General features: G+C 58.2%; 1 protein-coding gene across 12 annotated transcripts; it reads right to left on the bottom strand.

The window, feature by feature from the left end:
* Window positions 1-2092: 2092 nt before the first annotated feature.
* ADGRB2 (adhesion G protein-coupled receptor B2) lies at window positions 2093-38613 on the bottom strand. Of its 12 annotated transcripts, none has more exons than XM_070510468.1 (30): window positions 38474-38613; window positions 30853-31663; window positions 19628-19711; window positions 19210-19374; window positions 17844-18008; window positions 17058-17222; window positions 16808-16975; window positions 16632-16733; window positions 16366-16472; window positions 15388-15582; window positions 15157-15225; window positions 14971-15079; window positions 14324-14657; window positions 13863-13968; window positions 13626-13669; window positions 13254-13380; window positions 12713-12816; window positions 12511-12613; window positions 11628-11778; window positions 11380-11449; window positions 10899-10965; window positions 10668-10753; window positions 10279-10377; window positions 8055-8226; window positions 7634-7729; window positions 7253-7292; window positions 5968-6587; window positions 3542-3577; window positions 3137-3235; window positions 2097-2584 (listed from the first exon to the last, which is right to left on the bottom strand). In XM_070510468.1, exons 2-30 carry the CDS (start codon window positions 31646-31648, stop codon window positions 2399-2401), a joined length of 4665 nt encoding a protein of 1554 aa, XP_070366569.1. In that variant the 5' UTR covers window positions 31649-31663; window positions 38474-38613; the 3' UTR covers window positions 2097-2398. The 12 variants fall into 12 exon arrangements, with proteins under 12 accessions (XP_070366571.1, XP_070366575.1, XP_070366578.1 ...); XM_070510469.1 differs by having other exon boundaries at window positions 3137-3232; XM_070510473.1 differs by lacking the exon at window positions 38474-38613 and adding an exon at window positions 35337-35616 and having other exon boundaries at window positions 3137-3232.
* Between the last annotated feature and the right edge of the window lie 22335 nt (window positions 38614-60948).

Raw genomic sequence — 60948 nt, 5'->3', positions numbered from 1 at the left:
GCATGCACATCGCAGCTCAGCCCCAGAGGGATTCTATGGTGGCCAGTGGAGCCAGAACTGGGAAGGAAGGAGACAGGGACACAGAAAAGGACTAAGAAGGCTTTAGGTGGTGGCTCGGGGAAAGGCCTGGCTCAGGATGTGGGTGGGGTCTGCTGGCACAAGGTGGGCCAGGGGCTTTGTTTGTGCCCACCACAGGGCCCTACCCCCTTCCTTGGGGGTTTTCTGATTGCAATTTAAGAGAAAGTTTCTTTCCCTCTGGAGGCAAAGTTGAGTGATGGGAGCTGGGAGAAGGAAGCCTGGTGGGCCCAGGGCGGTGAGGAAGCTTGCCTAAAAGAATGAAGCTAACACAGAGCAGCAGGAAGGGATGGAACATCTGACAGCACTCTGACCCTGGGTCCCTTCACCCAAGGCCAGCCACTCATGCCCACCACTGTCCTTGCTGCAGCTGGAAACTCCTGAATGGACAAAGTTCAGGATTCTGCTACTCCTGGCCAAAAGTCCCAAAATAATCACTTACAAGCTGTGAGAGTTTAGGAAAGTCATGTCCCCTCTCTGAGCCTTGATTTCCTCATCTGTAAAATGGGGCAGTCACAATACCTACCTTGAAGCCTCAGATGAAGTGGTGCCTTAGTGAGTGCTTTGTACACAAGTGCTGGGGCTGCCCGAGGGGAGGAGGGCCGAGGTGATGAGCAATCACAGGAGTGCAGGGGCCTGGAAAAGCCCAGGGCCGGGGCCACAGGCCTGAGGATTCTGCCCCCTCCTCTGACCAGGCCCACAGCAGGCAGGATTCAGAGACTGAGGGAGCCTGCACTGCCAGGGCCATCAGTCCTCCAGCCCCTCCAGGAGGCCATTAGCTGTGACCCCCCCACCCCACCCCAGAAGCCAGTCCCTCTTCCTTCTCCCCGATCCCGACTTCTACAGCACCTAACCCCTCCCTCTGATGTGTTGGCCACCCCTGGTGACTGACAGCTCTCCAAGGGCCTGCATCTGTGTCTGAGTTCCTGGGGAGGGGCCCAGAGGTGCCCGGACCACTAAATGACCAGGCCAGCAGTTGCACACCTGTGGCCCCTGCTCCCGATGCTGCCTGATCACAGAAGAGCCACGACACACACTACAAGGTGTCTCTGCATGCTGATCCTACGCCCCCTTTTCCTGGGTGCCAAGGAACTGAGCAAGAGGCCATCTACTCAGGTGTGTAAGGAAATCACCCCAGCAATGAGTCTCCCACCCTTGCCCTCTGGCACCAAGCCAGCCTGGCCTCTCCACCCCACACCCACCCTCAGCCCCGGCACTCAAGGCTCCACCACAACCCAGCTCCCCGCCGCTCCCCTGACGCCATGAAGGTCAGGTCACAGGAAGCTGAGCTCAAGCTTCCTGTCCTACCAGGGGGAGAGTGATAAAGGTGAAGGGTGGGGGGCTCTACCATCTACCAAGCCTGTGCTTGAAGTCCCAGCCCTGCCTCTGACTGTGGCCTTGAGCAAGTCACTCCCCATCTCTGGCCTCATTTTCCTATCCACAAAATAGGCAACCTGAAACCTTCCTGCAATGTTGTGTGAGGGGTCAGGGGTCGTGTGTGTGAAGCTCCTAGCACAGAGCATGGCATGAGACTGAGTGCCAAGTGGTAACAGTCAATACTTAAGGAGCTTCTTCTGTGCCAGGCACTTGCTATGCGCTTTACACGTATTAGTTTGTGTCATCCTCATAACCCAATTACCATCCCCATTTCACAGATGGAGAAACTGAGGTCACTAGGCTCTGCCTTGGCTCCAGCCCAAGCAGTCTAGCCTCTGGGCCCTAGTGAATAGCTGCCACGACCATCATAGCCACTGGGGAAGGTCCCCTCCAAGAGGTCCCACCCCACATTCCCGATCTGCTTACCCAGGCCCTACAGAGGAAGGGGTGTGTCCAAGGTCACCCAGGGAGTCAGGGGCAAGATGCGGTCAGAGCCCAGGTGCCCCCTCCCAGTCAGGGCTGGCCTGACCCCATCACATAATTTGATGAGACCAAGTGAGGTGAACCAAGGAGATGGAGGAACAAAGTCGGGGTCCCAGGGCTGGGCCCTCATCTAGGGGAAGTAAACAGCTCAGCAGCAAAATCCACAGAGTGAAGTTTATTCCCACAAAGTTTCCCTCCCCCCTCCCCAGCCCGGGACAGGGACAGACAGTCTGGGGCAAAGATGGGGCTCCAGTGGCTGAGGGACCTGTGAGAAACAGGGAAGGGCCCTGGCCCCCTAGACCACACCATTTCTGGCTCCCCCAGCCCAGCTGAGTCCACTGCGCCTCCCTGCCCAGCCCTCGGGAGAGGGGAGGGGGGCGCTGGCTCCTGGGTAGTTCCAAAGTGGAGTGTGAAAATAGAGAGATATATATATTTATACGCAGTGGGCAGTCCGGCATGGCACTCACACCTCTGTCTGGAAGTCGCCATCAGGCGGTTCCGTGGGCTCCCAGGCTGTTGCTCGGTGCAGGGCCAGCCGTTCTCGGGGTTTGGGGGGCAGCGAGCCCAACGTCATAGACTTGAAGGTGCTCCAGCTCTGATGTCGCCGTGGTTGGGACAAGCCAGGACGCTCCCCTGGGCTGGGCTTCTCCTGTTGGGGGAGTGGAAAGGGTCCGTGGAAATGGGCCAGTACATTCTCACCCATTGCAATGGAGACAAAGTGAGGAGGCCCAGAGAGGACCAGTGATGCTCAAAGCTACTGAGCAATCAGATGTCAAAGCAGGGTTCAAATCCAGAGCCACCTGGCTCCAGAGCTGGGTTCCTGACCCCTGTGCTCAGAGTGGCCCCCTGGAACCATGTCTTCTGCCTGCCCCACCTCCTCAAGATCCTAGGGAAGCCCCTGTCAATGCTCCCTGTCCCCACACAGCCCCAGAACTGTCGCTTATGCCATGGGTAGGCCCTTGGTGAGGCGAGCCGAGGTTGACCAGGCAGGGAGGCAGGAAATGAGTCCCTCAGAGTCCACCTCACCCCTCCCCCAGCCCAGGGGGACTTAGGCCGGACACGCTGCATTTGGCTGCCCACTTAAGGACACACTCCACCGCTTCTCTCTCTGCAATGGGGGCCATGGGTCAGGGTCCAATCCCAGGGGCTGCTATGCCAGGTCGGGTCCTCGGCTTCGGGCAGCCACGAGAGGGGCCCTCACCTTGGCCGTGGACTGGCTGCGGTAGCGGTCGAAAGTGTGAAATTTCTGGTTGAGCTCGTGGTAGAGTTCCGAGTGCCGTTTCCGGGTGTGCATCACCTTCTGGGAGCCACAGGCTGTCAGAGGTGGTGCTCGCCCCGCCCCGCCCAGGGCACTCAGCGTCCCGGGTCCCCACATCCCTGCCTGCAGCTGGGCCCCTAGGACAAGGCCTGGCTCTCTCCCACCCTAGAGCTATGGGCTTGGGCAGAGAGGGGCTGTTGGGGAGACCCCACCAAAACCACAGGCTTGGGGTCTTGGGATCGGGTTCTGCAATAGGGCGTGGGCTAATTTTAGAAGTAGGCCCTCCAGGGACAGACACCACAGACAGATGCCCGCCCCTCAACACACACACCCACACACAGCACTTACCTCAAAGTCCAGGTCTGAATACCGTAACTTCTTTCGCTGGGAAGGAGCACCAAGGAGGCAGAGAAGGAGAAAGCTTTTTACCACATGCATGGGCTTTAGGGACAAGAAATCTGGTACCCCAGAGTCTGCCTGCTGCACCATCCCCCCAGCCCAGGCCAAGGAGTTAGGAATCCTTCAAGGGTAGCCCTTGGGGTTGTGGGAACCAGGACTGAGGCCTGGGGGCTGAGGCGCCAAGGCACCGCCCGGCCACAGGGCTGCAGCTCCGGCCCCCGGCCCACACTCCCTGCTGCCCCTGTGATGCACACACATGCCCCAACCTGCAGGGAGATGCTCACCAGGAGCATGCATGTGCGTGCGTGCACACACACACACACGGCACACGTGCAGATGCACGACCACAAACAGGCCAAGGGTCACAGTGCAGACTTCCAATGTGGCAGGGACACGATTCCCACATGGGATCACAGAGCAGACGCTCGTTCCTCTGTACCGGGATTCCACCCCTCTGTCCTGCCCTGTCTTGCCCCTTTCTCTCTACCAACCACAGGCTCCCCTCTCCCTGGAACCCTCCACTTGTCCTGCAAACATGAGGACTCAGGTTTTCAGTCCTTCCTTGGACCCACCTTCCTCCTTTCCCTGCCAAACCAGGCCCTGCCTCCCTGACCTCCTCGCCCCCTCACACCTCTCCAGGCCTTCACTGCCCAAGACCACCTTCAAGGTCCCAACAGCCTCCAATCTCGGCAGCGTCCAGTGCGGCTCAAAGAGGAGGCCTGGGAGTGCTCATGAGACCAAGGCCAACTTTCCCAGGTTACACTGGGGAAAGTGAGGTCCAGAGAGGGGAAGGGACTTGCCCCAAGGCCCTCAGGGATGGCACTAAGACACTATCTAGATCTCCGAAGTCCCAGGCCCCACAGACATGCTCACCACCACTGGCCTTCAGGACACCATTCTCTCGGTCCCCCACCTCTCCCTTTTGCTGCCACCCACCCTGGCTTCCCCAAGTAGGCCCTCCACACTCTGCCCTGGATCTTCTCCTGCCCTTGACCCTGCACGTGTGTCGTCTCCATTCTCAGCCACATCTTGCCTTCTGGAGGGAGCAAGACATCTCTCCCTGTCCCCTGCTGCCCACAGGCAGTGGACACACAGCTGTGCCCAATGGAAAAAACTCAGAGTTCCCCGCCCCAAACCCGTTCCTCCGCCTCCGCCCCCGCCCCATCGCAGTTGCCCACACCAGAATTCTGGACGTCATCCTTGACCCCTCAAGATGCTGTGACATTTATGGCTACCTCCCACACAGGGAGCCCATGCTGACCCCTCCTCAGTGGCCCAACCACGGGCAGGTGTCCACAGAACGAAACCTGCCATGACGCTGTGCGCACCCTCCCCACTGCTGGTGTCGAGTGTTCTGTCTTTGTTACGCCTTCCTGTTTCTGCCATCTGCAGCAGAAGCAGGCACCAACTGTTCAAGAAACATTTTGGGAGAAAAACTAAACTTGCGAACCCTCTAGCTGCTAACTTAATTTCCTTTGTGTGGAGGATGGGGAGCAGGTTTCTGAGGCAGAACATGAGCAACCAACTGTGTCAGCTGTGACTCCTGCCCTTTTCCTTATCCACATCCCCCTCATCCCTCCAACTAGAATTCTAGAATGTTCTAGAGTTCCACAGTGGGCCACTACCACCTGCTTGTTGCCAGTGACTCCCTGCAGGGAGCAGGCCTGAGAAGGCCAGAGGGAAGGTGGGGCATCTGCAGAAAACCCACAGAGAAGGACAGAGAGGGGCTTCCATTTTCTCAGGAAGAGAGGGTCCATTACCACAGGCCTACGGGCAGTGCCTGAGGCTGATTTCAGGTATGATAGCAGCAATTCCCAGTTATCTAGCACTTTCCATCTGTTCCATACAGAGATAAATGTTTTTTATCACTCAATTAGTCCTCACGACAAGTCTACACAGAGGCTGCTATCTTATCCCCACTTTGCAAATGAGGAAACTGAGGCTCAGAGAGGTTATCCTCAAGATCTCCCTGCTGATCAGCAGCACTCAGCTCTGAACTGGCTCTCAGCCCAGATTACATCTCTTCTCTAACAACACAGCACTGGGCCTGAGCCACAGGCCTCTTAAAGGAAGACCCATGCTAACCAGGCACCCCAAAGCAGGCACTAGGCAAGTGTGAATGCCTCGAGAAGTCCACCCTCAGTGCACAAAGGCCAAGCCCACTTGAGGAGTTCAGAGAAACCCGGATTCCCTTGGAGCCGCTGTGAGCACACACAGAGGCAGAAACGCACAGCACACACACTCCCGGGAACTTTGTACAAAGCTGCTGCTCTGGGGAGGTTGCCAGCTGCCCCTTCCTGGCTGCTGCCTGCGACTCAGTCTCAGGCACATGGGGCAGGCCTCCCAGCCCCACCCCATGCCCTACAGGCCCTCACCTCCAGGGAGCCCAGCTTCATGGTGGAGCCGGGCACGGTGCGGGGCATGGTCCGGCTACGCTCCCCTGGCTCGGGTACTTGGCGGGCGCTGGGCGTCGGCGGCGGTGGTTGGAAGGTCATCCCATAGGGGTTCTGTAGAGACCCATAGGCAGGGCCCAGCCCCAGGCCCGAGTGGTCCACAGACAGGAAGCTGGGGTAGCCTTCGGTGTGGGTCAGTGTCTTGGCAGCCCGCCGCGGGGTGCCCTCAGGCCGGGCCCTCTGGGGATCCTCGCCACCTCCGCCTCCACTGCCAGGCTGCAGGCTCAGAGTCCGCCGGGGCAACACCATGTAGTCCCCCTCAGAGCCAGGCTCGGCTGGCCGCAGCCATGTGAGGTCCAGCTGCCGCAGGCCACCCTCCCCACACATGTACACGGGGTTGGCCTCCTGGGGAGGCGGCGGCTCCCCCAGCCCTGGTGAGGCTCCCATGGGCACCAGGATATTCCCAGGCAGTGGTGAGAAGCTGAGGCCGCCCTCGGGACCCACGAGGCAGGACTTGGGCTCCTCGTCCTCGTCCAGGGACAGGCGGGACAGTGTGCCCGTGATGGTGGACGGGTTGCAAGTGTTGACCTCCTTGAACAGAACTGGGGGCAGGAGTGGGAGGGAGGTAAGTCCTGGGGAGGAGGAGCCCCCAGATGCCCTTGCCCGGGCTGGGCAGGTACCAAGCCCCTGAGCTTGGACAGAGGAGGAATCTGGGTCCTGAAGAGACAGCTGGGTGGCTGGCACTCTCTCACACTTCAGGGGTTAAGACAACGACTAACCCAGAGGCCACGGTAAGGCAGGGGAAGGCCCAGCTCCCACAGTGCCCTGGTGCAGGTCCTAACCTCTGAGCCCAGAGCCCCAAGGCTGTCTAAAGGGCCTTGCTCCTCCCCCCTCCCTGGGCAGCTCCCCCCCAGGAGACAGACCTGGAAAGAGATTCTAGTAAGAATCACAGAAATGTAACAGCCGCTATGTGCCAAGCACCCTGGTCAGCACTTGATGTCTCCTAATTCACTCAAGGCTCCCACCCACCCTAGGAGGACAGATTTCTCTCCTTTACACATGTGTTAACTGAGGCTCAGAGAGGTAAGCTGTTCACCCAAAGTCACACAGTAAACGGCGTTCAAAGCCTTGAATCCAACTCAGGGCTGTCTGGCTCGAAGCTAATCCTATGGTCAGATCCCTCCCAGGGCCTCCCATGATGGGGCTGGGTGCCCTCCCTTCTTGCCCATCTCCGGGGCCCTTCTTGGCTCTGCCCGAGCACACTCACCTGTCTGACAAGCCAGATCCACATCCTTTTCAAAGTCTGACTATAGGCAGAGAGGGAGAGAGCAGACGGGCAGAGAGAGATCAATGTATCAGGGTGGGGGCTCAGGCCTCTCCCTACCCACCCAGAGGCGCTGCCCATAGCACACTGCCCAATGGGGTGCAGAGAGGCCCCAGACGAGGTCTACTCCAGCCCCAGCTATAGGTGGAGAAACTGCATGGGGAAGGACTTGCCCAGTGCCACCAGCCGTCAGTGGCTGAGCCTGAATCAAACCCAGTCTCTGTCCCCTCCCTGCCATGGATGGGGTAGATGAGGGGTCTGGGGCAGGTGGACGGCAGGGGTGCCCAGAACCCACCTGTGCCCTGCCTAGGCCTGCTCACTCACCAGGATCTGCAGCTGCCCGTTCTTACACGAGTCGGGCGAGTCTTCACTCTCATCGGCCCGGCACACACCCATCTGGCACTTAACCACGTCCTGGACCTGGGGGCAGCGGGGGCCTGCTGGGCCTGAGGCCACCACAGGGCCCCTGGCCACAGCTGGCTGTGCCCCCCACCCCAGGCACCCAGGCAGGAGTGGAAGAAAAGAAGCGCATCCAGCCTAGGGGAAGGTCAGAGGGGAGAAGGAGCCCCAAGAGGCCAGGAGGCCGAGGCCAAGGACAAGGCTGCCCCAGGCCAACAGCTTCCATATCAAGGGCTGCCCAGCTGGGGGTCTGGTCGGGGCCTCATCCTCCCATTTGCATGGTGGGGAGAAGCGAGAGGACTGGCATGGTGAGGGGCAGGCAGCGGCGGGAGAGGCGCAGCCCCACCTCTCGGCGCAGGAAGCAGTGCACAGCGGTGATGACAAAGCCCTGTGCGGAGTTGAAGACAGCGAAGAGGGCCTGGAAGAGGACGGAGCGGCGGTCGGTCATGGCCAGGACGGCAGACATCCAAGTGAGCGCCAGCAGGGGCAGCACCACGCAGGAGCTCCAGAGCGAGGCCCTGAGGACAGCAGCAGAGGGTCCATCAGAGTGACACTCCAGAGGTCAGGGCGGGCTGAGCCCAGGCCTGTACTCAGCCTGGGCCCTTAAGCTCCCCAAGACTGGCAGGGCCCCAAACTCTAAGACCTCAGTAATGTCCCCAAGCAGAGAGGGGCTGAGGAGCCGAGACAGAGAAACAGAACAGAGACAGAAAGCAGAGAACTGTGGGGCCAGAGCAGGGACCAGGAGAGGTGGGAGGGACAGATGCACTGACACAGTAGGACTGAGACAGAGGCAGCATCAGGGGACAGAGACGGAGAAGATGGAAGAGGAGAGGAGGAGGGAGACAGAGGCAGATGCTGTGAGTTTCAGCCTCAATTTGCACAGAATCACAGGCCTGGGCCTCATCCCCAGAGACTGTGGGAGAGGAGGAAAGGAAGAAGATGAAGAGAGACGACAGATATAGTGAGAGAGAGCCTGAGATGGGCAGAGTCACCCAGAAAGATTAAACAGGCAGAGCACAACTCTGGGGAGAAGATGGGGGCCAGGGGGTGCAGCACAGGCTCTCCCTTCAGTTTCCCAAGGAGGGAGCACCGGGCTCCCAGCGGCTGCTCAGAGCCCTGGACAAAAAGATCACAGCTGGGGCTGGCTGTAAGAGCTGGGATCAGGGCCTAAGCCACACCCCACACCACCACCACCACCTTGACAGGTGACAGCAGAGGACAGAAGGAGATAGGCCCTGCATCCAGGCCCCAGTGCCAGCCTGCCCCCACTGGCTACAGCCTACCAGGGCACGGCAGGGCAGTCTTGCCCTACTGGGCCAGGTGCCACACCCAGCCCACTCTGCCTCATGAACGCCCCTGGTGGGAGAGCCAGGCAGCGTGGGCACAGCTCTGGACAAGGCAGAGACATGGGCAGGGGGCCAAGACCTGTTCTAGCAAGAGCAGTTCAGGGCTGTTCAGCCTGGCGAGGGGCGGGCCCACTGTTCTCCACAGCCGCCGGGGGCAGAGCCAAGACTAAAGACAGGGCTAATCACAGTCATATGAGCGACCATTGATTAACCACAATTCTCTGCCAGGCCCTACACTGAACACTTGACGTACATTAGTTCACACTGTGATCAAAACAACTCCAATAAACAGGCATGGGGATTATTATCCCAATTTACAGATGAGGAAACTGGAGTGCGCCCAGCTGGGCAGGGAGAGAGAAAGCTGGGATGCTAAGCCAGCTTGGCCACCTCCAAAGCCCACCCTTTTAACTGCTGGTTCTGAGAGACCGGGTCAGAGAGGCAGATGGCAGCCCAAGTGAGGAGCTTCCACCACGCCAAGCTTCCCAGAGATGCTGCCAGCTGCCTCCAGAGGCACTGAGCTCTCGGATCTTGGAGGTGTGCAAGATAAACCTGGACCCCACTGGTCAAGGAGGCTCAGATGGATCTCTGGCCCTGGGCGGGAGGTTGGGCCCGAGGCCCTTGTGGATTCATTCATTCCACTCTTGCACGGCTGGGGTTTTAAGACTCTCAGCTGCCAGGAGGGTCTCAGTGAACCAAGTCTCTACCTCCAAGATTGTCTGTCCCCCTATTGATTGTGAGATTCGCTGCCTCTGAATTTTTAAGTCTCGAATTCTATGACAGATGATAAGACTCTGTGATTCACTCATTCTAACATTCTTAGCTTCTGATTATCTTATTCTAAGATTCTATCCTTCTAATTCTAAGGTTCTATGGACTCAAAAATTCTAAGAGCCTAAGATTCTACGAGCCTTTGTAGGGTGGGGGTGTAAGGAGGGGTCTGCGGCTGTGCCTGGATAAAACATAAGCCGGGAGTGGGGGCAGGGGTGGGGAGCAAGGGACGGGCACAGGAACCCAGCATTTTCTGGGAGACACAGACATTCACTCCCTGTCATCCTTTGCCACCTCGACGCTGAGCCCTTCAGAGTGTGTGGCAGCTGGCAAGGCAGGGCAAGCTTTCCAGGGCACTGGGCTGATGTCCCTCCTCCCCCAACCATGGGCACTGCCCCCCATTCTTTTGCCCCCGCCCGCCCGCCCCCCCTCTTCCCCGGGGGCACAACTAACATGGCGTTCCTGGCCGAGGCTGAGCTGAGCAGGGGGCTGGGGACCGCTCCACACGCTGAGCAGGGGAGGAGCAGGCTGGCCCAGGGGCACCGCTCCGACCTCGGGGGCGGCACAGACACGGGAGAAGGGGGGAAACACATGGGAAGTGGGAGGAGATGGGGCAACGTGAGCCCCGAGTGGGATGGGGGGGGAGGGCAGACGAGAGAGAGAGGTGGGTTAGGGCGGGTGAGGGGCTGCAGCTGAGCACTCCGGGTGCCCACCTTGCCTGCACCCTTGATGCGCCAAGGTCAGGGAGCCCCGGTCACGCCGTCAAGCCCTGAGACTCCGAGAGTGGCCACGGCCCTCCCTACACCATTTCCCTCAAGGCGAAGTCGCAGAGACCCCCTTACCCGGCCCTCTGCTTCTTGGACTTGTCTGAGATGCCATCACGCGCCATGAGCTTGTTGAAGACGATGATTCCGATGAGCATATTCACCTGGGGGCCCGGTGGAGCGGGGTGGGGGAGACAGGATCACCAGTTGCCCTCCTGGCAGGGAAACCCCCAGGCAGGAGCTGTGATACAGGGAGGAGGTAGAGCCCCTGGGGCCACGCCCCTCCCCGGACGCTGAAGGGGCACATACCAGGACAATGACGGCTGCAGGGCCTACAAAGGCGTAGAGCAGGCCACCCTCCAGGGAGAGCCAGCAGCTGGGGTAGGGGGCAAAGAGGGGGCGTCAGATACCAGCAGGTTCGCTCCCCACCCTCAAACACCACCCCTCAGTGCCCCCTGGGCTGCCAGGCCCACATCAACAGACAGGGTTAGAGTGAGCCACTGGGTCTTGCTGAGCCTCAGCTTCCCCTCTAATAAAGGCCCAGGCCCTGAGGCTACCATGAGGAGAATACAAGGCTGATAGATCCCTGAGCTAAATGGTTCTCAGAGATTCTCTGATCCCAACACATCCTTCTATGTCAGGGAAACCGAGGCTCAGAGACGGAGAAGAATTTGTCCAAAGTCCCAAAGCAGATGTGGGCTAGAATTGCAGCCTAAGAAGGCCTGATGCCCAGTCTGGTAACCTAACAGGTCCACTAACTCCCAGTGCCCACCACGGGAGGCCCACGTACTAGCTGGATGTACCATATCCTTTGGTGCGGGTAAAGCCCACAGACACGGCCACCACCAGGGCAGGCAGACCTGGAAGAGTGGGAGGAGCCACAGTGAGACGGTTGCCAGGCCTCAGGGTCCTCTCCTCCCAGACCCCCAGCCCGGATGCGCCTGTGCCCAGAGAGCCAGGCCAGGGCCAGAGCTGAACCTCTCCTGCTGACCCTGCCCCCAAGGCCCAGGGACAGAGGCCAGCAGGGGCCCTGCTCACCCCAGCCCAGGCAGAGGAAGCGCTTGCGAACGAGGCGGGTGCGCATCCGCCCGATGACAGCCAGGTAGGACTGCCAGGCCTCAGTGAGCACCCAGCAGAAGGAGGAGAGGAAGAAGAAGTGCAGGAAGGCGGCTGTCATGGTGCACACACCCTGCAGGGAGAGGGAAGGGGAGGGAGTGGCCCTGAGCAGCCGCCAGGCCGGGAGGTGCCAGGCGTCCCACGCCCGCCACTGGGCGCTGCCATGGCCGCCCACCCGAGCTCCACCCACCACAGAGCCCTGCCAGGCACCCCCGCCTTCCTGCACCCACACACAGCACGACACAGGCCCGGTGACACACAAGCAGCACTCGGCATCCGGGAGGCGGGTGGGCAGGCCACCCACGCATAGATGGGGCTGGCAGGGAGGGGGGCAGACAGGAGCACCTACCACGTCACAGCCACGCAGGCCCCACGCCTGACACTCATGGTGCTGGCACTGGGCGCACAAGGCCGAGGGGGCATGAGGGACAGCCAGCATAGGTCATTCACAGGCAGGTGACACAAGAGGCCTTGCTCAGGCTCCCACGTGCCCGCAGACATGAGGCGGCCCAGGCTCCACAAATGCCACCCACCCAACACACGTGCACACAGGTTCGTGTACACGTCCACAGATGTACACAGACGTTCGTCACTGGAATACACACACACCCCTTCTCCAGCGCCCTCACGGATGCTCACACACACTATTTCCCACACACACCCTCACTCAACACACGGCTCAACTGTATACAAACATCTCTCACTAAGTTACCTACACACAAACACACACCGCCACCTGCAAACACTCTCCGCCCCGCCCCCCCCACCTCGCTCACACCCTGCACCCCCGTGAGCCTGCACCTGCCTTGCTCAGCACCCGCGACTGGCCCACAAGGATCAGGATGTTGGAGGCCAAGATGGACAGGCAGAAGTTCAGCAAGATGATGGAGCGTTCAGACTTTATGAACCTGCGAGGGCACGGTGGGCAGAGACAGAGGAGCCAGCTGCCCCACCCAACCTGGGGTTGCCGGCCACCTCCCGCCCCGCCCTGCCTGTGTCCCACCTACCTCCAGAAGGCGGCGTAGATGGCAAGGAGGGTGAGCAGCGCCATGCAGGACACGGCACAGCCGATCACGAGGGGGACCGAGGGGGAGCCTGCCAGCTCCAGGGTCTTGGGGAGACGAGCAGAGGGAGAGGGCAGCTGCAGGGGTGACCTTATCCTCCCCGCTCCCTGTCTAGTACAAACTGGCATCTGCACCTTTGTCATACCCATGCACAGAAGGGGACTCACCGCTGTGTTCACATGTGCACAGAGCAGACCCAGTCACACACGTGGACGCATATTTATGCTCAGTCACCCCCTCTTCCACACACAAGCTGACACATGTGTGTGTCCATGCACGCAAACGCCCACCACCACACACCCCAGGTACATGTCATCACTGTGACCACCATCCCGGGGACAGCCTTTCATGCACAATCCCACAAGTGTACCTGCTCAGGTGCAGAAGCGGGATCACCCAGGTCCCTGCCAAGACTGTCAGAGATGGCCACCAGCAACCCAGGAGCCCCCTCCCCTGCCTGACCCAGGCTTTTCCTCCCACTCACCAGGTCCTTGGGCGGCTGGGCCAGCACAGCAAAGGTGGACAGGTGCTGGCACTGGCAGCGGGTGTGGGCTGCCTGGGTCTCCAGGGTCTGGCAGCTCTCGGTGTCCCAGTCCCCTGAGCTGGCATCTCTTGGGTGACGGGAGAAGTGGACTGAGCCCCAGGCCAGCTGTACTGGCCACTGCCCAAGGACAAGTGAGATCCAGGGCAAGGCCACGTCTAAGAGGCAGGCAGTTGGGAGACCCAGGATGTGCTGTTGATCCCTTAGGCCCAGGATGGCACCAAGGAACCCTTTGACCTCACGGGCAGGAGGTCCCCTCCTGAGGAGAAGTCCTGGGGCAGCCCCCTCCCCACACAGAGCCCTGGCCCAACTCACGCTCTGGAGTAGTCCCAGCTGGCGCAGTGGGGATCTGTGGTGCCCTGGGGAGCAGAAGACATGAGCGCAGTGTGGGCTGGGGAGCTCACCAGCCCTGATCACCACCAGCCTGCCACGGCAGGCCCCACACAGGTCAGAGGTTCAGCCTGCTATGGGACAGACCACCTCCCCATCAGACAGGCCTTTGGCCACTCACGTTAGGGTATACCTGGGGTCCCTGTCTGGGCCCCCACTCACGTTGATGATGTAGGAGAGCTCCACTGTGATGAGAGGCTCAGCTGGTGGCTGGGTGGGGGGCCGCACAGTCACTGTCATTACCCTGGATGTGACGGCTAGCGGGGGCCTGAGGGACAGGCACTGAGGTTGGCTCCTGCCTGCAGGTGCCCAGACCCAGGGAGGATTTCCGAAAGTACTTTGGATGGGGGGCAGCGGGCAACCAGAGAGCCAAGGCCCAAAGCAAGGCCTAGAGCTCGGTGGGGTCTAGAGCTCAGTTCAACACTCCCTGGACCCCCCTTGAAGCCTCTGGGAGCTGCATGGTCATCTTTGAGAAGGACCAGTGTCCAGAACCAGGCGAGGGCTCCCCAAGGCTGCAGGAGGCCACAGATGGCTGTCTCTGTGGCCAACACAGGCTCAGCTCCTTCCCTCACCTGGGCCTCCTGGACCCTCAGCAGCCCGATCCACCCCTCCCAGGGACTCACCTGGGGGGCGGCAGGATGAGGCCGAGGGTGCGGTAGAGCACAGCACCGATCACAAAGTAGGAGGAGGACTCCTCGGGGTCTGCCGGGAGGAGGCGCTGGTGGGAGTAGCCTGGACCAGGGGGCACCGTTCCCGGGCCCCTCCCCCTGCCAGGGCTGCCTGCTGCTGCCCCAGATGCAGCTGGCTTCCCTGGGGAGGAGAGGCTGAGCACCTCCTTGGGCAGGAAGAGGCGGTCCTCAGAGTGCCGCACCCAGTCCTTCATGCCCCGGCGGCCCCGCATGGGGAATGTGATGTCGCTGGACACAGCGGAGACGGGCTCTCTCTGGATGCTGATCACTGCAGGGGAGGAAAGGGGGCAGATCGCACCGGAGACAGACAGACAGAGACAGAGGGGACAGACACAGGAGAGAAGACAGACGTGGGGGAGACAGACATCAGGAAGGCAGATGCAGACACGGAGGTCAGTACAAACACAGAAATGGGGGAAGGGAAGAAACACAAAGAGAAAGATACAAATAAGGGGTTAAATGAGGGAAAGACAGGGCCAGAGACAGAGAGAAATAGGAAGAGCCCTCAGAACCATCCCTTCCCAAGGGTGGCCTGGGTTCCACCACATCCTGCACCCCCTCCCTTGCCTGCCTCCTAGTACCCAGGTTGTCTGTGACGATCAGAGAGCTCTGGAAGGCCTTGAGAGCATCGCCCACCAGGTGAATGAAGTCCTCCACAACACGGAGCAGGTGCACGGAGCCAGGGGACACCTGGGGGCAGAGAGTTTGTAAGGGTCCAAGGCGGGGGTGGGTCATAGGGGAAGAAGCCTGGAAGCCCAGGCCCTTACCTGCTGAGCATCATCCCACTTGTCCTTGTTCTCTGCATCCACCATGAAGCTCACTACCTGGAAGAAGCGCTGGGGAAAGAGCAGCAAGTGTCGGGAGGGGCCAGCCCAGAGATGGGAGCTCTCCCGTTACAGCCAACTTGTCACCCCCAGCAGACTCTGCCACGGGGGCTCGGCCTCCCACTTCAGTCTGGGGCTTCAGCCCTGCTTCCTTTTGGTGAGTCAGGGCGGTACCTGCACATCATCAGCCGAGGGCACATAGGTGGCCCTCTTGAAGGTGTCAGTGACGTTCCTCAGAATGTCCACGGAGAAGAGCAGATCCCCGCTATAGTAGGTGCGCCGGGCCAGCAGCTCCTGCAGGCTGCGCACCACTTGTGACATGCCCTCACCCGCCAGCATGCGCTGCCCCTTGGCCAGGTGCTCCCGAAGCTGCAGGTGACAGGTGGACTGCTGTCACTGGTATGCAGGAGCTGGGACCAGCCCCTGGCCCGTCCCACTCCAGTCCACCTATTGCTTGTATCCGGGGTAGAGGGAGGGGGAAAAAGTCAGATAGAGATGCTTGAAGGGGCCTGAGAAAGAGATCCATAAAGAGAGAATCTCCAAAGATACTTTAAAAAGACTGAAACAGAAATAGCTAGAGCAAGAAGGTGCTCAGATGTACGTATAAAAGATGATAAGCACAGTACAGGGACAGGGTACCTTCCCATCCCAGAGGGGTCATGCACACTCTGGGGTGTGATGCTCACTCTCTCTCTCTCTCTTTCAAATACAAGCCCCAAATGCAAATACACAGCAAATATCAATTACAATCAAACATCTACACACAGGCCACATTCACTGACAACATTCTTACCCCATGCCAGGCCCTCGGCTGGGCACTGGGGACACATAAATAAATTCAACTTTGCCCCTGCCTTCAAGGAGCTCCCAGTCTAACAGAACACAGACATTTTAAGGAGCGCTCCTAACACCTAATGACTAAGCAGCTCAGGGGGCCATAAGGGCATCAGGGCTAAGGGAAAGACACTTGAGAGTTAGGCCCTGAGGTATGAGTAGGAGTTTGCCAGGCAAGGAGAGGCACAGCCAGGCAGAAGTGGGCACAGCGAATATATGCCAAGGCATACGGGCATGAGCAAGAACCAAGCTCCCCCCACCCCCTACCAGTGTCTGGAACAGATCCTACATCACCCCAGCCCAGCAGGGCACACTCACTGATAGATACAGGTAGCGGTACTCATGGGAGATGCAGCGGGCAAAGCTGGGCAGCCCCCAGTATGCCACGCCCTGGGCACTGAGGAGGCAGCGGCGGCTGGCAGACCCTGCAGGGGAACAGGACAGAGGGTTGGGAGTGGGGGCTAAGCTCTCACCCACTTCGCTCCGCACCTCAGGATGGAAGCTCAATGAAGCTGGGGGCCCAGAAGGGGGCAGCAAGGATGGCGGGGGTGGGTGCCTGCAGGGAGAGCCACCCCGCCCCTCACCCGAGGCATTGGGGGGGCACTTGTTGTAGATGATCTCGCCAGCAGCTGCCTTCTTCCACGTCATCAGCATCACGTACTCGTCCCTGCACATCTCATGGAAGGCTGTGGGTACAGCGGAGGCGCTCAGCCAGGCCCACATGCTTGTCCCCCAGCCCCCTGGGTGATGCGGGCAGTACCTGGACACCTCTTCTCACTGCAGGGCTTCACCTCCTCTCCGGTGCCCTCGCAGGGGTAGCCCTGCGCGCCCGTGGCCTGGCACATGCGGAAGCGGCGCTGCCAGCCAGTGTCACACGTCTTGGAGCATAGGCTCCACGCATTCCACGGCCCCCACTTGCCATCTGTGGCTGCAGGAGATGGGGGCATGAGTGGCCCCAGGTGCCCCCAGGGCCAGGGCCGCCACTTGCCGCCCTTGCACCAAGCACTCACCCGGGCACTCAAGGTTGCCACACTCGCGGGTGTCGGTGAGGGCACCCGTACACGTGGCCCAGGCTGGGCCAGCCACACTGCACTTCCGGCTGCGCTGCTGGGTCCCATTGGCACAGGACGTGGAGCATGGGCCCCAGGGACCCCATTCTAGCCACTGGCCTTCCACTGCATGGGGAGACACAAGCAGGGGTGGCCGTTGAGCAAAGGGTGTGAGGACTGGTGGGGGCAGAGCACCACAGGGAGATGGCAGAGCCTGCTGGCATTCAGATTTGAGCCAGGTATGACCCACTAAAGAGGCGTGAATGAAGGGGGGCTGGAGTGAGCAGGTGGTGCCTGGGCCTGGTCCTGCCTGCCTGTCACCAGCTCCTGGAACACAACCTACCTCCCCACTCAGCACGGATGCACGTGCTCTTTTGGCTAGGGAAAGGGGACCCCAGGGGCACTTTCTGATCTTTGTCCATGCTTAAGCCCAGTTCTGTGTCCCCTCCCAGCACAGCTGGCCATAAGCACCAAAGTGCTATGAACAGCAAGGGTAGCCCAGGGCTTAGGGGAAGGGGCACCGGTAAGCAGCCCCCTTTTGATGGGGTCACAGTGTGCCAATTCCAAATCTAGGCTGGGCCAGGTCACCTCCCACGCTGGCAGGTATACTTTGCGGGTCTCCCCATGCTTAGTCAAAGTTCATGGGGCCCCCAGGGACAGGGCACGGGACCTGACTGCCTCCCCTGGGTCTCCCGACCCCCACCCGGCTGGGCAGCGCCCGCCTGGAAGCCCACGGGCGCTACTGACCCGGGCAGGCGGCCATACTGCAGAGCTTAGTCTGCAGCTCGGGACCCTCGCAGGCCTTGCCGCCGTGCTGGGGGGGCACGCAGGTCCGCATCCGGCTCCGGGACCCCCGCCCGCAGCTGCGGGAGCACAGGCTCCAGGACCCCCACTCCTCCCACACGCCGTGCACTGCAAGGAAGCACGTGGCCGGTGGCTGGGCGGCACCTTGGCCCCGCCCACTGCCCATCCGCCCACCAATCAGGAGTTCGGCAGCTCTGCGACCACTCCTCATTGGCTCTTCCCTGGGTTCTGTTGCCAGGGAGATCTCTCAGGGCGCCAGGACTCCGCCCTTTGAGGGGATGTGGAAGATACAGGCTTCTAGTCCCAATTCACACAGGCCACCTCCTGTGGACACCCGGCAGGGAGACTAGGATCAACCCAGGAGGGGAGCCAGGGGTCCCAGGGAAGGGCTCAAGATCCGCCCCACCCCACCCCACGGCTCCCCATCCCCAGACCCAGAGCATGAATTCAACACGGCAGCCCTGGGGCAAGAGAAGTGCCCCTCCCAGCCCCAAGCGCATGGACACACAATAGACACGAACCTCTACATGGACACTGATACAAAGCGCTCACACTCTAGAACACAGCTTGGCCCCAGCCCTCTGCAAGCTCCTGCCACACCCTCGTGTACCAAGACTCCTTCCCAAGTAGGCCCTACTTCAAATCCACAGCCAGGCGCTGGCCAAGGCCTAGGCACCACTTCACTCCCGCAGGGCACAAGGAGCAGGACCAGCTGAAGCCGCTCAGCCCCACCCCTCTGTGCTGGACCATCTGTCCCAGGCAGGCACATGCACGTTCTCCAGAACTTCATGCTGAACTCGGGAAGGCTTAGGAGTCTGGGGGGTTCCCTGGGGAGTGGGATGGGGAGCCAGAGGAGGGAGGAGATGGTCAGGGAAGGTTTCATTAAAAAAAAAAAAAAGGTGGCATTTGTCTTAGATCTTGAAGGACAGGCTGAATTTTAACAGCCAAGGTAGGGTGGGAGGGATAGGACAAGAAAAACCAAAGGCAGGGAGGCAGGAAAGTGCTAGAGGTGCCGGTACGGCCAGAGCGTAGGGAACAAGGAGAGCGACCAGGGTAAAAAGATGAGCCTTGATTACCGGGACGTAGGCATCAGGGGAGTGATGTGCCCAGAACCGAGCCCACTAGTGTGGGCTCTGGTCTGATTCATCTGTGTCCCCAGTTCTCTGTGTGGAGCTGGGCACAGTGTGGGGAACAGTCAAATTTGTTGAATGAAAGGAGAAGGCACCAACCATCTTTGGAAGATTAACCTGCTCAAGTCCCAGGCAGGACCTAATGCTGCAGGCAGAGCGGGCGGGGATGACGGGCATACCTGGGCAGGTGGCCGAATTGTTGCAGGGCCGGGTCTCCCGCAGGGGCCCGCTGCACAGGGTCCCATAAGGGGAGGACACACAGGAGCGGGTCCGCACCTGCAGACCCTGCCCACACGTCAGGGAACACACGCTCCACGGGGACCACTCCTCAGCTGCCGGGTCGCCTACGAGAGAGGGACAGCGTCGGCGGCAAGGGGCACCTCCCAAGCATTCAGTCTCTAGGGATCCCCCTACCCTGACCCCAAGTGACAGGCTCTTCAGGAGGCAACCCGGCCCTGCCCACAGGCCTCACACGGCAGAGAGATGCGACTGAGCTCCAGAACACAGACACAGACGGGCACATGCCAAGCACGCACACTAGCAGACGCCACATAGTCGGGCCCCCGCCACAGAGGAAGGGAGGCGGGCCCGAGTTACCTGTCTGCGCCATGTACAGCCCAGGCTCATCTGCCGACCTTGGCCACTGGGTTTTCACCTTCGGTTCCTCTTCCGGCTCCTCACCTGGAACACGGAGGTGGTGGCAGGGGCTCAGCAAAGGCTGGTCTGTCCTGCTAGAGCGGCACAGAGAAGGCAGCCTTGCTGGCCCTCCAGCCTTAGGGTCTGGAACCAACTGCAGGAGATGCTGAGTGAGCATCACACTCTGCCCCCTGGCCCACCGCCACCATTTTACAGATAAGGAAACTGAGGCTCAGAAGGCCACGCAGGACTCCCCCGAGCCTCGCAACCATGTTTTCCTCCTCCTGCCTCAGCCAGACTGGGGGAGACTGGAGAGCAGTGGCTGCTCATATTAATGAGCTCTGGGAAGCTTCCGAGCCAAGTGCTGTCCATACGTATCTCCTTTAATCCTCCTCTAGGAAGTAGGGATCATCATCTCTGTTTAAAGATGAGGAAACTGAGGAAGAGAGAGGGGAAATGACTTGTCCAAGACCACACAGCTTCGTGAGCCTGAAGCACAGGCTCTTTCCCCTCGCTGGGCTGACTCCTAGGGCTGACAAACAGCCAACTTGGACACCTGTGACCACTGCCCAAGCCTGCCTCTGGGACAAGATTCATGGCAAGCCAGGGGCTGGGTCTTGGGCCCGGATTCCACTCCCCAAGCAGCACTGGACTATGACCTGGAGGCACGGGTCAGAATGCTGCTCCTCTGAGACCCAAGGGCCTGGGGCAGGTGTCTACATCCAGCAGACCCTCCCCCACTGCCCCTGGGGCCAGGAGAGCAGCAGGTGCTCCAGGAGGCCACTGCTGCCTTGGCCCCAGCCTCCCCGGACTCTGGGCTGCCCTGATTTACGTGTCTGGTCTAGGTCTTGGAAGGACCGCCAGCCCTGGAGGAGGGGCTGGGAGCTCCCATTCTCCAAAGCCCGCCTTCCTGCTCAGACATGAGCTCATCTAGGCCCTCTCCCACAGGCTGGGTAGCAAGGATGGAGGCCACTGTTAAGTGCAGAGCGGAAGACCCAGCTCACGTAGAGGATGCTGGGCAGATGAGACTGGAACAGCATTTGGGACAGAGCTCAGCCCATGCTATCCCCAAACTAGATGGTACTCCTTTCCTGGACTCCTAGCCCCTCCCCTATTTCTGGAAGCCAGCACCAAACAGGTACTCTGCGTCTGCAAGAACCCCAGGGACTGTACTCTCCCTGCCTCCTGCCGCCCAGCGCAGGCTCTGTGTCTGAGAGACAGCCCTCCTGACAGGCACAGAGCGGCCACCCTGAGCAAAGTTGCTGTGCAGGGGACCCTGAACTGCCACTCAGCCCAGCTTCTTCTGGTCTCATCCACTCCACAGCCCTCCCCTCCGCCTCAGACACCAGTCTCAGGACCTCATCTCTATCACGCCCGAAACTTCTCCACCATCTCTGAAGCCTGGTCCCCAGGACAGCTTCGGAGTCAGGCAACCCTGGATCCCAACTGAAGTGTGGACAGTGGCCAGCTGTGTGACCTTGGGCAAGTGTCTTTACCTCTCTGACCCTGTTTTCACCTCTGTAGAACACTCAGAATACCCCCTACCTCGCGGGCTGACTTGAGGACACCCTGACATGAGGCCACGAAGCCCTCAGCACCCTGCTGGGCACATGGCAAATGCTCGGAGGGCAGTAACTATCTAGTGTATTTTACCATCTCCCCTCCCCTCCCAATCTCCACCCCTTCGGCTCCCTCACATGCCTCCTTCAGCCCCCTGGGCCTCAGCCCTTTGAACAGCATCTGCCATCCCTCCTGGGCTCGCTTCAGGCCCTGCCTCTATCAGGGCCACTGAGAAGGTGTTGGTGCCACGCCTGTCAGCTCCTGAATCCCCTCACCCAACCATTCCACCTCACCCGCTCAGCCAGTCCCCAGCCCCAGAGCCTTGTGACAAACCGCCTTCTCCAAGCCCACCCCCAGGCTGCTGAGGAAATCTATGGCTGTGCCAACTGGCACCACAACAGATTCAGGGCTGCACGTCCACTGGTCACCCAGGGCTTCTCAGCTCCCCGCCTTTGCCATTCCTCACCTCGGCTGGCCGGGCCAGACCCTGACCTCTCTCCTCAAGCCATCTCGGCCCACTCTCTCTGCCACAAGCTCCTTGACAGGCAAAGCAGAAGCTGACACGGGAGCCCCCGACTTCTTGCTCCACGCCTGTGACTCCCAACTTCCCTGCAGCCCCCCAGGCCTGGTCCCGCAGCCTACCCCTCCCCCTTCTCAGGAGGGCCCATCCATCATCCCCTCTCTCCAGCACCTCGTCAGCATTCTCTCTCCGTCGCAGCCCGTGCACCGACTGAGGCGGCCTCCATTCTGGAGGGAGCCCTCCTCTGACTCTCCTTCCTCCTCCAGCCACTGCCCTCCGGCTTCTCTTCACCACCACCGAGTGGTCCACAGCTGGCACTCCAGTTTCTCACCTGCCACTCATGTCCTGGCTCAAATGTCGCCTCGCCTGGTAATTCTCTGCAGACTGGCTTCTGACCACATCTTTCTGCTGAAACTGTTTCTGACAAAGTCATCACCGCCCTCCTTGTTGCTAAGTCCTATGGACGCTGTGCAGCCTCCTCTCGCTTGACCCCTGGGCACTTGGCCCTGCTCACTCTTCCCGCCTTGAAACATTCCCCTCGCCTGCTCCCCTGGTTTCCTCCCACCTCTCTGGCTCCTGTCTCAGGCTCCTAGACTGGTTCTGACTTCCTGTTGCTTCCCACATCAAGCATCCACGCTTGTCCTGTTTTCACTGCACACTCCCTCAGCCCAAGGCTTAAATAACCCCTCTGAATGGCTGCTCTCAAGTCATTATCCCCCCCGCAACCCACCCATGCTCCATTCCTGTATAGATTCCTGCCTCCTGAACAGGTCTTCTGACAGGGGGCCCTCAAACTCAGCATGTCCTCTCAAACCTCCACCTGCTTGTTCCCCACCTTCTTTACCTGGAAAACTCCTACTTGACCTTCAAAACCCACCTCAAATGACCTCTCGTGTGTGAACTCTTCCTTATCCCCCACTCCCCAGGCAGGGTTGGCTGTCCCCTCTCCTTTGTGCCCTCTCATCACAGATGGTTCCATCTTCTGACTGTCTGAACTTTCCCCCGACCCATGAGCCCTTTAAAAGAAGGCTGTGTGTGAGCCATCTTCCTGACCACAGTGAACACTGGCACAGAACCAGGCCCTGAGAAATATCAATAGACACCGATGAACACGACTGCTCCTAGCTTCCCCTGTACCCCACGGGGGTCACTGGAAACGGTCATTTGTAATCTCGAGCATCAGCTCTGCCCAGCAGTCCTCCACCTAGACCACCCCCGAGCCTGACACCCATATATTAACAAACACTGTGGAGATGCTCTTCCACCTTTTGCAAATCCAGCCGAGAGTCCCCTCATCCAGCTCCTGTATTGGCATCTTGACCATCACTGTGTCTGTCGCAACCCCCATCCACCAGCCTGGCACCCGGGAAGCCCATCAAACCCAGACACGTGAGAAACCAGCCTGACCTGCTTGTCGTGGACTCACACTGCCGTGTGTGCTGCGTGAAGCCAGGCTCCACGCTGGCTTCCTGCGGTCCCCGTGTCCTCTACTAACCACTCACCAGCTGTTTGCTGGCCAGCCCCACGATATAACTAGAGGTGGTGTTGATGGTTTCTAGATTCCAGCCTATCTGAAAACCAGAACGTGTCCCAGGTCCAGCTCTGAGTCCTTCTCCTAGCCTCCCGGGCTGGGCCAGAGAGGGGATGGAACAAGCCCAACGTCACACAGCTAGGACCTACAGTGACCACTCTCTCCTCCACCACCACCCCACCTCTTTCAGAGAAGAGGCCAGCATTTATCTAACCCCCACGTGAAAGCCAGTTCTCCCTGAAGGGGAACGAGGACAGATAAGACCAGAAGTGTTATCTACTGAAATAAACGTCCATTCAGCATGTACCGCATGCAGGCCCCAGGGCTCTGGGCCCACGGCAGGGGAAGTCTGAAAGAACGCTGCACTGCAAGGACCAGGAGGGGTCCAGGAAGGGGTGTGAACACCCCCAGAGCTCCTGGGCGTCCCACCTGGTGAGCTCCGCAGGCCTGCTGGACCAGGGGCTCCGATGCTCGCCATCCTGCGATCCATCAGCTTTCCCACCTGGCTGCCTGCATCGGGCACAGCCGGACCCGCCGCCTAGGACCCGCCTCCCGGCTCAGCCCTGAGGACCCCTTCACTGTTTGTTTTGTTGTGAATAAGGAAATGTTTGCTGCACGACTCCCATGTGCCGGGCACCGTGCACTTGCCATCAACTTGCTGAGTGCTCATTAGGATGGGATCCCTGAGGTCGCAAGCTGGAGATAGGCTGATGTGGGATCGACCCCAGGCCTCCTGGACTCGGGGGGCCACACTCCTTCTACTGGACTGCACTGGCTCTGACAAAATGCACCTCAACTCAGACCTCCTCAGAGAGGCCTTTCCAAATTCCCACAGGTCCCCGAGTCACCCCCTCGCCCCATCAAGTCCCCTCAGACTTGCCTCTATTATCCTGTTTTTCTACCACTTTCTAATTGCTCCCTTGCACATCTACCTGCCCCTCCCCCACGGTGAGCCTGATTCACTTCTGTATCCTCCAGAGTGATCCTCTGGGAGCCCAGCTCCAGCCACACACACTCCCCTACGGAAGAACCTTCCACGGCTCCCCACTGCCACAGCCACAGTGTAGACCTCTAGCCTGGCATGCTCCGGCCCTATGGACCTGTCCAGGCCTGATTTCCCCTCCCCACCAGGCAGCCAAGCACACTGCAAGGTCATGTTGGCCAGCGGGAAGGACAAAAGATTTGGGAACCAGACAGATAGGTAAGTTTGATTCCCAACTCTGCCACAGTCTTGCTGTGTGCCCTTGGGCAAGTCACTTCATCTCTCTGAGCTTAAAAAGCAACTGAAAATAATGAGATTTCCTACCACAGGTTTATCGTGAGAAGCAAAGGAAATAAGAGACTTGGACCGCCTGGAACACCATAAGCTCTCAACTAAAAGGAGCTGCCACTCACTTCTTGTTACCCCTTGAACTTGCAAATACTTTCCTCCTTCCATGCATCTGCTAATGGTGTTCCCTCCTCTTGGACTGACCCTCCTTCACCTCAATCTGCCAAAATCATCTACTTGTCAAATGCCACCTCCTCCAGGAAGCCTTCCTAGGCTGACCACACAGGGGTTTGGGTATGCTCGTCCTTTCTTCTGTGGCATAGACCCCAGGCTGCCTCCTGGCTGCAGCTGTGAGTATCCTGGGCTTATCCCTCTCATGGGCCCTGAGGAAAGGCCTCAATCTCTCTCACCCCTCTTGCACAGAGGGCCTACCTCTGAGCAGTCAGACACAAGACAGACATTCAGCAAACATGGGCCAGATATCCCTGAGGGTTGCTCCACCCCGACCCACAGGGGCCACTCTGGTCTAACCCTGGCACGGGCAGGCAGGGTGGGCAGAGGCTCCCTCCAAGTGAGCAGGACTGCGGGCACCTGCTACGCCGTGATCCACAGACTCTGCCCCCCCCCCAGGCTCCACACAGACCAGCCCCCTCAGCCTCCTTTGTCATGAACGTGTTAAAAATAACCATGATAATCATCTCTTCCACACGAGAGAGTGGTGCGGTTTACAAAGCCCTCCCTGAGGCTGGCCCCGAGCCCTGAGGAGGCGCGAGCTGACCCCCTTGAGACAGGGCTCTGTCATATCCCTTCATGGCTCCCCAGCCCAGCAGGGTTCCTTGCACCCCACCGTGCCTTGGAATCCCAGGGGGCAGAGGCAAAGGGAGGCGGCTTTTGAAAATTCCAGGCTCCACCTCCACAGTCCAACGCGACTGTATATCTCTGAGGACCAGATGCCCAGCCAGAACGCCAGTGCCCCTCTGATGACTTCCTCACTGAGCTGCTCGCCTATCTGCCCAGCCTCCCAACAGGGCTGGCTGGGTCCCTGCCTCCTCCCCGACACGGCCAGGAGCTCCTGGAGAGCAGGAACCATATCTGACTCACCCCGCCTCCCCCACAGCACCCAACTTCTTGCTGCCTGGAAGCCCTCGGCCAGCAGGGTGAGGTCCCAGAGTTTGGGGACGGCAGGTGGAGCCTTGGCCTTATCCCCCACCTCTGGGGCTGCCGTCCAGCAACACCAGTCTACTTCCAGCTCCCCGCCCCAGGCCGTTCACGCCTCCATGCCCTTGCACAGGCTGCTTCCTCTGCTACCTTGAAAGCCCTTCCTCCCGCGGGGTTTCCCAAAACGTGCAGTGGGGGATGACTTGGGCTGGCTCACAAACAGGCCGTTAAATAACACTGGATCACGGACTGGGGAAGTGACCCCCTTTCCAGGTCTCTTTCAATTAGGGTGACTCTTTGCCAATCTGCCAATCCAGTTTGCACCTGTCGCCCTCATGTAATTAATAGTACCCCTCCCCCTTACAACCTCAAAAATGTCCCGGTTTAGATGGTAAATTATATGGTCACCTTACTTTTAATCCTTCCAAATGCATGAAAGATAAAGTCTATCTTTCATAAAAAAAGATTAAAAAAAAGATAGTCTCTTTATCTTTCATAAAAGTCCGAGACTTTAACACATGCCCAGCACGTGCTAATTTCTCTTTCTAACAAATTGAGAGGAGGGACAAGCATTGAGCTGGAATTTAATGATGTCGCTTTGTTTCCACTGTGGTTGTTTCTTTGGTTATCTCCTATTTCAGATAAGTGATCCTCTCCTTCCATTTATGGTATGAAATTTCTTTTTAATATACTACATTTAAAAAGCGATTCGATTTAAGGAAAAATTTCACGGGCTAGTGAATTCCTATTCGCTCTTCAAAGCCCAACTCAAAATCACCTTCTTTAGTCTGCCTTCCCATCCCTTTGGAGTTTAATCCCTCACTCTTGCTCCTCCCTTGACATCAGGCACACACGTACGTCATCCCTATGACGCTAAATTGTAACACATGCAACTATTTATTAGGGATTCACCATGTCTCAGGCACTGCGCTAACCACTCACCCACATTCTCTTGCTTAATCCTCACATTACTCTGGGATAGCTCTACCACCCTCATTTCACAGGTGATGAAACAGGGGTGAAGAAACATGCCCACAGTCACACAGCCAGTCCGTGGTGGGATCAGGACTTGAACCAGGGCTAGGTGACCTCAGCCTGTGACCTTGACCACCAGTGTACACTGGTGGTCACTCTCCCCCGCAGAGGGCAGAAGGCATGTCTGGTTCAGCTGGGATCTCATTCACTCAGAGCCGGCCCAAGGCCTGGCACAAACTCTACTCTGATAAAGATGTGAAGACGTGTGTGATGGATGGCTGGGATTCAGTCCCTGCTGAGATGGCTGGGGAGTCTGTGCCGCACTCTCCGTCCGTGATGGAGCACTCAGAGATCCAGCAGCACAGATCTAGGCTGGAAGGACTTTCCAGGAAACGCATCCCATATGCTAGGTCTCCCCCCACCCCACCCTGAGAGAGACACTGCCTCCCTGATGTTGGAGCCCCACACAGGCACGTAGGGCCCCACTTCCTGCCACCAGACAGGCTGGCCAAAGGAAGAGAGCAGGGCCTGAGTGCTGAGAGGAGAAAGGCCAGTGCAGGATGGGGCTGGACAGGTCAGAGGCAGCTTCCTAGAAGAGAGAGGGCTTGAATTGTGCTTGGAAGGATGGGGACGTTCTGGATAATCAAGGGCAAAGGACATCCCAGGTGAGGGAAACAGCCCAAGCAAAAGCAGGGAGGCCAGAAAGCAGGGGGTTCCGGGCCCAGGGAGAAGCCCAGTTGAAAGGGCAGGAGAGAATGACAGGGAACACTGAAAGCAGGTGGCCGCTGCGTCCAGGGCGGGGAGGGAACACCAGGCTGAGGAGTTTGGGCCACATTGGGGAGTCACTGGAGTCTGAATCACAGAAATGACACACAGAGAACCAGGGATCCTGGGGCCCAGAGGGGCAATACCTTGTCCAAGTCACACAGCAACAGTGGCAGAATGGGGATCTGAACCCACTCTTACCTCCCAGGCCTGCCACTCAGAAGACCCCAGGCTCACCCGGTGGCCTCGCCTCAGCGATGGAGCTAGGATGATGGAGAGAGTGGGCTAGCAGCAAACAGCTAAGGGTGGGACAATGCCCCTGGGGGGAGGCAGAGAGTGTGGCAGAGGAGGGAGGGGGGTTGCAAGAGTGAGAGACACTTGCTCCCGGGTGTCACTCTGAACAGCCATCCTCATTGGCTGGTGCCTCCTCCGGATGGGAGGGTCAGTGGGCAGGAACTGCAGGTTGGTGGCCGGCCCCCAGGAGCTGGGCTCTGCAGCTGGCACTACCTCTACGACCTGCCTTCCTGCCCCGGCCTCAGCCAGCCTCTGTGCCAATCCTCGGCCAAGCTCCTTCCTGCCTCTCTTCCCTTTCTTCCTCTCCCCTTACTTAACAGATTGCGGCAGCAAGATGGCACAAATTTATGGCTCAACTCACCAAAAATAACAAGAGATCTATCAAAGGCAGTTTGCGTGAAATTAACAGGCGCCCGTACCCTCTTGTCAAACGCACTCGGCTCTGAGGCAGACCCAGTCACTCCGCTCCATCACTGCCCACCAGCTCCCAGCCTCATCTTTCTTCCAGTACCAATCCAGCCCCACCCCACATGGCCTTGCTGTTGATCCTACCCGGGGTGTCCCAGAGAAGGCGGGCACAGCTCCCCTGCCCCAGTGCCTGGCAGAGGGGCTGGAACGAGGGTCTCACTCTCCCCCTTCACCACCATCTCCACCAATCTCGTCCACAATCTGGCAGCTCCATGTGCCAGCCGGTTCTCCTGCAACTGGTACCTGTGTCCAGCTGGCCCAGCGGGAAGGAGGTGAGGGAGGCATGAAGTTGAGGCCAAGGGCTTGGCAAAGGTGGCACTGCCACCAGGCACAGAGTACTCTGGGCCCTAATGATGCCACGGCCCTCAGATGCCCCCTGCCACATGGAACAAACTGAGTCGTGTGCCTATCACCTCTCGCCCCAGAGAGGGTGGGCAGAAGGGAGGAGGTGGCAGAGATGAAGAGCCTCTTGCCGGCCAGGAGAGAGGAAGGGGCGGTGCCAGCCCAGCTCTGGAAGCCAGTGTGCCAAGTGAGCTCACTTATGATGGCTGATGCTATATCACCCCCTGCATGCCCCAAGAGAGCCCTCCCTGCAGACAACCCCATGGAGCAGCCTGGAAACATGCCAAGCAGGACAAGGGGCATGAGCAGAGGTCAGGCTTGGGAACTGCTGGGAGCCCAGGGCTCCCTGCTCAGAGTTCACACTAGGCCTCATGCCCAGAGGCAACCAGCATCCAGTCTCCACTCGTCCTCAGTCCCAGAGGCGCCTGCTGAGGCTCTGATGTTGGTGGGGACGGTGGTGCCCTTCCCGTCACCGGCCCTCTCTGACCCCCAAAGACACCCCAGCTACCAACCAGTTCCTGCTTCCGGCTTCAGTCAAGCCCAGCTGGCTGCTCCTGGCTCTGTGCTCCACATGGCAGCCTGCCCAGATGGTGCCCGCCCATGAGGGCAGAGCCTTGCTCCATCCACTGCAGACCACTGGGCCGATGGACCGCAGGGAGAGCCAGACAAAAGAACCTGCCCTCTGCTGAGCACGATGAGGGAGGCCCCCAGAGAGTGACAGGCAGTGGCGGCCAGGCAGGAAGAGCCATAAACCTCCTGATATATGCCCGGTGCTCTCCGCCGATGTTCGACAAAGAAGCGAAATTCAATTTCTTCCTGCAGGCACTAAATCCCAGGCCAGCCTCCAGGGCCTGTAACCTGCCCACGGCCTGGCTGTCACTCGGACGGCTTCATCGACCACTGTTAGAGGCCAAGCCGGCCTAGTGGAGAGGCCAGAGCAAGGCCACTGGGCACATGCCACAGATGGGCGTGATGCCAGGTGTCTCGTGGGGAGGCAAAGCATCACCTCTCCCAAAGCATTGGGAGAGGCTATTGCCACGATAAAGATGCCCTCTGATTAATTCAGGGATATCTCCCCATTTTACAGATGAAGAAACTGATGGGGAAAAAAATGGGATCCACTCAAGATAACAGTCAAAGGCAGCTCCCGACTCCAGGGCTCTGGTCTCGGAAGCAGGGATGGGGACCCAGCACGCTCCTCCAGTACTCCTAGCAGCCCTCGCATGAGACCCCCTCCTCCTTGTAAATACTCTCAGTCAGATCCAGACTCCCCTTCTGACTTCCATCCTTGTTTAACATCCCTGTTTAACATAAGGGTGGGCCAGCATCCGTTATCCCAAATGGGGAAACTGAGGCCCAGAGAAGGGAGGGAAGTTCCTATTAGTACTAGAGCTAGAGAACAGACCCCCATCTGCCTCTCTTCCACCCCCATGACCTAGGCCCCCTATTGCCTGCCAGGCCACCTGGCCAGCACCGTTCAGCAGGCATGTAGGATCCAGCTGAGGGGCTTGGGGCCTTGAAGCTGCAGGAAGGAGGGTCAGCAGAAGGTGGCTGTGATGGAGGGAGCTGGGGGGGGCGGAGCAGGAGCAGGCAGCACTCAAGGGCTCGAGAGCTTTTGCCCAGTCAGCAGGAAGCTTTAGCAGCTGGCGGCCTTGGTCCCAGAAGACATGGGCCCAGAGGGGGGAGACAGGGGACCCTGGAAGCTGAGCCAGCTCAGCCCTCCACGGCAGCCTCGAAGCCCAGGCCTCTTCATCCAGGCACATTCTTCTGTGCCTCCCTCTGCCCTGACCCTGGGGCCACTGCCAGAATCACTGACCCATGTGGGCAGGAGCACATCCCTGCCCCCTGCCTACTCCAGCCTCCAAGCAAACTTGTCAACTTGCAGTGCCAGGGGTCTGCCACGGTCAGTGCCAGCTTTGGGCCTTTGTGCACACTGCTCCCTCTGCCTGGAACGCCCTCACCACTCCTCCGGCTTGGCAGGCTTCCACTTGTCCTTCAGATCTCTGCTCTTGTATCACTTCCTTCAGGAAGCCTTCCCTGACTGCCCAATGGGGGGGGGGGTGCCCCTCCCTGGGTTTATCAAGCTGCATTATCTGATTTATGTTCCCCATTCATCTCACCCAGACTGCAGACTCTGAGAGTGAGATCTGACCCCAAGCCATTTTGGTGACCCCAACATCTCGACAAGGCTGGACACAGAGGGGACGTGAGTGAACAACTCCATGAATGGCCCCAGAGTCTGCCTGACGGGCACCATCAGCCCCCTGGACACACCCACCCCACCGGGCCCTGCTCAGACTCACCATATCTCATCTCGGTTGTGAACAGGTCATTGCTGCTCCCCGAGTGCAAATCGGCCTCAGCAGGCGGGGCTGGGCCCCCGGGCACCAGGGCATTGGACAGGGTGTGAGCAGCAGGAGGACTTGGAGGTGTGGTGGTGGCGAGGCCAGCCCCCGCCTCACCAGGGCAGCTGCAGCCCGGCTGGGCAAAGCCACAGGCCCTGCCGGCAGCGCGGCCACACTCCTCACTCCAGCGGCAGAGCACTCCGCAGGTGAACTGACTGGAGTTGTTGTTGTTGATGAGCAAGACCTCCACAAAGCGGAAGGCCAGGGCAGCGGGCGCCAGCAGGCGTGGCGCCTCCGAGGGCTCAGCCGACAGGCACAGCTGCACGAAGTTCTTGTCGAAGTGCAGGAAGGTAAAGGGGCCCGAGCCACCGCACAGCTCCAACCCCACTGCCTCCTCCTCCACCTCTGGCCGCCCCACCTCCGACTCCGCCTGGGCCACCACCTCCTCGGGGCTGGGCCGCAGGCAGGTAAAGTTGACCAGGTAGTGGTCCAGGGGCAGCAGGCGGGGGGCAAAGTGGGCGCACACCTGCTCCTGGCGGTTGAAGCGCAGGTAGAGGGAGTACTTGGTGGGGTCAGGGTTCTCCAGGGTCCAGGAGCAGCCCGAGGCAATGGTAGGAAAGAGGTCCTGCAGCGAGAAGGCCCCGTAGAGCACGCCCGAGGCCAGGGCGGAGCAGGCGCTGGGGGCGGGGTCGAAGGCGGCGGCCAGGCGCAGGGACAGAATCACAGACAGTAAGAGGGGACAGGCTGGGGTCATCCTATGTCCCTCGCCCTGTGGAGAGAGACAGCAGTCAGTGGCCCCAGGCACAGCCAGCAGAGGTGCTGAGTCTCCTGGAGCCAGCTGCAGAGTGGGCTTCGTGGTTCAGACCCTGTTCTCTTAAGTCGCCCTGGTCCACGTGTGTGATCCTAGACAAGGGACTTGACCTCTCTGAGCCTCAGTTTCCTCACCTGTAAAATGGAGGCACGCAGGAGAGCGCCTGGACTCTTGTAAGCCCTTAAGTAACACCAGCTGTCGTTGTTACTGTTAGCCTCTCGTTCCTCGGTCACTCTCATCAACCACAGGCATCCGGGCCTGACGTGCAGATCCAGCCCCATCCCCACCACCCAACTTGTATTCCCTAGGACTGCTGCTCCGACCCACAGTGTGTCGTGATCAGCTGTGAGGCGTGTCACATGTAATCCAGCAGTAATCGTCAAAGTAGCGATGTTTGACAACGATTTGCTTTTTTATAAATCAGAGCAATTCAAAGTTATTCCCAGAACAATGTCACTCTCACTCTCTTGCTTTACTGAGTGGGAGAGAAAGGGGAGGAGTTCCTGCCAGGGTGCCAGGGACTGCGCACAACCTGGGCCACGCCCACGGGAGGGCATGGCAAGTATGAAAGGTCCTAAGCATCGCGGCTGTGGATTTCCTAGTGGAAACAAGGGGGAGAGGCATCTGCGAAATGGGTGCAGTAATTCCCCTCGGACCCCTCTTCCTCTCCCACCATGGGGTTATCCTCCAAGGCCTGGCTCAGGGCCTGCTACCCACAGGGAGCCCAGCAAGCCATCTCCCTGCTCCTAGCTCCCACAGCCCTTGCCTGAAAGTCTGCATCACCCAGTCATGACCTCCATCCCTTGCTGTCTCCCTAGGACTGGCTCGCTCATCTCATGAATCTTCAAGCTCCTAAGAGTGGAGAGCAGAGTTCACTGATTTCTACCTCCCGGCAAAGCGCTGCACTAAACTGACTCCCAGCACGTGTGAATGTCCTCCAGGTGTGGGAGGGCAACCAGGCCCCAAGCCCTCCCTGACAGGCACACAGGGCAGTCAGGCCAGAGGGGACAAGAAGGGCTGAGGGATGGAGCACCAGAAGGTGCCCTCCCACCCCCCAGGCCAGGACAGATCCACAGCCCACAGCCTGCCCAGCCTCCACCCTAGCTGTCCGGAAGCCAGAGCCTGGCGCCTGGGCTGGCTCAGCCCCACTTCTAGCCCTGCGCCCAGAGTGATCCACACTGCCTCCTTCCTCCATGCCCACACATTGCTCACAGCGCTGGATGGGCCCCTAGAGCCTGGTTGTTCCACATTAGAGGAGAAAGGATGAGGCTCCGTGAGGGGAGGCAACCTGCTCAAGATCACACAAGAGTGACCAAGCTGGGACTGGAGTCCAGGAGCTGAGGCCCCAGCCCAGGTTTCTCTCTCTACCACCAACAGCCTCCTGCTCCGTCCTGTTCCTTGCTCAGGCTTCAGGTCCAATGGACAAGCCTTTAGCTCTGGGAACTAAATCACAAACAGGATAGTTCACAGGTGTGGCTAGATTTTCCCAAGACACACCTGCTCCCCAGGGGCAGCTATTCCCTTGGCTGCTCAGGAGTCTAAATAGTGGGCGGGGGCAGGAATTAGAACCCCAGAATTCCAATCCTTGGGTATCTACAGAGCTCCTCACTGCCCCAGATCCCGCATGCTCCAACTCTCAGCCAGGTGCCAGCCCTAGCCACAAACCAGCACTGGCCCCTCCCCAGGCACACGCGGGTTGGGGTGTAATGGGGGGTGGGGAGGAAGCTCAAGGCAGACCCATTTACTGCAGAGGAGCCATCCCACCCTTCCCCACAGACCCACCTGGAGTTATTCAGCAGAAGCCAGAACGGGCTGTGTCTTCACTGCCCCCAAGAGCTGAAAAAGGGACCAGACCCCTAGCCTTACCTGCCTCACAACATGCCTGTCCCAAACCGTTGCGTCTGCCCAGTCTGCTGCGGCACCAGCGAAGCCAGCAGCTGATGATGAGTGACATGCAATCCCCCCGCTGCCCCCAATTATTTTTAAGCAGGCTGCAAAAATCCAGGCCATGGCTGCGGCTCCGCGGAGGGGAGGTGGGAGCTCATTACAACTGGCCTCGCCTCCCCCACTTAGAGCAGGCGGGAAATCTCCAACACACACCAGCCCACGTGGGCTTGAAGATCCCTGTGCCTGCGGACATGCACACAAAAGCACATATGCACAGATGCACGTATAGACAGGCATTCACAGGCACACACAGACATGCACATGGATCCGTGTAAACTACAGATGCGTGAACTCACGTGCACACAGTGTTGCACACACTCACATCTACAAGGGTGTAAAGAGCCAGACACTTGTACACATGTACAGAGATGCAAACGCACTCTCTGGCGTGGGCGCAAACAGGTATTTGGTTCTTTGAGGCTCAGCATATGACAGCTACGTGTCAGGCTGGATCTGACCTGCTGCTCCTCCCTTTGTGTTCTGCAGCTGGGGGCTCAGACCTCCCGCCCCCACCTCTGGCCCTCTGCTGCTCCCTACTCCACAGCCCCAACCCATCGAGAGGCACTAGGTCCACATCCTCCAGAGGCACAGCCTGGCTTCTCCAGAACTGAGCCATGTCTAAACCCTGCCCAAGCCTCTCCTCTTCTCAGTCTCCATCAGACACCCCCTTTACACCACTTCTGGAGTGTTACTCTGGGTATGCATGACCCTCATTGTTCCTGTGACATTAGGAGCCCCTTTTTTATATCACTCACCACCCACAAAATAAGGCAAGGAGCCCAATTCCAGGCTGGGTCAGAGAGAGCCCGGGAGAGCACCCAGAAGGATCCTTGCCTCACAGGCAGCCCAAGTGGTAACTAGCCATCACTGGGCTCCCTGAGCCTCAGTTTCCTCCTCTGTGGAATGGAGACCATGCTCCCGGCCCTGGGGATTGCAGACACCTCCTCAGAGCCTGGCACAGGGAGCGCACTCACACAGCCCTTCCCCTCCGCCCCTCCCTCTTCTCAGAACCTCTCAAACTCTCCCCTGCCTCCTGCTCAGGTTCACCCTGCCTCTGGGAAGCCTCTTTGGGTTGAACCACAAGAGTGGCTTTGCCACCTCCAAGCCCAGTAAGACCACAAACCCCTGCATGCACAAGTGCTAGAGAGGAGAGGTAGGGAGGTCAGCTCTGAGGAAGAACTTCCTGGGTCAGGAGGTTAATTGGAGGACGATCAAAAGGTCTCCTTCCTCAGGACCTCTCTGGACGGAGAAGGATGAGTCGCTGGGTGGAGTGATCTCCGTCTCAGCGCCCCCCTTCACCGCATGCCTGCCGCCCCCCAGCAAACCTGAGACCCCACCCTCTGCGCAAGCACACTCAGGCCCCCTTCCTCGCAGACCCCACAGGCCTGCCCAGCCTCGGGCTTCCCTTCTGCACCAATGAGGGAATCGAGGCTTTTGGAGCAGCTGGCAGGGCCAAGGCAAGACTGGGGCGGGGAGGGGCACCTCGGGGCAAGGGCTCGGGCTCCGGGATCCCCGGAATCGACCCCTACCCGCCCTCCCGCTGGGAGCAGCGGCGCCGGGCGGCGGGAGCCGGTAGCCGGGCGCGGGCGGGGGAGGGGCGGCGGGCGGGGGAGGGGGCGCGGCGGCGCGCACATCCGTCGCGTTTATCCACCTGGCAGCTCCAATTCGCCCGCCCGTCACTCACCCTCCGCCTCCCGGGTGCTCGCTGCGGGGCCGAGCCCAGGCCAAGACGCAGGCGGGGACCCCCACTCCGGGCCTCCGGGTCCCCTGCCCATGCACCGGCTGAGGGGCGGGGTCCTCGAGGACCCCTCTCCCGGAGCTCTGGCACCGAGGAGGGCGCACACCCCTCCAGCTGATGGGCAGGACCGAGGGGAGGGGGCGACCCCCCCAGGGCGGCCTCTCCCTCTCGGACTGGCAGACAGGTCGCTGCGCCTCTCTCTCGAGGGTCCCTCCGGCCGCGGAGGGGTGCTTGGGGCGTCTCTCGCACACCATAGGAGGGGGAGGAGGGGCGGCCCCCAGCCCCTGAGGGCGGTGCCGCGCGGTGGCGGGGGAGGGGGCGGTGACTCAGCCGCCCTCCGCCCGCCTCCCCGGAACTTTGCAGCAGCTGGAGCCTCCGTTGCTACAGGAACCAAAAGCTTTTGTTCCCCAATGTCAGGGCTGCCCCAGCAGGCGGGGGGCTGAGGGGCTGCCACCCCCCGGTGGGACCCAGGCCCAGCCACACTGTCCAGAGGACTTCTAGCCCAGCAGAACGTCATGGACTGGAGCCCCCGCGCTCCCTCTTACCTGCCTTCACCAAGCCACTCATGCCCAAGCCAGGTTTCTTCAAACTCTTGGGGCCCTCAGGCCCTAACTCTGACCTGAAGCACTAACTGCCCTGGAAAGTTCCTGATGGCTCTGACCTCCTGGAGGGAGGCAGAGGCTCCTCTGTGCCCCAGGTGCTCCTCTATAACTGGTTTCCCACGTGGGCCCCCCTAACTGGCAGCCTGCCTTTGGGGACCTGGACTTGGGCTTCGTCTCTGTACTTATCCCAACTCCCCAGCCTCTGCACTTGAACCAGGACCTCAGAGACCTTGGCCTGGGTTTCACTGATGCCTCTCTGGCCAGAGCTGACCCCAGAGCAGTCCCCTGCGATAGTGAAGGATGGGAGAGGGAGAGGGGAGACTCTGGGGAGCTAAAGGTATTTTCTGGCTTTATTATCCTGGGGGTTGGAGTGAAGGCACTAGAACGTGTTCTGCAGTTCTCCTCTGGGACTAGGAGTGGAGTGGATAGGGGCCTGACCTTGGCCTTGAAGAGAAACAGCCCAACACACCTATCATTGTTGAGCATTACTAGGTGCCAGACGCTCTACACAATCTAATTCTCCCTGCAACTATATGAGGCAGTGATCACTGACCCATTTTACAGAGGGCCAACTGAGGCTCAGAGAGGTTAGGTAGCTTGCCCAGGTCACACAGCTTTTGAACCCAGGTCATCTGACCAAAAGCTGAGTTCCTAACTACTTACTCAGCTCCATTACCTAAGACCCGGGACGGGAGGAAGAGGGCAGAGACCAGCTGAAACCCACTGTGGGTTACAGAAATGCCTACCACACACACCCCAGGCTAGATCTATCCCTTTCTTAAGAGTGATGGGGGAGGGGGTAGAAGAGGGGAAGAGAAGGAGAAAAGAAGGCAGAGAAGGAAGAGGGGGAAATCTGTCGGTCAGTCTTGGTCCAGGGAAGACCCTCCCTCACACACACCCCCACCACCACCATGGCATACCTGTACAGGGTCCACACTGACCCCCAGCCCTGTGTCAGAGTGAGGGACACTCCCCAGGTGCCTTCTCTGTCCCAGGGCCAGAGGGACTCCCACACTGCCTACTTCATGCCCAAGTCAGACAGAGGCCACCTTTGCCCCCAGCCCCCACCTAGTGGGGACTGCCATGGGGTAGACAGATAGAGGCTCCCTGGGGACACCTGCCCAAGCCCGAACAAGCCCATCCAGACCATCTCAAATCCAGGGGCCAGTCCTGCTGGTCTGTGCCTGATGGCTGAAAGGGCTCCTGAATTGCTGCTAGGGATGAGCACGCCACCCCACCCCACTCCACTCCATTCCTAGAGCCTATGGCCTGACAACCAGGACTCTTCTGGCACGGATAGCGGCCAGCACGAGGGGGCACCCGGACTCGCCCACCGACCTCCTCTCCCCAGGGACTTCCCAGCGCCAGTCCTGCAGCCACCGCTGCTCGGGCTGCGGAAACCTGGGGTTGCCCGCGGGAGGAAAAGGGGCGGCGGGTCCAGGGCTGCGGGCAGGGGGCGCCAGAGGACGCCCAGGGGCCCGGCCGGCAGCTGGCGAGGCGGGCAGTCTCTCTCGGCCCGGGGGCCCCTCCCCCCGCGGACACCAGACCCTTCGCCCGCTCTGCACCCGCCGCGGCGCGGAGGACTTCCCTCGGAGCGAGCTGACTGCGGGAGTGGCCGCCAACTTCACAGCCTACAACCCCCCCGACACACACATCATGCCAGCCCCGGGGGCGGCGGGAGGGTGCGCTTGGTGCCGGCTCTATGCCCCGGGGGTGGGAGGAGAGAAATGGGGGATGGACAGATAGACTCCGGCCAAAGAGGGACACGGGAGTCAGGGCTGCGAGGCCAGCCGAGATCCCGGCTGGAGAGGAGGGGGCTTGGAGCAGACATGGGGGACACGGCCCCAAGTCCAGGCTGAGGGGGAGGACACTTGCAGCAGAGATCGGTGAGGGACAGCGGGACTCTGGGCAGATATGGGGGTGGGGGCAATCGGGAAAGAAAGAAGAGGGGAAGCATGGTTGGGTACCGGAGCGCAGAAAGGCAGTAACTATGGGCAGACATGGATGGGGACAGGGAGGACTCCACGAAGTGGAGGGGAGACGCAGGGTCCAGCATCCAGACGAGGAGGGGGTATTGAAAAAGGGGAGACACAGTGGAGCTGCAGGTTGGAGAGAGGAGCTCTAACCAAGGTGGGGACCCACTGCCCTGATCCAGACTGAGACAGACTCGAGACAGCGATGGGAGTAAGGTCTGGGTCAGGATTCTGAGCGGGTGGGGGTGGGGGGCTTTAGCAGAGATGGGTAAAGGGGAGGGGGGCGGAAAAGGGACTCACCGGAGATGAAGGGGGCCTCGACCCCGGGCTTGGAAGTTCCCAAAGAGAAGGGAGTGGGTAGGTGCTGAACGAACTCAGTTCGGGCGGGGGAGAATTCAGCAGAGATGGACTAGGGGAGAGCCCCGCGTCCGGGCCGGTGCGGAAACTCGGGACCGCGCCGGGAGGATTCGGTGCGGGACCAGGTTGGGGTCTGGGGCCGAGCACTCACCTGGGCGCCGTCAGTAGCAGGAGCGGGGGCCGGCGCGGGCGGAGGCGGCCACGGGGCGCAAGTTTGCCATCCCTAAGGCGGGGGCCTGGCCGGGCGCGGGGCAGCTCGCGGCAGCCGCGCGCAGGGCCGAGGCTCCCGCTACGCGGAGCGGCGGGTGCAGAAAAGGCGCCGCGGAGCAGCGCGGGGCGGGCGCCGGGCCGGGCGCGGGCTCCTGCCGCCGCCTCCTCGCCGCGCCGCCCCCCGCGCCTCTCTCCCCCGCCCCGAGCACCGCCCGCGCCGCGCGCTGCCTCCTATTCGCGGGCGGCGGCCGCAGCCCCGGGCTCTGGGAGCCGGCGCCGCATCCTCCTAGGTCTCCGAGCGCCGCCGCCGCCGCCGCCAAACCGGGCTCCACCAGCCGCTCCGGCCGCTGCCCGCAGCGCGCGCCGGGCCAAGTGACGGCCGAGGCGGGACGCGGCGCCTGCGCGGGCCGGGCCCGGGAGGGGGCGCGCGCCGGGCCGGGCGCGAGGAGCCGCGGGAGAAGGGGCGGGGGGCGGGGGCGACGCGCGCCGCCTCCTGTTAAAGGGGGAGCAGCGCCAGCCGAGCCAAGCGCGCCCTCCCCCTCCCCGCCCTGAGCCCCAGGCGCCGGCGCGGGAGAAGCCCCGGGTAAGCCCCCGCCCTGCACGCGGCCTCCTGGACCGCAGGATGAGGCGATCCGCGATGCCCCTCCAGCGATACCCGAGGCCGGAAGCATCTTGCACAGCCAGGGTCTCCCCAGCCCTGGGGGCTGAAGCATTTGCTCCCCCTCCCCGCTGTGCATTGCAAATTGTATATCCCTGTGCATGCAGGTGCCACTGAGGTGCGCCGAACTTTGCATGTGCTTACGCATACAGGTGCCCTGTGTGTGCGCTGCAATGTTGCCTGGCTCTGTGCATGCAACTGCTACACACATGCATGGTGTGTTAACATGTGCTCAGGTCCTGAATACATGTTGCTTGTTCCTGTGGGTAGGAATGCTATATGTTTGCAAATGCCACATATGTGCTCAGCGCTGTGGGTCACTTGTACGTAGGAGCCACATCCGTGCACTGCAGTGTGGTATGTTTGGTGCATATTCTGGTGTAAACTCTGCAATGTTGCATGTCTCTAGGCACGGGGATGCTACACGTGTGCAATGTATTACATGTTTTCCTGAGTGCCTGTCTATTCCCACAAGTGCCTCTCCCTGTGCCAGGGGCGCCCCCATGTTGCATCTGCTTTGAGTAGAAGCAGCAGAAATGTACAGACCCGCCCCCTCCCCATCCTGGCACTGTGCCCAGGGACAGTGGGGTGGGGCCAGAGCCCACATGGTTCAAGCAGTACCCAGGGAGATGCCATGGCTCCGGGCCCTGGTCCGGTTTTGTGGCCTGGGCATGTTGCCACCAGGAAGGTGGGCAGACCAGGGACACACCACTTCGGCCAAAGACAAGTAGGTTAATCAGATGGCTGTGGTCACAGGAGGAGCCAGCAGGTGGCAGCTTTGAGTGAGGGTGGGATGGTTTCAGGAGCCCTACTTTTTGAAGGTTCTCTGGCCAGGAGGGGGCCGAACCTGGGGGCAAGGAAGTCCCCAGTCCAGCATTCCCAACCCCACCTCTCCATGAAAGCACCTTGAGTTGTGTCACCCCGGAGACCAGGGCAGGATGGGGAGACTTCACCTCTCCGGAGGAGCGATACCAGGAAAAGGAAGAGAGAAGAGCCCCTGCTCCCTCCCCCGACCCTCCCCACTCCAGCAGTCGCTGTGACATTTGCTGTGAGTGATTGTGAGAGATTATCGACTTTAATGGAAGGAGGTAATAAGGGGCGATGAAGGATTCTCACCTGTCACCTTAAGGGAATTTATGAGGCTATATGAGCAGGGAGGAGGGCTGGCACCTTTCCTTTCCCAGCAGGAGCCCAAGGAGGCCTGTGCCTTGGGCCTAGCACAGGCAGGCAGGGCTCCTGGGTTCTTGCTGGGCACCCTCAAACACACTCTGGGTCTCTGAGTTTGGAAGCTCAGCCACTGCTATGAAAGCCAAGCCACGCAGGCCTTGCCATCTCCATGGTGTGTTGAGAGCCACCCCAAGGCAGTGGGAGATCCTGGGCCTCCTTACTTGGGCACTGTGAGGGGGCAATGGGGTTGCTGAGTTGAGGCCTTAAGAAGGTGGGCCAAGGTGGGGAAAGTGGTAGGGACGTGAGGTTGTAAGGATGTAAGGACAGGCCCTCAGAAGCCTCTAGGACCCTGTCTTCCAGAGCTCCAGCCCCTTCCACTCCGACAGGGAGCCTGCCTCCCTCTTTATGAATATTCATGATATTAGCATACTAGAGACCCAGAGCCCAGAGAAACCTCAGGTCTCTTGCAGATGTGATGCAGCTGGATCCCTGAGGCCCTCCCCCTCCCCCCAGGATCCAGCTGGGTGCAGGGTAATCGAAGGGGCTGGCTCCAGATAGACAGCAGCGTTTTGTCTGTTTCTCTGTTCCTTGGTAGCCCTGTGACTTCTTGATCCCATTCATTCAGCCACAAAAATGTATGCCCTAGGAAAGACAGACAAAGTGAGGGACTGACAGAGATGGTACCCCATCCCTAGGGGCTCACTAGGGCAGGGTGGGGAGGTCAGCAAGGCAGGAAGGGCTGTGGGAGCTGGGTGGAGAGAGCAGGACCTCCCAGCGGTTATGCAAAAGCAGGCTAGACTAGGGCAAACCTCTGGAAGGCTCTCCCGGAGGTGCCTGCCTGCATCAGGGTTTCCCTACCTCCTTTCCCAGGAGCCCCTGCCCTCCCAGACTCACTCTGGTGATAATGCCGCCCGGGAGGACTTGGAGTAATTACAAATCGTTTCCATATTCAAATCCAGCTGGTTGAAGAGAAATTACTTCTCTGACAGCCCAGGCGGGGGTGGGAAGAACAAGTCTTAGCCCCAGGAGGGGCCTCCAGGGAGCCTGGGGCTGAGACTGGACCAGGAAAGGGGCACCAGCCAGAGCACAGAGGACAGAATGAGGGAACACCCCCCAGCTCCCCCCAGCACACACAGACTGGGCAAAGGACAATGACCCCAGCCCTTTAGCCCCATTGGGGCTCCCTCTGGAACCTCTGATGGGATGGAGGGGACCAATCCCACATGGGCAACTAGCAGATAGCCTCTCTACCCAGCTGTCACACTGCCATGCTGGGTGAGCTTGAGAAAGTCCCTTCAGCTCTCTGGGCCTCTGTTCCCTTATCTGTGAAATGGTATAAATGACCTCACCTGGGCTCCAGTAAGATAAAATTCATGGATTAATAAGAGCTATGCCTCTGAAAGGGGCGTTTTTAAATAATTATTTTATTACCAATTAACTCGTATTTTTGTTAACAGTAACAACCACCAGTGGCCCAGCCAGGAGGCAGCACAGCCCTCAGTGGGACAGCTCAGGAGAGGATGGTGGGTCAAGGAGGGTAGCAACCTGGGTCTCAACCGCCTGGCCTCAGCCCTGCCTCCCGCTGGGCCGGCCACGGCTATGCTTCGTTGCCTTTTAAACAGATGAGAAAATGTTCTTCTTCCCTTCCCAATGATTTATTTGGCCCAGAGCCTGAGCAGGTTTCCTCCTAGCCGGTGGGATCTAGGAGCACCCCTCCCTCTGCCCCTGCCCTCCATTGCCACTCAGCCAGGCACCCACAGCAACCCACAGCTCTGGGTACCAAGGTCTCCTCCTAGTCCCCCACCCGTACCCCAGACACCTATCAGGAGTTCATAACATGTCTGCAAAGACATCCAAATCCATGTGACAGTCTTCTACCAGGGTCGGTCCCAGAGCTCATATGACAAATACCTCACTGCTCTAGATGTCGTAGATCGCAGAGGGGTATCCTGAAAAAGGTGGACTGGCCCTCTCTGCCTGCGGGAAGTCCTGCATGTCTAGCTTCCATCCTTCCTGCTGCAGATGCCAGATGGGTCAGGATATTTGTCATTTTCTTGGTGCTGTAGATTAGGGAGAGAAGGGAGGATTTGTTGCCCCCTAGCCGGATCTTCCCAGGTCAGTGCCTGCTTTGTGTGCAGTCCTCTGGGCAGTACCTGCATTCTCTGGCCCCAGGCCCCTGGGACAGAGGGTGGAGAAGACCTTGAGGGTCTCGGGTGATCTTCACATACATGTCTTATACTGAAGGGTACACACAAGAACCTGGCACCAAGAAGGTGTCTGCGCTTACTCATTCAAAAAATATTTATTGAGTGTTTACTGTGTTCTAGGCCCTGGGATCCAGGCCTGATGTTGCTTCTACCTCCCAAAATATTCCAAATATATTCACTCTTCACATCCCCACTGCCAACACGAGAGTCCAAGCCACCATCATCTGGGGCCTGGACTCTCCCTTATTTAGTCTCCAGGCTCTGACTTCTACCTCCCACCCAATCCATTCCCTGGAGCCCACCAAGCCATCTTTTTAACACATAAATCAGAGCACCTCTTCTTAAGCCCTCCAATGGCTTCCCACTGCACTTAGCACTGTGACCTTCCAGGCCCTGCATGATCTGGCCCTCACCAGCCTCTCCAGAGCCATCTCCACTCCCCCCCACACACACTATGCTCGAGTAACACAGATCTCCTGGCTGTTCTTGGAAAACTCCAAACCTTTCTTCCTCCCACATTTCCCATGGCTGACTCCTTATCATTAGGAAGGTCTCAGTTCCAACCTCACCTCCTCTAGGAGGCCTCCCTTGATTACACTTCTAAAGCAGCCCTGCCCACTGCAGTAGCTCCATCCCATGGCCTTAGTGTATTTCTTTCATAGCACTCATTATGCAGAAAATAAGTTGTCTATTTACACACATGTCATCTGTTTCCCCCACTGGACTATGAATTCTGTAAAGGCAGAGATCTTGTCCATTCATTCACAGTTGGATCCCCTGGCAAGAAGCACTATTCCAGGTACATGGTAGATACTCAATAAATAGTTGTTGAGTGAATGAATGGTGAAAGGGCAAGTGAAGAGCCTGCCCTCACGGAGCTTCCAGTCGTGATCCTTGATCAGTGTTTGTCCAATAAAACAATGTTTTACAGTTTCCCATGGGATGACCCCGAAAAAGTTCAGGCCCTGAGATCACACAGATTTGGACTTCTGCCTCTGTCCTTCACTGGTTGTGTGACCTTGGACAGGTCACTTATGTTCTCCAAGCCTCAGTTTTCTCTTCTGTAAAATGGAAATAACGATCCCAACCTAGCAGAGTTGACGTGAGTCACATGAAATGATAAAAGTGAAGTGCCTCACACGGTGCCAAGCCCTGGGAGGTGTCATCTGCATGAATGTGGGCCCCTTTCAGAGTTACTCAGGGCTGCAGGCTGTTCCAGGGTCTGGGGACATGGAAATGACTAAGAATGGGGCCCTGACCTTGAGGTCTTCCCAGTCCCCAGCCCGCCCGCCACCCCCGACCCCCAACCCCAGGAAGAGAGGCATACCATGGGAGTTCTTATCTGCTGCGATCATTGCAGCGAAGGAGGCAGCCAGAGCCACGGTATGACCAGGACAGTGTGATCCCTGCAGAGCTACTGAATCGGGATCCATTTCTCTGCAGCACCTCCTCTCCTTATTTGGAAGCCCCTCTTCCTTTTCTGCCTCCCCTGCCTATGTAAACACACACACACACAACAAACATGCATGTACAGACAAACCCCTATCCACACGTTTACACGGTCGCTGGCCTACAGACACAGACACTTGACTGGGCTACACAGGTATATAAATAACCACATACACCCAACCCCTTCATTTTTCTGATCCAGTGGGGACCTCTCTGGCTTATCCATCAGTCCTGTTACCTCCTGCTCAAGGCTGAGGTCAGACACAATCCCTCCGGGATGACAGGAGACGGCCCAGCACTCCCCATGGCAAATTCTCTCCGAGGTCTAACCACACGATCCTGCTGCGGGCCTTAAAGGCAAGGAGCCCTGGCAGCCACTCCAGACACCTAGAAATGACAGCCCCACACCCTGTATGCATACCCCCAGGCTGGTGGACATTCAGGGGTGCAGAAGGGGCAGAGGTGCCTGAGAAGAGCTGTTCCCAGCTTCCTTCCCCCGGTGGAGGGAGAAGGGGAATCCTTAGGGAGGGCCTGGGACACTGGGCAGGCATGGGGCACACTGGCAGTGGGGGGCCAGTGTGATCCCACCTTTGGGACATCCCACCTTTGGGACATCCCACGTTCTCACCCCTGGGCTTTGTGCCACCTGGATCCTGCTGCACTGGGCTTGTGCCAAGCCAGCCACCATGAGCATAGCCAGCAGGGGTAGGGGTGACCCAAAGGTCTAGAGGGACCTGCTCATGTTTTGAGCCCCTCTGTGGGCCAGACATTGTTCTAGCTGCTTTTAGCTTGTCACAATTAACCCTCAGAACAACCCCGTAAATTGGTATGGTCACCCCGATTTCACAGCTGAGGAAACTGTGGCTTAGAGAGAGGGCCCATACCTACCCCCATTCACGAAGGCCTTGCCTTACTCCTGCCTCATCCTCATCCTCCTTGCCACCCTCTGAAGGACAGACCAAGCGTCAGCTGTGGACAATAATTTATTTCAGGATTAGGGCTGATCTTCTAGTCCAGCTCCTTCGGGGTGAGAGATTTGAGGACCTCTGACTCCCAGGCTTGGTCCCTGTGAGGAGAGGCTGAGGGCTGGACACCCAGATTTGGGGGAGGCAGCGAGAGTTGCTGAGGGTATTGGGAAGGACATTGCACAGGACCACTGACACCTACACACCTCCCTGGCAGGCACAACCACACTGCACTGACACCACCGCCGGCTGACACACCCCAGGAGGACATCCGTCTTGCTTGAACATACACCACCTCATGCTGGCAGTAAAGCAATCACTGCCGGGCCTTCTGTCTCACTGCCAACCCCGGCACAACTCTGATCTCTGGGGGTCCGGACTTGGGGGCGAGGCCTGTGGATGGGGGGCCGCGGGGGAAGGCTCCTGAGTGTTGTGGTTGGAGGGGAGAGGCCCGGGGTGCCTCCCCGAGCCAGTGTTCTGCATGTCAGAGTGGGAGTGAGTGGGGCTGAGCTCGGGTACACATGTGGGTGGTTGTGTGCGTCAATGCGTGGGGGGAGAGTCTGTGTGTGTCTATGGTATGCCTGTGCGCAGGTTTTCTGTGTGTCTGCCTAGGCCTTGTACGTCAGAAGCCTGGGCCTAGCTCCGGGGATCTCTGCTGTGTGTGTGTGTGTCTTTGTAAGCAGGGTGTGTGGTATTTCATGCATTTCTTTTTCTGTTTGTGTGTATGTACAGTGTACACGTGTGTGTGATGACGGGGTTTGTGCACCCCCCCAGTGTCTGGGTGAAGGTGGGGTGTTGACAGGGCAGTGTTTGTGTGTTGTTGGAATTTGCCTGCAACCAGTGTGTCATGTTTGTGTTCAGTGTGTGTTTGACCCTGTGTGTATGCGTGAGTGTCCGTGCCTTTGGGTGGGGTGTGAGTCAGGGTGTATGCCATTTGCAGGCCTGCGTGTGACTATGTCTCTGTGTGTCAGCAGACAGTATATGTCTGTGCCAGCCTGTGGTGTGTGTCCCTGTATGTGCTTGGGGGTGTCGGTAGGCCTTCAAGTTGGGAGGGGAAGGCCGTGTGTGATCCTATTTGGTGTGTGTCTTTGGGTGGTTGTGGGCCCCCGTGTTATAGACATGTGCCTAGATGAGAGGTGTGGACTAGTGTGTTGTGTATGTCTGCAGATCTGTATGTGTGACATTGTGATTCTTGTCTTTCCAGACTTTTTGAACTAAGGCTTCCCAGGAAGCTTCCCCAGGCTGAGACCTTAGCCATACTGTCCACTCCCAACCAGCTGGGCCAGCTGTGCACTTGCCTCGGAGAGGGGAGCGCTCCTGAGGGAACCCGGAAACTGTGGTCCACCGGGTCAAGGTCACATAGCGGGAGGCACAGGGGCTCCTTCTCCTGCGGTGCCCGGCAGCCCTCCCCTCTTACAAAGGGCCCTACCACCGAGGCCGCCGCCGAGCGCCCCGCGCCCCGCCTCGGTCTCCCCTGAAATGAATTTTAATTTCCGCTCGGGGCGGGCGGGTAATGAGGCCCAGCCGGCGACGCGGCGCCTGGGTGCAGGGGTGCGGGGGTGCTGGGGTGCTGAGGTGCGGGGCCCGCGGGCGGCGGCGGAAGGGAGCGCCGATTTGAATTTCAAAGGCAGCTGGGGCCCAAGTGCGTCTGCGTTGTGCGATGGTGTGTGCGCGCGGCGCTGGTGTGTCTGCTAATGCGCGCCTGCGTGTGTCGCGTGTCTGGGTGAACGTGTTTTGCGCCCGTGCCTCTGTGAGGCCGTGTGCGAGCCCTTGCGTGGGCTGCGAGTGAGTGTCAGTGAGCCGGAGCGTTCGGGGGTCTCTGTCACTGTTTGAAAGTCCCCGGGGAGCGTGTCAGTTCCTCTGTGCGCGCTCGTGGGCAGGCGTTTGCCTCTGCGAGTGTGTATTTTTAGGACGAGTCTGGACAAGCGTGTCTGTGTCTGTGAGTGTCCGTGTTCAGGTCCCGCGTGTGTCTGCGAGTGTGTCAGTGCATTTGGGTGCTCGCTGTCGCTGTCCCTGAATGGACGTCTGCAGGGCTGTGAGGGTGTGTCAGTGTGTCTGTGCGCACGTGTGGACGAGCGTTTGCATCTGGGAGTCTGTGCGGTATATTTGTAGGAACGAGTCTGGATGCGCGTGTCTGTCTTTGCGTGTCTGCCTCCCAGCCCCTGCGTGAGTCCTCGAGTGTGTCCGTGTGCGTTTGTGTGCTTGGATGTCTGTCTCATGGTGTGTTTCTGCAAGTGTCTGCGCCTGCGGGTGTAGGTGTGTCTGTGCGAGTGTGCGGCTGCCCGGATGGGTGAACGTGAGCGTGCGGTCGGGGCACGGCGCACCGGAACGCGGGGTGGGGGCGGGGAAGCAGGCCTGCGCCCCTACTGCCACCCAGCGCTGTGCTTCTCTGCGCCGCCGCTGGTCTTCTCTGGGCGCCCGCAGGGGGCTGAGCAACCGGCCCTCTCCTCACAGAGACACGGGGCCAAGCGGAGGGCGAGCTGGCCCGCCGCCAGCCCAGGGCACCCCCTCCCCCGCCTCCGCCCCTCCCCCTGCGGCGCTCAATGGGCTCTTGGAGGCAATGGCCGGAGAGGATGGGCCATTAGCCAGAGGGCGGGAGCGGCGCCCATTTCACGCTCTCGCTCTTCTCAGGGCGTGGGAGCAGCTCATGCGTCTTGGGCAATGGGCCTGCGCGGCTGGGAGATCTCCGTCCTGCGGCTGCTCTGGAGACTCAAGCCAGAGCAGCAAGGCCTGCCGGGTCCCCAGGGAGCGCCGTCTCCTAACAGGCACATGCACACATGAGGCCCAACTCAGACACACCTGGGCAATGCCCAAGCACACCTAACACACACAGGAGTGTGGGACACACCCTTGACACTGGGCTCAGGGGGCAGGCCCACTGGTGCACACCTAGGAATGCACACACTTGTACACACACCAATCCAGAGACACAGGCAAGTTCACAGCTTACATTCACTTGAACAACCTCACTCCTCCCTGGGTTTGGGACCCTGTGGGGCGAAGAGGGCTGAGGCTCAGAAGTCCTAGAGAAAAGGGGCAGCCTGAGTCACTCTGTGTTCCCTGCGCTCTGGCAGGCCCTGGGTTGGGCCCCGAAAGGGATGGTTCACCCTGCATCCTATCTCCCAGAAGCTGGGGGTGGAGGGCGCAGAGACCCCAAATCCAGTTATTCCCAGTCATTCTCATAGTGTGTCATCCCACAGCCAGAGGCAGGCAAGAGCCAGGGGCTACCGCCTCACCGGGGCTCCCCAGGGCCTGGCTGGGCACAGAGAGGTGATGTCAAGATGTTCAAAGGACAAGAAAAAAGGAAGTAGGGATGGGATGATGGTTTCAGATCCTCCTCCCCAGCCAGATTGGGAGCATTTTGAGAAGGGGTGGGGGCTGACTCCCAGCAAGGCTCAGCAAGGGGCCTGGTACCAAGAGGCTGCTCCAGAAACACTGCGGACTGAATGAAGGAGAGAAGGAAATGAGTCCAGGAACACGGAGGATCACCCAATGGCTGAGGGGGTAGCACAGAGGCAGAGACAGTGTATCCAGTCTCTGGGCATGGCTCTCTGCCTGTGTGTGTGTGTGTGTGTGTGTGTGTGTGTGAGTGAGTGTGTGTGCACGTGTGTGGTTACATCTGGGGGCACACATGTGAGGCTGGAGGTCAGGCTGGAAATACATCATTAAGAGACTTGTAGGCGAAACCAGAGGTAGGTTTTACTCTGAAAGCAACAGCTCTATGAAGGGTTTCGCACAAGAAAGAGTCATAGTGAAGTTTGTTTAAGGAAAGACAACTGGGGCAACTGGAAGGTGGATTTGAGAAGGGGACTGGTTAGAGGCTCATTTGTTCGTTCATTCATTCATTCATTCATTCATTCGATAGATATTTATCGAGAGCTTACTAAAAGTGTCCGGCACTGAGTAAGTGAAAAGGATACCACCAAGGACCTCAGGGAACTTCTAGAACCTGACTACATAACTCCTGTACTTCTGAAGAGTTTACCTTCTAGTAGGGGAGGGGAGGCAGACGTAAAAGCATAAAAATTCATGGAATGTTAGTGTTGATAAGTACAAAGAAGGAAAATAGTGTCGAGTAGGGAGACAGGAGTGATAGTGGAGCACGGGGTGGGGTCCTTTAGGTAAGGGGGTCAGGGAAGGTGTCTCTGAGAAGGTGACATCTGGGCAGAGACCTGAAGGAGGTGAGGGATATTTGGAGGAAGAGCTGTCCAAATAAGGGAAATTGCCAGTGCAAAGGCCCTGAGGGGGAGTGTGCCATTTACTCAGATGGGGAAAGACTTGTGGGAAGTCGATGATTTCTATTTTGGACATGCTGCACTGAGGTGCCTTCAGGACATCCAGGGACAGTGACCAGGAAACAGGAGAGATTTGGGGAAAGATAGGGATGAGAGAATGGAACCTTGGGAATGGATATAGTAGGAGAGATTAAGGATAGACTGCAGGGAAGAGGATGGGGAGCAGCCTGAGGAGTGAGAGTCAATTTTGGGGAGACTGGCTGCTAGGGATGGGGAGTTAGGGGTGGGGACCATTTGACTAAAATGGCATCTCCAGGATGGTCCTGGTACTGGCTGCCCCTCCTCTCACTCCTTCCTGGGCCCGTAGCATCTCCTCATTTGCCAAACTACCCTCCCGCCTGGGAGAAAGCAAGGGAAACAGGCTGGGATGTTGAAAGGAGCCCCTTTCAAAATGACCTCCTGTGGTCCCTGGACTCCCTCTGCCCCCATCCTGGCCATCAGAGCCAACCTGTGCACCGTTAGTGCTTCCTTCCTCTCACGTGAGGCTGAATCCTCAAGTAACTCTGTACCCCCCTCAGCTGTTATCTGTCCTGGGGAGTGGGAGAGCCTGGACCAAGAGTCTGGAGGGCCGAAGACCTTCTAGGTGGCCTCTGAGCCTCAGTTTCCCCTTGTGTTGGGATTTGGAGAGACAACATCTTAGCAGGACCTTCCAGTCCTGATGTGATCACAATCTCTGAGGCTCTTTTGTCACATTTCAGATGGTTTCAGTGGTGTGCTGGTAACCGTTCCACAACGGGCTCTGGGTAGCGAGGGGGGATGTGAAGCCTTGATTTGTAACCTTTGCCAATTTCCATGGTGTAAATCCTCCCGTGATGACCAGCTTAAGCTACCAATGTGAAGTCAACTGGCCGGCAAAATTCCTAAACATTTAACAATCGGCTCTCACAGGCTGCTATGAGCTGGCTCCAACACCCTTGCCAGAGCCTTCCCAGAGAGACGGAAGAGGCAAAAAGCCTGGGGTGGAAGTTGGGGGATGTGCCCAGAGGTGCAGAAGGAGGAAAGCCGGGCTTCCTGGCCTCCCATCCTCCCTCTCAATGCCCAAGTGATCCCCAGAGAGAGGCTCAGAGCCTCTGGTTTGTCCTCTTTGCTCCTCTGACTTTAACCATTTGACATCCTTCCTAGGCTTTCCGCTCACTGCATTTCCTGCTCAAAAAGCCGGCTGGTACCCACAGCCTCCCCCACCTTCCCAGCCTTCCCCCCTGAGGGTCTCCTTTATTTAGAAACAGGGCCTTGCCACCCTACCCACAACCAGACCACAGCTGTAGTCACTGTGAACGGGGAACCTGGATGTCTGGCCCAGCTCTGCCACCAGCTCCCAGGAGGTTCCTCCCCGTGCCTGTCCTCAGTTTCCCCATCTGTAAGACAGGCAGCAACTGCTGGCATCTCCAAAGGCCCTCTCAACTGTGAGATTCTGCCATTCCTATGGTTCTTTCTCAGCCCTGATGGCAGCTCAGGGCCTCCTCTCTCAGACACATTTCCCTAGCCTCCTAGACCCCCCTGCTCCAGTGGCCCCCCACCGCCCCTGCCTCCCCAGGCTCCCCGATAAGGGGCCCAACTAATTACATTAGGATTTCATACCAATTAGCAAACAATTACACGGGCAAATTGGTGCCTAATTTGGAGCAGTAATGACAGCTCCATTGGCCAAGACGAGATAGCTGCAGACAAGACCATTCACCTGGCCTGGCCCTGTCCGAGCCCCTGGAGGGTGGGAGCCGGCTTCCACCCCGACTTGGGCCAAAGTCTGCAGTTCTCCTTTAAGGATCTTTAAGCTACTGTTTATGCAGACGATACGGTCTGCCCAGGCCTTTGCTAAGAGAAGGGTATTGAAGAAAGCCAAGGAAGGTGGGCTGTGAGGACAGAGGGGAGCTGAGGCAGACGGGGTTGGTTCCCTGAGGAGGAGGGGAGGCAGGGAGGAGGGAAGACACCGCCAGGGGGGTGGCAGGGTGGTGGGGTGTCGGTAATTAATGTAAATTAAGGCTTGAATGCTGGAATGGGTCATGTGAGCTCAGGACTAACTGAGAAACCACTGGCTCAGAGCACAGGATGGTGGGGGGAGCTGACGTCTCAGAGGAAGGTAGGGCCAGACTGGGAATTTAAATATCCTCCTGGAGGCCTTGGGAGGCAGTGGGGGCTCAGGGTGGGAGGAGGAGACCGTGCTGAGACTCACCTTGGGCTCCTGACCTTGGATCACCAGCAACCACCCATCCTACCTACAGCTGCTATGGGATCCCATCTAGTCTCCCCTCTTCACATCTCTGTAACCCTCTGCCCTTATTCAGGACCACAGAGACCATAGCAGCAGATGCCAGTCCTGTCCCCCACCCCCATCCATATTTTCCCCAAGTGGTCACCCAAAGGAACAAACCCAACCATATTCCTCCTTTAAACCCTCAATGGCTCCCCAGTGCTCTCAGGATAAAGCTCAGACGTCCCACCTCAGCAGACATTGCCCTTCACCATTTGGCCCCGGAAGACCTCCCAGCTTTCCCTGTCTTTCCCACCTCCACATCCACCCTGTGTCCTAGGAACCAGACCCCATTTCTTGATGGTGCCAGGCTCTTTCTCACCTTCCAGCCTTTGACCATGCTGTTCCCTCTGCATGGAATGCTCTTCTTATAAGTGAGTGCATCCTTCCAGGCTCCCTCCTCTGCCTCCCAGGTCCCTCCAGGGAGCACCAACTCTTCTCCCCTCTGGGCTCCCCTGGTAACCTCCTCTTCTGTGGGACTGTGCACTTGGCATCCGAGCTGTTGGTCTCAGCGTCTGCCTGTCCCACTGGACTCGGAGCTGCTCGTGGGCATGGTCTGCAGCAGACTTACTGTGTCACCTTCATCCGGTCCCAAAAGTGAACAGAGAAGACAAAGGGATAGGATAAAAACACTTTCCCCTGAGGATAGTGGAGAAACTGAGGCAGGGAACCAGAGACGTGTTCATGAATCTGGTGGATGCTGCACTTAGAAAAGAAAGCTGGGTCAGCTGTCAGCCCTCTGCTCCTTGGAGCCAAGCCCCGCCCCCTCCCTCCAGGTTTTATTCCTGAACACCCTCATAAATCTCAGAGCACCTCACTTCAACCCACTCTCACCCAGGTGTTTTCGTCTCTGCTTTCAACAAATTAGACAAAGAAAGTGCTTACTAAGCTAAGGATACCAAACAACAAAACAAGACAGTTTTCATGAGAACAACGGCACAGCAAACTGAACTGCAGCCTGAAGGACTGTGGGCAGACTCAAGGAGGAACCTTCTGACCACCAGGGCTTAGCTCCTAAAATGATCCCTAAAGGGAAGACCAAGGGGGAAGCGGAGGGGGGGGCCTTGGCCCATATCAGGGAGACAAATCAGAGGCCAGGGTTGGAAAGCAGACCTTCCCGAGGCAGGGGGATGACCTAGCTAACTTTCCTGGGAGCCTGGTTCTCACTTGGGGGGCTGCCACTCCATCTCAAGGCCCATCACTCATGATAATTACTGAGAAAAAGCCGATTTCTCCTCATTTCCAGACTCCAAATGACAGTATCATTAGGCTGGTAATGTGCAGAGAAATTGTGCGTGTCTGTCTTGGAACATGTCCTGAGCATCTCCAAGATGCTCCCTGTGGTAGAGGGCCAATCTTGGGAAGAGATGCTGTGCCACCAGGACAGCGGTGCTCTCCCTCTCTGTTCAGTGGGCACCAATAATGGTGATTAAACCATATCAGGCATGGTAAGAGCCCACAACACACCACCTTGCCAGATGTGAACAGAGTCAGCAGTTCCCCTCTCGGATTTACACAAGGGCGCAATCCCCTTGTCTTAGCTGACCTTGAAGTTGGGCCTGTCTGCTGCCATGGCCCATGCCAGTCCTGCCCAGACCCTCTGCTCTATGCTCCCTGCCCACCTCTGGACCAGGAGGGGTCTGGCACCATCTCTGGGAGGAGGGACTTGCCTATTGCTGTACCTTCTCTCCTCCCTCAGGAAAGCCAGTATCTGGAAGGTGAGCAGACCTCAAACAGCAGCCAGTGCTCACAGCCCTTTCCGTGCCTCCTCCCTGTTCATCATGTGAAGGTGTGTGCCTGCACATCCATTCAGACCCACTTAACATATGAGGAAACTGAGGCCCACACAGGTCAAATGATTTGCCCAAGTTCAAGTCTCAGAGCTAAGCCTGACCCCAGGTCTGCCCAATGTCCAAGCTCAGGCAGAAGACACCTTCAGATCAACCCATCCAGTACTCTGAGAACATGTCCTCTGTCCCTGCTCCTGACAGAGAGAATTGGACCCAAACAGGTTCTGCCCTCAAGAGCTGAGGTTGGTGACGGAGAGGCAGAATGTAAAAACATAATTATAGCTCAGCGTGATCTGTGCCTGACACAAAAGAGGAGATACAAAAGGTTTATCCTCACCGGCAATCAAAGACATGCAAATTAAAACAACAATACGATGCCGTTTTACCTACTGAAATTAATACAGTTTGTTTTTTGAAGACAGCGCTGAGTGTTGGTGAGAAGCGAAATCTGGGGCGCTCTCAGACTCTGTTGATGGAGGGGTAAATGAGAACAACTCTTCTGGAAGCCCACTCGGCCGTGGTGTCAAGAGCTTTAAAAATACACAGACCCCTTGGTCCCGTGAACCTACTTTTAGGAAATCAATCCAAGAAATGACCAAAGATGTTGGAAAAAAACCACGTGTAAGGATGCTTATTGCCGTTACTTATAACTGTGGAAAACCACAACCAACATAAATGTCTAGCAATAGAGGGTTGGCTAAATAAATTATCATATATCCGTATATAAGAATATTATGCCACCACTAAAGGTCACGTTCTTGAAGAGTTTTTAATTACCTGGGAAAATGCTCACTATATAATGATACATGAAACAAAGCAAAAAACAAACTGTACATATAGGATGTCCTTAATTTTAGAAGGAAAACATTTAATCCATTCATTTAAAGAAAGTCCAAAAGGAAATAAATGGAGAGTTAATCTGAGAGGATTATGGGTGATTTTTTGTTTCAATTAACACTTTTGTGTTTCTTCTAAATCTTGTACAAATTTTGGGCAAAAAAAGTCATTAGAAATACATGGAATGTGTGTGTGTATGTCATGAGAACACAGAGGCTCCTAACCCAGCCTGGGGGCAGTCAGGGAAGGCTTCCTGGTGGAGGTGATGCCTATGCTGAGTCTCAGAATGAGTAAACTTTATCCAGAGGAGGGAAGATTAGTTCGAGACTAGGAAACAGTACGTGAAAAGGCACAGAGGTAAGAGACAGAACTTGATCTCTTCTGGAAACTCTTAGTAGCTTGTGTGGCTGGATGAAGGGGCAACAGGTAAACCCAGGCGGTGAGCAGAGCAGACTGGAAGATGAGGCTGAGGAGCTGGTGCTTTGCCCTGAGAATAAAGCCGAGTCTTGGTGGTCCTAAGCAGGGGATGTAACAGGATCCAAGCTGTGTTTAGAAAGATCTTCCTGGGCACAGAATGGAGAGGGGATGGGGCGTGGGAGATAGGGGGAGGCGAGATGTGGAACTTGGAAGACGGGGCAGAGCTGTTAGGAGACTGTTGCCCTGTCGGGGTGGCGAGGGGCCTGGCCCGGGCTGGGTACTGATGGCAGAGAAGAAGAGTGGAGGGACCACCGGAGCAGTGATTATGAGACTTGACGGGACTCGGTGATTAATTGGAGTGGGGAGGCTGCGCGGGGGAGGGGGGGCTCTGCCTCTGAGAGTGCCTGTCGTGCGCGCACACACAGGCACGCGCTTGGAGATTTCCACTGCACAGTTGCAGGCATGGCTTTCTCCCCCATTTCCCCCAGAGGGGCAGATTTGGGGCTTACTTGATATTTGGCTGCAGACCCTGGAAGAAGCTGACCTTGGCCCGGTCACCACACCCTCTGGCTCACCCTGGGCACCCCGTGCCACTGTACTCCCAGCCCACAGCCCCGGAAAGTGGGGGTGGGCAGGGTTAAGGGAAAGCTCACAGGGATGGGTTGGGGGACGTGGGCAGGAGCAGGCACAGAAAGGCCACAGCTGGGTCTTCTCTCAGGACACCGATACACACTGTCACACACATGGACCTGGATCCACAGAGAGAGCATAGCCATCCACGGGGATTCTGAGAGTCAAGTCACAAGCAGAGATGAACACAGAGACACAGCCTGACGTAGGCTGTCAGACACAGGCCCTCCCCACACACAGTCACACACCCACAGTCAGGCAGCCTCCGAAACAGTCAGCCCCTGACGGGTCTCACACTCAGGCCATTGTGCTCAGCTGGAGCCCCCAGGGTCCTCTAGGCTGCTCCACACCCAGCCCCACACCCCCTCCTCCCTCCCCAGGAGGATGGGACAGAGGGCTGGCAGAGGGACCAGCAGCCAAACGGGGCAGCCCAGCCGGGAGGGAGGGCTCTGAGAAGGGGTTGCCAAGGCAACAGGCTCCTGCAGAACCAACCAGGGGCTTAGATTCTCGACTCTTATTTTTAGAAGTTGGGCCTGGGCTGGTTGGGGCAGCCAGCAGCCCCGGGCTCCCCCAGGCAGTGCCTGAGGGCATGGATGCCAGCCTCAACCCCCCCAGGGGGTTCTGGTGGGCACTGCCCAGCCTGAGTCTTCTTCCACACACCCCCAGCCGCCTTCCTCAGAGTCATGCCCTAGGCAGGATTTTCTACTCCCTTCTGTCTTCACGCAGACCCAGGTCCTACCAGCACTATCCTCCACCCTCCAGGCCCCAGGAATGGACACACAGCCTGCCCTCCCACTGCAGCCTGTTGATGTCTGTGGCTGAAATTGTGGTGTGTTGGGGGAGAGGGGGTGGCGAGGCCAGATTTCTGTGGTGGTGTGTGGGGGGCTTGTGTCTGAATGAGTGTATGTGTGTGCATCTTAGGGGCAACCCTCACCCTCAACTTTGCGTGCGGGTGTGAATTCTCTCTTCTCTGGGGCTAAAACAGAGCGCCCCCTCTCTACCAGCCTCACCCACCACCCCTATCCCAGCCCCCACCCCTGCCTGGATCTCTTTAAAAGGGGGAGGAGGGCAGAGATCTCTAGCTGGAAGGCTGGTGGAAGGCCTGAGCCTTGGTGTCCTCCCTTATCCAGACCCTCCCTCTGTCTGAGCAGATAGCTCCTGAGGGGGGCTGAGCAGTGGTGGCAAGGACACGGAGGGACCAGACAGACCCAGGTGGACAGAGACTGGAGGAGCGGGGTGAGGGGAAGCTCGAGAGAGCTGACTTTACGGTGACTCCTCCAGCTGCTGGGGATTTCTCTGTTAATCTGGGACTGCTCGTTTGCATCTCATTTGCCTATATTTGCATAACAAGGGCCTGGCTGGCACCAGAGATCGAAATTCCTAGCCCGGGTAAGTCTGTGCAAAACCCTCTGGAGACAGAACAGGAATCCTGGGGCCAGGGAAACCGAGGCAGGGAGCTGGATGTGTTGACCTTAGCAGTCTCCGTTCAGTCCCAGGAGCCTCCACTGCTTCGCTAATCCCTGGTGCAGGAGGGGCGGGGATGTCAGTGGGAATGGGGTGGGAGGGGCAACAAAACTGAGAATCAAGTCATCCTTGAGAGCTGCCGCCAGCACCCAGAAGGGGCTAGGCACAGAGCGTTCCCCTGGCTGGGAATGGGCTGAATCTGGTGGGTGGGGGTGGGGAAGCAGAACTCTACCCCTCCCGTCAGCCCCTGACCCCCGCAGCCCCCAGCAGTCTGGTTAAGAGCTGACTCTAGCCAGAGTGCCTAGGATCATATCCTCGATCTGATCTCCTACTTACTAGCTCTGATATCCTCTGACCCGGGCAACAGAGGCCCCTGTGCCAGCACCACCCCCCAACTTGGGCCCCCACTCTTCTTCATGGGATGGAGAATCCGAAGGTCCGCAGGCCCACAGGGTTGTGCCCACCTGCGGCTCCAGCCCCTCCTAGACCATACCCCAACCCAGGACCCCAGAACTCCCTGTTCAAACATCCCTAAGTCGCCTGCCCAGCTTGGTGGACTCTTCCCCATGTCCTTTCTCCTCAAGCCGGAAGGGTGGCACAAGGGCAGCTATTTGCCAGGAGCGTGGACCAAGCAGGGACTCAAGTGTTGGGGCATCCACAGGCCTGCATGCGGGGCCCCTCACGGGATGGGTGGAGGGCTAGGGGCCTCCTTTTTTATTCTTGCCCTAGGCTTTTTAAACATTTGGGGTGGCTCTGACAAGCTATTTGACCTTGGGCAAGTTACTTAACCTCTCTGTGCCCCCAAGTGGGCTTAGTAACAGTGCCTGCTTCATAGAGTTGTTACGAGGATGAACTGAGTCAATTCCTGTAAAGCACTTACAACGGTGCCTGGCACAGAGTGAGAGCGTGTAAGTGTTAGCTATTATTATCTATTATCCCGGAATTTGGCTTCTTTCCCACCAGCTGCAAAAGAAGCACCTTTTCTTCCACTTTGAGAGACTGAGGAAGAAGTAGGGATGGGGACATCCCTTCCACTCCCTCCCCGCCTCCCTCAGAGCCCAGACCCCCCTTTTCTCCCTCCCCAGCTGCATACCCCTGGGCCAGGATGCCAGGAGGGCAGCCAGGTCATCGGACTGAGTGTGATGATTTGTTTAATGTCCTTATTGGTTGAATGAATGAGTGGACAAACGAACAAATGAAAAACAAAGATTGAATGAATGAATGAATGAAAGTCAAATAACAGGTTGGATTGACTGACAGAAGGACAGACGGACAGGCAGATGTTTGGGCTTTGAGGGCCCTCAGATCTGTTTCCCTGAACTATATCATCATTTCCTGTCTGCTTTCACTACATGGCGGGAGGCAGAGATGGGGGTGAGGGGCCTGGCCAGGCTCTCTGCAAGGTTAGCCCTGGCTGTGGTGAGCAGCTCAGGCCTGGGGAGGGGGCACCTCTGCCTGTGGTTTGAAGAGGGAGTGCCTGCCTGTGTCTGCGTCCTTTTGTGTCCTGTGGAAGTCTGAGTGTGTCTCTGTGTGTCCCTGCTCTGAAGCTCCTCCCTGCTCAACAAGGAGGGGCCCTGGGGCAGGCAGCATCCAGGTCTGGGGTAGCGGGTGGGGGAGGTTGGAGAGCCTCATTACCTCCTTATTTACACTCCTGCCCCCTCGGGCAGAGCCAGGCCTCAGTGCGCCCGCCTGTCAGCTGGCAGGTTAGCGGTGATGGAGAGGTCTCCTGGGGCCTGGCAGCCTCCGCCATCTGGCCAGGCTAGTGTTGTAGGAGGTGGGGGGACCTGTCACAGGACGCCCCTCTGGGCCCTCAGGCTTGGCACTAGGCTCATCTCAGAGAGGGATGGAAGTGTGGGCATGTGGGAGTGCAGGTGTGCACGAGCATTGCTGCACATGTGCCCCTGTGTGTGTGATTTCGAGTGTGTGCTAAGACTGTGTGTAGGTGGCTAAGTCTGGGTGCAACTATGAGTAGGATTTTATGTGTTTGTATTCACGACTGTCTATGTGTGTGCCTGCGTGACTGTATCCTTGTGGTGTGAGGTTTCTGTGTATGACGGCGTACATCCCAGACTGTGAGCTAAGTGCATGGGTCTTGGTCTGGGGGTTTTCCATGGGAAGCTCCAAGATGGAGGCAGGAGTGAGGAGGGCTCAGGCCCAACGGGGCTGGGAGCTGTGGTCTTCAGAGGAAGGTGCCCATTCTCAGCGAATTCCTGGATCAGCTTTCAATCAGGAGAAATTAACCTCCAGGTCCATTTCTTTAGAAACTGTTCTCATTTCTCTCCTCCTACCTGGGGGAGGCCCAATGGGGCTGAGTCCCGCTCAAGGGGCTGGAAATCCCTGCGAGGGAGACCCAGTCAGCCCAAGGAGTCCTAGAGGCTCCCTGACTCCTTGAGCCCCGTTCCCTGGAAGTGGACCCTGGTTTCAGGCATGATCAGAACTCTCAGCTTCCCCCGGGAAGCATCCCATAGAGACTCCCCTAACCTGCCCCAGCACTGAGACAGGACAACATAAAGCCACTATGAAGTACAGTCACACAATTACCCAGATGCGGGCACTGGCCCAGCATCACACACGAACCAGAAACCCGCATGTGTAGTCAGAGATCTGCTGGACTCATGCCTATGTACATATACTCGTGCATACAGCAGGACATACAAACCCTCACACACGTAGGCATACAGATGTCAGGCACATGCATGTGTACACTCAGGAACACATCCATACTTTGGTAAAACACACTCTTGCAAGGACACACATGTCTAGAGTTCCACGCACGCAGACAGACTTGCATATGCGCTCACCCACATTCTGTCCCTTCCCACCCTCACTGCGTTTCCCTCAGTCCAATGCCCTGCCGCAGCTCCTACCTGCTATGGACGACCCTTTGCAAGCCGGGCATCAAAGGAGAGCAGGTGCCATATGCATATGGGGAGCTAGGAGTAGGTAGCTGTGTGTGTCTACATGTCCAAATTTGTGTACGTGAGTGTCACTGTGTGTCTGGCAGTCCGTGTGGCTCTGGCTCTGTGTAAAGCAGGGAGATGTCTCTGTGATGCTGGGTATTTTTCCATGTATGTCTGTGTGTATTTCTGGCAGGACCTATGTGTTGCTGTGTGTACCCATTTGTGTGATTGTGAGTGTGGGTGACAGTGGGGGATTTGTGTATGTGCGTGACTGTATTTTGTGGACTCTCTTAACACGTCTGTATATGTTCGTCTAGTGCACTTTGGCATCTGCATGCATTTCTCATGTGTCTTCGGCTCTGTGGTCTGGAATCCACAGACTGGCTAGGCTGGCTCCCCTCCCGGCAAAGGCTATGGCCTGGGGTGGGGCTGGGCGAGACTGGACTGAATCCTCCAGCCATTGACAGTCATATTTACAGAGCTCCGAGTAGGACGTAATTGCTTCTATTAATCTTTCTCCGGTTGTTAATTGCTCACTTATCAGGTTGTGTATTACGCCGACTGTTGCTCTTAATTCGCCTCCATAGCTGCAGGTGTTTGCTGCCTTATTAACTGTTAATCGGCGCGGCTAGGGATGGAGACTTAATTGGCCCCCAGAGTGGGACACAAGTGAGCCAGCCCAGCGCTGCCAGGCTCTCAGACGGTCCCTGGAAGCCTTACCTGTGGAGCACAGGTGGCTACCGGGAAAGGAGTTGGCCCATGGCCATCCGCCAGCAGACAGCAATCCTGCATGCAGCGGTCAGAGTGACCACTGCAGGGTACTGCCCCCACGGAATCCTACCTCCTCCAGGAAGCCAATCAAGCAATCAAAATCCAGCTCCTACACTCCCTCTCCATCACCAACAACTTTTGTCTACCCAGGATAGGAGCCAACCTCATTTATTTTCATTATTGGAACCTAATTGAGGACTAAAGGACCAACACAGAGTGGAACTGGTCCTCCTTTAACGCCTCCTCTGCCTCTCCTCTGCGCCTAGCAGCCAAGGCTGTTAAGGTTATAGAGGCACTGGGAGAAAGAAGAGCAAGGAGAAGGAGCTTCTCCCAGAGCAGGAAGGTGAAGTTAGACCCAGGAAGGACTGCCCAGCTTTTGAAGAGGCTGTCTGGAACAATTAGAGTTCAAATAAGAACAAGAACTTCCAGGAGGAGGTCTGCTGCTCCATCCCAGCCATGCTCAAGGAGTCCTCCTCAGCCTCTGCTTTCATAGCCCCAATGACAGGGAACTCACCACCTGCAAGGCACTGCTACACAGCTGCAGCAGTGATGGGGTTCTCTCTGCTGAGCTGACCTCTGCCTCCCCCTACCCCAAGTCACAGCATAGGAGTCCCAATT

The sequence above is a fragment of the Equus asinus genome, chromosome 5, assembly GCF_041296235.1.
Source record: "Equus asinus isolate D_3611 breed Donkey chromosome 5, EquAss-T2T_v2, whole genome shotgun sequence".
Taxonomy (NCBI): domain Eukaryota; kingdom Metazoa; phylum Chordata; class Mammalia; order Perissodactyla; family Equidae; genus Equus; species Equus asinus.
The sequence above is the reverse complement of the archived record's forward strand: the minus strand, read 5'-3'. Positions and strand labels throughout refer to the sequence as shown.

Coding starts and splice junctions, on each gene's coding strand:
- ADGRB2 (XM_070510468.1), bottom strand. CDS start 31,648: ATGACCCCAGCCTGTCCCCTCTTACTGTCTGTGATTCTGTCCCTGCGC. Junction 18,009..19,209: donor CAATTCGGCCACCTGCCCAG/GTATGCCCGTCA, acceptor GCTTCCTTGCAG/TGCACGGCGTGTGGGAGGAG. Junction 16,473..16,631: donor GTGCCCCCCCAATGCCTCGG/GTGAGGGGCGGG, acceptor GTTCCCCTGCAG/GGTCTGCCAGCCGCCGCTGC.